Source organism: Lytechinus pictus, chromosome 19 (assembly GCF_037042905.1).
Source record: "Lytechinus pictus isolate F3 Inbred chromosome 19, Lp3.0, whole genome shotgun sequence".
In the NCBI taxonomy this organism is placed as follows: Eukaryota; Metazoa; Echinodermata; class Echinoidea; order Temnopleuroida; family Toxopneustidae; genus Lytechinus; species Lytechinus pictus.
In genome coordinates, this window is record NC_087263.1 from 3,420,412 (window position 1) to 3,492,500 (window position 72,089).

Sequence of the window (72,089 nt, forward strand, 5' to 3'; positions counted from 1 at the left end):
GATTTCAAGCGAATAACAAAAGATTATATAATATATCCAAAAACTTACAGATCTAAGTAGGCAGTGCACTCCCAATTAGTAAATGCTGAGTGCTGACTACTGAGTCTACCATGTATATAATTTCAAGAATATATTACCCAAAATAAACCATTAATTTTCTTTCATGCAGAATATGCAATTTAGTTATTGCACAACCAGTGTTCATACGCGGCGATACAGGGGCGTCATCCCCGTAAGATTTTTCAAGCCCTGAAACAAAGAGTAGAAAAGAACAAAAATGGGAGTACCCAGAAGAACGAAGTATGCCTATACAATGCAAGAGAGGTTTCTGTGTGAAGTAACTAGACATTAGTCATGTCTATAGTCACATTACCCATTCGGCAATGGGAGTCAATATTTTGGCACGATTATTACTTGACTTGAAATTAGGGCCCCCCTAAGAAATCCTGGATCCGTGCCTGGCTCCCTCTCACATAATTCTAGCAGGGCCTACTCTGATGAGAAGTTAAACGAGATTGAAAGCATCAAATGGTTAAAATAGAAATCGCTCGCGCTTCGCGATCGCATTGATTCTTTTTTGAATTGATATTACATTTATTCATGAACATTATAAAACCATTATTCAATTGCCCCTTCTTCATGTGCCTATGAAATAAGATAATTTAACATGCATTTAAGGCACTTATGATTGCCCGGGGGAGGGAGGGGCCGCCATTTTCCCGAAAAGTACACAGGGGCGCCAAAATCAGGTCGAATTTGGGCCCCCCTCTCTACGAAATCCTGGATCCGCGCCTGCCCATGCAATGAATTGTCAAAACGCCCACGCATGTACATACATTAAATAAGAAGTGCATGTCACGGTTAGGCATTTCATCATCATTATGTCTTCATCGGCCTAACAATGCTATTTACGAATTCTTTGTAGGTGTACCGTGAACGCTTTTTAAAAAGAAATCAAACGACAGATATTTTTTCATTCAATTTATCAGGAGCAAAATGAAACTGCACTACTCTCATTCATCATTTTATGAAATTCCTTTTTGTCTGGCTGGCTTTTTTTTATATATAACGTTTTGCCAAGTTTACCGATGCAAAAATGAGGAAGAGTAGACATAAGAGAGGTGGAGAGACAGAGAGGGTTAGGGGGCGGGGAAAAACATAGAGAACATAGCGGGGAAAGCTTAAACGTAGAAATTATCACGAATAATTGTGGTTAAATATTATGTCCTTATTTGTAATGTCGTCTGTACTATTCTTTTTAAATAATTGAATGACAATAAGCATGCGTTCACAGGCTTGGCACTGAATATGTAACTGATTATGAAAATCAATAATAATTTTGTTTTGACTGGTAAACCAATTTGGGGTCGATCGAGGAAGACCGTCTGGTTCAGGGCCCGTATTCCATAAACGAGATAAGCTTTTTGCTTAAGTCTTAGCAATTTGTCTTAGCATTTTGCTTGTCTAAGAAATCTTCCCTAACGATATTCTATAAACTTTAAGACATTTGTCTCAAGTCAGACGATATGGCTAAGCCAAAGTCTCAAAGTCAAATTCTATGACCTTCTAAACTGCTGCAGGGGTGACTGCAACAAAATAGCAAAAATGTCATTGAAGTTGTTTTTTCTTAACAAGTTTGATTTTATTGAAACTAATTACAACTATTGTAGTAAAAGAAGAGCATTCATCACCCATATATGGTAAGAATTCTTTATTCAGATTATTCTATATTTTGTTAATTACCAAAACATTTCAATCCCAAACCGAGTGACTTGCACAGTTTTTTATGTATCAGTCCCATTCATTACTTTTCATGTATTGTTTGTCAAAATCTAAATGGGATAGGGTAGATTCCTCTCGACATCTTTATTCTACTTCAGTTGAAGTAGACCTAGGGTCTAAGGGAAAACATTTGTAACTTTTGAGACTAGTCTTGGGTCTAACATTAGGCCTAGATCTAGCCTAGGCCCAAGATCTACAACTAATATCCGTCTGTTTGGAGGAGAATCGAACATTGTTTTTACTTTTTACTTTCCTGAAGGCTGAAGCAAAACGTAACTTTGTTAGTCTAGTGCCGTAGTGGAGCAACTGAGACTGAAGCTACATACTAGGCCTAGATCTAACGATAGACCTATATTAGTATTGGTCTAGGCCTAGAACATGCAGGACTTAGCCTGGCTTAGCCTTAAGACAGGGATAGATCTATCTAGATCTATATGTAGGTCTAGAATAGATCTGACTTAGACCAAAAGCTTCAGTCTCCGACTGTATTTTGGTTGTTCCGCTATTTTAGTATTACGAGTACGACACTAAACAGTCTAACGTTACGTTGGCCTAGTCTCACCAATGTGATATGACAGTAAATGTCAGAAACTTTTAAATAAATCCCCAAAAACGATGGTTATTCCTGTCAACAGTGCTAGATATATCGCTATGCATTGCTTGCCAACTATGCCTAAAGTAATTAGATCTAGTCCTAGTAGTAGTCTAGACATCTATCTAGATCTACTCCTGCTTTAGGTCCATCTGTTTGTTTGGAGTTTTTATTTTATACATTTTGAGGACTTGTTTAGATCTAGGTTTCCAGGACTAGAAAACAGGCCTAAACCTAGACCAACACTGGCAACAGCTCAGTCTAGACTAGGGCCTAGATTTATATAAGAATTTAGATCTAGGGCCTAGGCGGCCTAGCCTGTGCTTTCTTCTATTCATTCTAGATTTTATTTCTAGCCTATCCGGTAGCCCTAACGTTAGGACTGGCTGATCTAGTCTACTGTTTGATCTAGAAATCTCTAACCTAGGCCTAGATCTAGACTAAATGACTTACTCACTTAGACTAAAAGTTAGACCCTATCTAGATCTAGAACTATACCAATCTAGGTGTACATAGGGTCATAGTAATAGGTGTAGATCTAGAGACTTGTAGACTCTATCTCAATGTAGATTCTAGATCTAAAAATAGTAAATGTAGGCTAGATCTAGTCTAGTTCTACTCATCTAACGTTAGGCCTGAGAAAGGAAGTAGGCTAGGGATCTAGCATTGGGTTATTTCTAGGACTAAAGAATCTTGATCTAGGCTTAGATCTAAACTAGGGGCTGTAGTTCGAAATCTTGAGGTCTAGCCCCCCCCCAAAAAAAAAAAAAAAAAAAAAATAACTAGAAATAAGCCCTCAGCTACATGTAGTTCTCTATGTAGCCAAACAAAAGTTAGCATTGACCATTGTCTTAATCTTTTTTGGCGTATACATGTAGTTATCATACAAACACATATTTTGATGAATGAGAAAATGTGTCTTGCAGATTATTTTAGCTCAAAACCTACATTTCATGGACATATAGGCCAATGTCATAAAATGAAGAAGTAGTTCAATACACATCATGCTGTTTACACATTTATTGATCTGATATGCTGTTACCATGGCAACAAATTTTCAAATATATGTCTTGCAGATCTACACCTCAAAATCAATGTGTGAGCCAACTTTTATAAGAATTGGTAAAACTAATACAGGGATTCAAACCACAAGATTTTCACCTAATTTCTTTATATAATATGTTGTTACCATAGCAACACGAATTCTGATACAGGCAAAAGTATATCTTAGACATCTTCAACTCAAGACTATTGTGTGCGCCAACATTTTAGGAGAATTGACCAGTTGAAAACTGATAAAGTAATTCAAATTACAAGATTTTCATCTAGTTTTTGTTATTTTATTTGTTGCCATGGCAACGCAATTTTTTATAAAGGCATAAAATATACTTTGCACATCTTCACATCAAGACTAACGTTTGTGCCACATTTCATGAGAATTGATTAAAAACTGAAGAAGTCGTTGGAACTGCAAGATTTTTACATAATTTTTGCCCTAATATACCGTTACCATGGCAACACAATTTCCGACACATGCGAAAATGTGTCTTGCACATCTTTACCTCAAGACTTATGTCTGTGGCAAACATCATGAGAAGTGGTTGAAATATTGTAAACTTGTTAAAACCACAAATTTTTCACCTAATTTTCGTTATTTAATATGTTGTTACCATGGCAACGCAATTTTTGTATATAGGCATAAAATATGTTTTGCACATCTTCACATCAAGACTAATGTTTGTGCCACATTTGATGAGAATTGGTTAAAAACTGAGGAAGTAGTTGGAATATCAAGATTTATACATAATTTTTGCCATAATATACTGTTACCATGGCAACACAATTTCCGACACATGCAAAATTGTGTCTTGCACATCTTTTCCTCAAATCCAATGTGTGAGCCAACTTTCATTATAATTATTTTAAATTTTGGCCATAATATACTGTTACCATGGCAACACAATTTCTGAAAAAGCAAAAAAAAAATTCTTACACCTCCTTACCTTAAGACCAATGTGTGTTCCAAATTTCATGAAAATTGGTTAAAAACTGAGGAAGTAGCTCGAAATGCAATATAGGTATAAATTCTTAAAAAAAATTGGCCATGATTTGTTGGATTTAAACGTTGTCTTAAAGCAATTAAGACAACTCACAACTGTCTTAAGGTTAGGGCAAAATTCTTAGCCATGTAGAATTTATGAAATACAGACTCTGCATATTTAAGAAAAGTTACTTAGCTATTCATCCTAAATCTGTCTTAGTCGCGCAAAAATTCTTAGCCAAATTCTTAGACAAAATTCTTAGCCAATTCTTTATGGAATACGCGTTTTGGCTAAGAATTTTGTCTTAGACAGAAAACTAAGACAAAATGCTTATATTTTTGACTTAAGCATGCTTATCTCGTTTATGGAATACGGGCCCTGATTCTTTGCATAAAAGAAGACCCTGAAACTTTACCACTGCATCCAATATGATATAAATGCCTTGATGGTCATAACCCTTGGAAGCGGAAGTACTGTTGGGTATTTTGTACACCATAAGCAGCACCCTCTTGGTAATTAGCTTGGTATGCTAAAATGTAGAGATTTGATACAAATCTCTGTTATTTTTCAAACAGAAGAAAAAACATTGTTTATTATCAAATTGTTATTATTTTTGTTTTAATTCTTTTTCTGACCTAAAAGAACTTCATTTAGTTGAAATAATTTTTTGTGTCATTTTCCCCCTTAACCAAATCCCCTTTCATTTTGGAGTGAAAACTTTTTTTTCTCGGCTTTTTAACAAACCAGCACCACATTTTTCACTAACTTTTCAAAAGTAAGTGGTGCTCACTCAAGCGGAAATATTTTTCGACAGTTATATCGTCATTTGCTTAAATGGATCTGTACCAATGTTAAAATGTGGAAAAATCTTCAGGATTTTACATGCGGGGGCTTTTTGACATTTCATTGCATGGGGGTTTAAGACTGGTCATATTTTACCTAGAGATGTCATGTTTACCTCTCCCATTATAACCTCTGCCTATTTTACCTCTGCCATTTTTACCTCTGCCATTTTTACCTCTGCCATTTTTACCTCTGCCATTTTTACCTCTGCCATTTTTACCTCTGCCATATTTACTTCTGCCTTTTTTACCTCTGCCATTTTTACCTCTGCCATTTTTACCTCTGCCATTTTTACCTCTGCCATTATTACCTCTGCCAATGCGTTTTATGTGTTAAAGCAAAAATCGCATCATAACGAATATCAAGATGGAGGCTGAGAAAAAAAGGAAAGCCAATTTCACTGAAGGAGAGAAAATCACCTTGATAGCCGAAATAAGAGAGAGGGAAGAAATCTTGAGACCCAAGCTTAATTCAAGTATCACGTTTCAGGATAAAGAAAAGGCGTGGGCGGAAATTGCCTTGAAACTAAAACAATTAAGATAACTCACAACTGTCTTAAAGTTAGGGCAAAATTCTTAGCCATGTTGTATTTATGAGATACAGACTCTGCAGTTTTAAGAAAAGTTGCTTAGCCATTCATCCTATATCTGTCTTAGTTGCGCAAAAACTCTTAGCCAAATTCTAAGACAAAATTCTTAGCCAATTCTTGATGGAATACGCGTTTTGGCTAAGAATTTTGTCTTAGACAGAAAATAAGACAAAATGCTTAGATTTTTTACTTAAGCATGCTTATCTCGTTTATGGAATACGGACCCTGGTGATTAAGCGAAACGTGTATTGTATCAAAGCAATAGCTTTGATCCAGCTGAGGCATGGCGGCTTGTCATTGTTCAAAACCCACCTACACCCGACAAAGGAAATTATAATTGGTATAGTGTCGAAAATCTGTCTATCTGACGGTCAATCGGATCGGGGTCGCCCTAGCCACTAACCCGTCTATGTGGTCTAGTGGTTAAGGCACCGGCTTTCAAAGCTGGGGGCCCGTGTTCGATTCCCGGCAGAGACATTTTTTCGGCATTACCAATTTTTCCAAAGGGCAGATAGCTCTGGGGAACCTTGATTTAAGCTACGCCTATACCATTGTTCTCTTCATCCATTTCTTTCACAATATATTTATATATACTTTTTTACTAAAAGTTGGGCAAACTATTTGTATTTTGAGTTTACATATTTTACTCGACAAAGAGCCATTGCACTTGTGGCTCTCTACAGAAATAAACAAGGAAAAAGAAAACTATGTTTTCCAATCTTCCTCTCTCCTGGACGGAAGGGGAAGGGCCTCGTTCTATTTTCTTTCACTTATTTATTGTCTATTTTCAAATTGTCACAATTTTATGATGGGGAGCGGGCACCCGCCTCCCCCCCCCCCCCTTGTTCTACCACTATACCCCCTTCCTTCTTGCTCTTTCAACTGTTTCCTCTGATATGTCTGACCGGGAGATGGCGTAATTCTGTTTTGTTTCAAGTTTAGTTTATGGCCCCTTTGTAAATCAGTTTGCTAACTGAAAGGGCTAACCTGTTGAAATAAAACGTGAATAAATAAATGAATAAATAATGAATAAATTAATGAATAAATGAATGAATTGAAAAATAAATGAATAAATAAATGAATAAATAAATGAATTAATAAATAAATGAATAAATAAATAAGTAAATAAGCAAATAAATAAATTAAATAATAATAAAAAATAAGTAAATAAATGAAATAGTTTTGCGATTCAAGCACTATGTCCAAAAACAAAATTTAGGGTATAGCCTGCATGGTTACCTAGCTATCTGGAAATAATTATCTTCAATTTGGGTTGGGAATCGACCCCCTAAAATTGAACTAAGGAAGTAATCGATGTTATTCAAAATATTTGTTGAACCAAACTGGGGCAGGGAGGGGGTGGCCCGGGGGGGGGTGGCAAATATATGAATTGTGCACTCACTCCATCCCACATATCCGATGGTAAAAGTAGGATGATTTATATAAAAAATATAATATACGAAAACACTGGCGTTTTTTTTTTTTGGGGGGGGACAACAACGTGGGATTAAGAGTTTTGAAGACGATTGCGAAACTTTCTTCAGTTTTTTTTTAGAAATCGATAAACATACAGTACTCCTTTCCAGGAGCGTCTGCGGTAGAATTGGGGGCAAGGGCACGTATGCCCCCACCCCGGCCAAAATTCGCATTGAACGCCAAAGTTTTTTAGAAATGCAACACTTCTGATAACGGTGTGCCTTGGCTCACTGTTGCTGATGCTACGTTCCCTGTTTGGCGTTCAAAGGTCGATCTGGCGCTGCACGTGACATCGGCTGCCGGGCCGACGATCAATTGGGCAAAACAAATTTTCGAAGTATTTCATTTCTGATGTCTATTTCGATCAATAAAATTAATATTGAAGGATGGATGGATATCCCCTTTTCTTCCTTGGGGGGGGGGGGGGGGGTTGAGGAAAATGTCGAGACTTTTTCTAATCATTTATCTTTCTTGGAAGGTGTCAGGGGTCGATATCCAGGATTGGATAACTGGGTTGGGCAGTGGTATAGAAAAATAAAGAACATTGTGTAAGAAGCTGTAGGCTATGGTATAGTGAGTGATTGTATATTTGTATTACCGACCGGCCTTGTATTACCGAACACGCGCATCGTAGCGTCAGAAAATAATTTCATAAGCTCAAAACTTTGCAACATTCTTCCAAATGGAACTTGAATAGAAAGATGATGAAAAATGGTCAAAAACACATTTTCAAAGTATTAATATTCTAAAAATAATAAAATATGGTAAAAATAGCTCATCAGTAATTTTGTTGTTTTCTCAACTTTTCCCATGAAAACACACGTTCGGTAATACGATACCTTTTTCAAGTGACCAAAATATTTCACATGCGAAGAGGGGTCCGTAAAAAGGAAAAACGATTTCGGCAAAATTTTTACATATTTATATGTTGTAGGTAATTGTGTATTTATGGTGAAAGTTTGGTGAATTTTATGAGAATAATGTGTTTGATATGATTGAATTCATGAAAAGTGTTCGGTAATACGATCCTCCGTGACTATACGCCTATTTATTCATTTTTTCTAACATACTGAGCGCACCCATTATTCGATCTATTTCTGGAAATCGATTCTAATATTGCATGGTTCATCAACTAGTTGAATTTTATCTGAATCAATTCAGTAATTTTTTCTATATATCGAATTAGTGAATCAAATAGTTACGAATAGAGGGCCTAAAAGGGGGCCCAATCTTTCCTTTGAAAAATCTGACACGAAAAAAAAAGTCAAAGATAGAAAAAAACAAACACCAACATTTATTCCTTTATTATCATGATTATTTTGTATTGTTGAAAAGTTCCATCTCCCCTTGACGCCAGGAGGCCAGTTCGTTTTTTTTTCTCTCTCTCTCCCTCTTTTTAACTGTATCAGGACTGACCCCCCCCCCCCCATCTGTCCCCCGCCGCGCCACTTTCACCAAAAAACGAACAAACAAACAATAAAAAGGGCATATTTAGTGGGGACGCTGCGCGCGACCATTCCGTGACTGCGACTCAGACTGATGACAACGCGCATGCGCAGCATTAGCATCAAAGAGAGAGTCTGCCTTGTGCTTCTGTATGCCGAAATCAAATAATTAGGTAAAGTATCAAATATTCTGTTCCATTTCACAAATTTTTAATGACTTTGATGATTTCTGCAAGCTATATACTACGTTGAGTATAGTAACGATGTTTCGTCCACGTAAATCTCGTCTAAATTAGTATTTTTCATCAATTGCTTGTCATGTTCGGTCAGAATCTCACTTTCTCAGATCACCTCGCGCACCCGCACGATTGTCTTGAGTGTGTTGTTGTAAGGTACGACCCGAAACCTTTTATTTGGCTTAAGCTCCTGCGCAATTCGTATTGTTGTTTCACGAAATTGTGATATGTCCATATGAATTGTGTTCATGAAAATGGCATGCACCAATAATGTCAATGTCCTATGTGATGCACACAAATCAGTAGGGAATAACAGTTACTCTTTATTAATTTGACCAAAACTTTAAAAGCTTCGGTCTCTGCTAATGTTGGTTGTTCCGCTGAACTCCGTTTGCTGAGAAATAGAAAATAAAAAAATGTAAAAAAACTCATCGAAACAGACATTGCTGCATGCTGCCAGCTGTCTACTCTTAATCTGCTTTGGAGCTCTGCTGTCGATGATGTTAAACGTTCTCTGTTGGTGAACAACAACTAGACAGTCTGGTGATACACTTTATTCCAATCTCCTCCTGAGCCTTGCTCTTTTGTTTTTATACGTATTTATCAAACCACTTTTTCTGCGTATTCACTGGATCTCGCAGTTCTCCAGGACTGGAGGAAATCAACAGAAGAAGAAGAAGAAGAAGATGTCACGATATGTTACCATATGTTACCATTCTTTAACGATATCATCAGCCATCACAGGAGAGAATGGCAACAGCCAACACTCAAGTCAATGGTAGCTGTGATCAACCAATTATCAATAGAATGAAATTTACCAGGCATAGGCCTAGGCTAATCCACTCATCCTACGAACGAGGTTATAATATAATGGGCTAATCTAGACAGCTGGCAGCCGTTTGTTTCGAGGCACTCACACGTATTGCGAGGTTAGTATTAGTAATAGTATACTAACCTCGCACCACGAACCGCGTTTGCGCGTTTGGCAGTGGATTTCTAACTAGTGGGTCGCGCGTGCTGGGATCTCACTTCTTGGGTCCACAACACACGACTTCTATGGCTAGAATTTTCTGTGCGCGGCGGCATGTAATGAACCCTTGGGTGGTTTCGAGGAGTTTTTTTACATTTTTATTATTTTTTGTTTCTCCTCGTACACACAGACGGCTTGTGATCGTGTACCTCGAGCGATGTTCGTGCAGGCTCCACTTCACTACCGCAACACTACGTTCCACCTACCCAGGTGGAACGTAGTGTAGCGGTAGTGAAGTGGAGTGGAGCCTGCACGAACATAGCTCGAGGTAGTGATTGTGCAGCCGCCATTTGGGGGTTATCAATTTTTTTTTCTTTATTTCATAAAAATATATAAAAAGGACTGGACCAAAATAAAGATTATTATTCCGTTATGGCCTGTAATGCACTAAAACGGGGAAAAAATAAACATAAAAGAAAAAAAAAGTGACTTACTTTGGCTGTCGTGCAATTCCCACTTCCCTGGTTTATCCATTACATAAACATAGCCAGTTAGAACTTCGGTCTCTGTAATTGGTGAGTGGAGCCAACAGAGTTCAGCCGAATGACACACTTTGGTTCGATAATTGTTTTGATCAACAAGACCACTTTTTTCATTAAGTATAATTTTTGTTTCAAATGATACATTTTTTCATATTCTATGCATTTTATAACTATTAATAAGTCACTTAGTATTTTGCTCATTATGGAAAGGATTTTTCCTGCAGATTTCCTGTCTTTACTTTGTATCAACGATAGGTCTTAAAGGGGAATCCAACCCAAATAAAAACTTGTTTTTATAAGGCAAAGAAAAATCAGACAAGTTGATAGGTGAAAGTTTTAACAATATTGGACAAACAACAAGAAAGTTATGAATTTTTATAAGTTGTAAATATTGGTAATCACTATATCCATGGAGACTTCAAATTGGCCGCATATGGGATGTCATAGTGATGTAAGGCAAGGACTACTCTTCCATGTACTCCAATACATATTTATTATGGCTAAAATATCATTTTTCCTAAAAGTTTTATTTCAAATTATATTTTTTTTCATGAGGACATAAAACAATATACTACCTGGGTTATATTTAGATTACTGCCCCAGGGGAATGGGTACTTAGGAGAAAACCACAAATCCCTGATAATAAAGTACATGGCCTATGGGAAAGTTGTCCTTGCCCCTTGTCATAATTTACTTACCCAGTTGCCAATTTGAAGTCTACATAGTATTAGTGATCTCAATTTTAAAGCAGCTATAACTTTCTTATTGCTTGTCCAATTTCTTTCAAACTTTCACCATTCTGTGTAATTTATTTTTCTCCTTCCCAACACAACATTTTATGGCCAAGGCTGGATTCCCCTTTAACGATAAAAAATATGATATAAATATAGAAGAAGATTTAACACCACTATTTTCATTTGATCATACAATAATAATCTCACTGCAAATACATTTTCAGATTTCTGTACAGCCTACTGCTAGTTTTGTGTGCATGATTACAAAGCAGTAATGGACAAAATGAAAGGCGATTTCTTAGTTATAGAATGCACAGAATATTACAAAAAATATATCACTTGAAACAAGATTTAGTTTATACTCTACCTGATGGTAATTGCTGTATTAGAATGTTTGCACTATTCATTATAAAAAAATAATGGCTTCAGATATTTTGCAAATAATGATTAAAAAATATACAAGTAGTGTCCACTGTATTCAGTTTCATTTATTTTCATATTTTTATTGCAGAAAGATAATGTGAGAGTTTAACTCAACTTCATTTCTTTCTTACTACACTGTTACAGTACGACAATACGCCAGACGGTGGCCTATACTTATAGAGAAGAAGAAGAAGAAGAAGTTGGCTGTTGCAGATGCTAAACTAAGGAAAAAAACCTGTAAGACTAGAACTGCTTAAGAAGTTCCCTACAGTGTTAAAAAAAAATCAACAACAAACATGAGGTTCATGGCTGGTGCATTTTTGTCAAGTTTTCTCACCTCTTCTCTTCCAATGACAAGATAGCCAAAGAAGTTTGAGGCGATTCACACAAATTTAACTTCCTGTGCCGGTGATATTGGTTGACGATCATGGACACATTACAGGTAAATGACAGAATAGTTATTTAGAATTACTTGTAAAAAATCATATATTTCAATATATGAAGTATAAGTGTGATAATTTTGTGTTAATGATAAAAGAAAGAAGTTGCATTAAACACTGATTTCATGAGGAAGGATGTAAAACCAAGAGTGATTGCTATTACATCATTGGGGTTCTAGATCTGGTAGAATTTCATAAAATGCATTGTCGATCACTAACACACATAAGCACATGTGGGACAGAGTATTATCATTGCTTGGAAAAATACCCAACATTTTGGTCAAATACTATGCTCAATTTGCTATGCTAATTTCTCAGAAATTTGACAATTTCTTCCAGAATCCTTTGGCACACATTTAAAATGCAAACGGACACTTTGTTACTCTTTATTGGATTCTGTATAAATTCACTTTCAAATCAATACCATGACTGTTATCTTTCTTTAAAGTGGTTTCAGAATAACAATTTATCTAGGAATTGTTTTTGATTTAATGGTATGAATGATGAGTTGTAGTTTAAAGATAATAATCGAGGATCAAGCTGTTAAATTCTTAGATAAAGTAAGAGTTTAAGATTTATGAGATTTTAGGGGAGGATGATTCAGCTGCCAGAGAATGTGAATAAATCCTTCTCATTTGCTTATAATCATAGAGGCCTGCAGCATTTGCTTTCTTGTTGGTGACAAGAAACTCATTCTGGCATCTAGGCTATATTTACTGAAAATTATCAATAAGAGTCATAATAATAGAATATTATTTCTTGTTGCTTTGACAGGCGTACCTGCTGGGTGGCGAGGATGAGACACCTGATGCCGAGCCAGAGACGAGCAGTGATTCTACTGATGCCAAGACATCTTACTTTACTATGGTAAGACCGCAATGCATCCGTATACAAACAGCAAAGAGGCATGACTGCGATCGTACAAGATTTTGCATGAGGTGAAAGAGAGATGCTCTATTCAACAAGGTGTAGCCGAGTTGATTAGTGGCTCTCTTTCACCTCATGCAAAGTATTTGTACCATCACATGAATAAGAATATTTGCTATTTGTGTTGTAAAATGCCTTGGATATTAGCAAAAATGTAGACTTTTCCAAGGTTAAATTGTCAACTTGAGAAAATAATTATGAAAGCAATATCCCTGAGCAAAGGCATGTGCAGCAGTGATTCAAACATGCCTCATATCTGTAGCAGGGGCACACACTAGTTGACCCTTCGCGTATTGCATCTTGACTTATTTACCTAAGCCAATGATTGTGACCTCACCTACCAAGCTGTGTGCAAATGGTACATTTTGGACTGGAGAGTGCAACGGTACAAACGTTGAAGTTTCAGCATCCTATATACAGTAGTGTATCCAGAATTAACTAAGAGAAAGAAATGTATGAGCCCATGCATGTTCATAATAAGTAGAATGAGCGCTAGCATAGTAGAGTCACTATTGTCGCCAGACAATTGAGCCCATGGAATGCTTCGAAGGAGCTGATGCTGGATACGCGTCTTGTATAAATGTTTCAAGATCTTGAAAAGACAGCTATATATTTGCAAAATTTGCTAATCCTACAAAGCCAAAAAAAAAAAAAAAATTTAACTAAAAACCAAAATTTATAAATAATCAATGCTGAATTAGTGTTTCTTTGTTTGTCAAGTCTTTGATCTCTGTTCCTTTTATTGAAAACATCATGATTGCGTAATAAACATGTACAATTAGCACTTCAAAATAATACTTTTTAAATACAAACCTGATATTTTTGCAACCTGAAAGCATGTAAAAAACTTGCATATCTAGCTATAAGTAATGTATTCAAATGAAATTCCAAGTATTACTACATGTATATTAAAGGTATAAGATTGATAGAGAATTACCGGGCAATCAGATTCATGCATTAGACATAAAAAATAAAATTATAAATAAAACACAAATTAATATTGTTCTCATTACAATGGTGGACTTTCTATCAAAAGTCAAATATCCATCTAATTTGAAACAAATATCAAATTTATTTGCGAAACATCATATTATTTACCTTTTATCAGTGGAATATCTGCTGGACAGAATAAAAAAAAATTGTGATGCCATGAGTTTGAAAAGGTCAAACTCTGTATACCTGTTATTATTGGCCCTAATGTTAATGATTAACCATCAAGCCAATGAGGTGTGAACGGATTCAGCATTATTTTTGTAGATGATACATGTAGCTAAATGATTTTGATTAATACTAGTAAGCACCTTTCATTTTTCAGAAAATGCAAGGAGAAAAAAAAATCAAAATTCCAGTAAATTTTGCGTCGTGGTCTAGTGGTTAAGATTCTCGTCTTTCAATATGAGGGACGTGGGTTCGATTCCAAGCCATGGCGTGTTTTCCTTCAGCAAGAAATTTATCCATATTGTGCTGCACTCAACCTAGGTGAGGTAAATGGGTACTGGCAGGAAATAATTCCTCAAAATGCTGTGAGCACCGTAATCAGTAGACTAGCTTAGCCGGGATAATATAGGAGCGCCTTGAGCACCTAGCAAGATGGATACGTGCACTATACAAATCCTATATTATTATAAAGGGATATAAATAGTTTCATTTCCAAAGATGCAATATAAGCTACATGTATGTACCTTCACCTGGGCTGAAAATTTTTATTTTTTTGTTACACATGATAGCTTTTACTTTTCCAAGTTTGATTTTAATTACTGTAATTAGATTAATTATTCATTCATTTTTCTGGTTGTCTTTACAGAAAGATGGCAAGTTCTCCTGCACCAGGTGTGGTCACCTCTTCACTCAAAAGACCAATCTCCAACGGCATGTTCGGAAGATCCACAATGAGACAACCACCAGCAACGCCAGGACTTCGTGCATCCATCCCGGATGTAAGAAGGAGTTTTACCACAAGACCAAACTCATAGAGCACCTGGAGAAGGGTCACGGTATGTCGTTGCAGAAATCTGAGCTCTCCTTCGAGAATGTGGAAAAGTTCCTGGCATGGAAGGAAAGAGAAGAGAGTCAGAACTTTGCATATTTTTCAAAAGAAAGAGGTGCCATCCAGTCATCACTGTGTATTCATCAGACCTATGCATGCCAGAGGAATGGCAGTTCGCGCAGGCATAAAGCCAAAGGAAGTCCTGCAAGGACGACCTCCAGGAAGTTGTCTAAGGGCTGTGTCAAGACGGATATGATCTGCCCTGCAAGGATCATTACATCCAAATGCCTGAAGACAGGTAACCTCAAGGTTACATACTACAGCTCGCACTCTCACCCACTTGTGTCCAGTGACATCAAGTTCCATCCATTGCCGCAGAAACTGCGGGACGATTTGAAGCTGAAGATTGCCTTTGGGGTTACCATTGAGGATATCCAGAAGGACCTTTCCCGCCCTAACCATAAAAACATTGATAACTTGACTGTATTCAAGAAGCAGCTGAATATCTCCAGACACCACATGCAGCAGATGAGGCGGAATATCCTCAAGAGAGCAGAGAAGAATCCTGAAAGTATAGACAGCATCTCTAGCTTGGCCATTGTCCTTGAGAAACACAGGTCTGAAGGCCACAATCCTATCATGTTGTACAAACCTGAAGGAGGACAATACATCATTGGAAAGCTTGAAGGTGATCCTCTTGAAGTTGAAGACAGTGCAATGGTTGTTGGTGTGCAGACGAAGCAACAGCTTCATATGTTGCAACTATTAACGGTTAAATACCTCTGTGTGGACTCAATACAGTATCAGGATCACCAACTGGTCAATGTCAGCATACGAGATGATTATGGTAGAGGAAGTCCTGTGGCGCATCTGATTTGCAGTCCAAATGATCAAACAGCACTCTTTTACTTCTTCCAGGTCATTGCAGAAAGTTTCAACAAGTCCATGATGGTGGGGATCTTGACCGACGAATCTTCAAGCTGCATCAACATCCTCTTGGCTGTCTTTGGCGAGAGCCTTACACATGTCTTCTGCAGGCGTGTGGTTCACCTTGACTGGCTTAACCAGCTTCAAGTACTTGTCACAGACAAAGAACTCCGGAGAGAGATATACACATCCTTGGCCTTGCTTATGGAGGAAACCAACTTGAATCAGTTTACAAGTATGACTAGCACATTCTTGAACAGATACCAAAACAAGGTAAAATCCAAGAACTTTGTAGCTTATTTCAAAGATACTTACTTGGATCACTGTCCGCAGTGGGCTACCTGCTATGGCAACTTTGCCTCTAACTCTAACCAGGCTACGATGTATGATAAAGCCTTCCACAAACCCCTCAAAGATTACCTAGATGGTGAAGGTAAAGAAGGGGAGATATATGACCTTGTTGCTTTCTTGGTGAAGACTGCTGATGAACACAGTGATCAGCCTCTCTTACAGGGCTGTCTGCAACCGACCCAGTCATCGGGTAGAAGATCAACACATGAAGAAGCCCTCCAGATACCTGCTGAATGTGTGACAAGAGTATTGGCCAATCTGTATTCAGTGAAAACCGAAACAGGACTGCTGCATGTGAAGAGAGTGAAGAAGTCTTGTCAGGATACATCATGCAGCCCCTCGTGCCTTGAGGCCCCCTGCCTTGAGCTCTGTGCACATCTGTATACATGTATCTGTAGTGAGGAGTCGCAACTTTGCAACCACATTCACAGGGTCCACATGCAGATGCAAAACTCATTCGTAGTCAATATTAAAAAACAGCTGACAGATCCTACTCACAAAAGCAATGCCTCGTCCGCACCTCTACCCCCGCCGCAGCAGAAACTTAGGAGAAGTCCCAGACAAGCAAAGAGAGAGGCAGTAACTCAAGCACAAAAAGAGGCAGTCAACCAAGCCCAGGAATCTATTCCGAATTCAAATGAAATTGAAGGAACAAGAGGGAACAATATAGATGGTGTTGCTTCCAAAGGTGTCACAGCAGAGGATGGTGGAGATGATGATGATGATGACGATGATGATGATGATGATGATGGAGGTCTCTTTATGGCTGACACTCATGAATCTGATGATGATGACAATGATAAGCAGGATCCAGGTTTGATCTACAATGCTGAACCAGTTCCTATGGAAGATGGAGAGACATCTACCATAAACCTAAGAAAAATTCTAGATGTCAATGATGAACTTTTAGCTCTTCTGGAAAGTAAGCAAATACAAGCTTCCATGTTCCCATACATTCTTGATGAACTGAAATCCATTGTGGCAAAGTGCAAAGCCCAAGTGCCTGCCGAGTCTATAGATAGTCTGAGAAGGCGGGCGAAACGGAAAGCTGCCATCCCGCTTTCACTGTTACAGATTAAGATGAGAGGAACGGCTATCAAGAAAGCTGTAGAGTCTAAGATTAGTTCCCTTCAGGAGAGTAGTGTAGAGCAAGTGAGGTTATCAGATGATCAAGTAGAAGAAGCACCAGTTACATGTACCAAAGCAGAAGCCACATTGCCCCCAGCCCCATCCATTGCCACAAACTCCTCAAAGTCCTCCGCAGCACTCCAGGACTTGTTCTCCTTTGTCATAACCTCATCCGCCCAGACTCAGCCTGGTAATGCCGTTTACATGGTTCCAACGACGACAAATACAACATTGCCTTCTTTCTGTGATGGAATGATTCCTCCCACCCCACTGAATCCACCAAGAGAGAACTCACCGGTACAGATCATCATGAATGCTCCCGCAACGCCCCACATCCAAACGATCCATACAGCATCATCCACATTAGGGATGTCAGAATCTAGTCCTCTAGAGGCAGATGCCATGCAGCCTTCATTTCCACCACTCCATCAGCAACAAAGGCACCTCTTTCCTCCAGCCACGGTCCCACCTAGCATGACTGATTTCTCAGCGCTGTCCTCTCAGCTGGTATCTTCGCTGCCACCTGTTCTATCCTCAGCAACGCAGCATCACAGCTATCAGGAATCGGAATACATCCCTCGTCAGACGAGCCTCACACCTACAGGTAGCGTCATGTCCCAGACACTTGTTACGCAGATTGTCCCAAGAGCTGCACCATCTCCGTACCCATACAAGGAGCATTCGCAATTGCTTCCTCTGACCGGGACAAACCAACAAACAGGTGCAACTGCTTCGTACCTAGCCTCACAGCTTGGCCACCACATGATGCAGCCTCAGCCATTGCCGCAGCATCTGCCGTCGCCCTACACCCTTCCTGGACAACCCTTGAGCCATCAACCAACCCATCCTATACCACAACCCAGGCAGTACCTACCCACTCCCAATCAAACATCACAGCCTTCAGCCTGCCCCATTTATGTCAATCATCCAGCTCCTCCATCATTTGACCCCTGCCCCACCCACTTCTCAGGGTCAACCGTTGCTTCAGACGGATCCTAACTTCAAAGGAGCTGGTCAATCCATGTACCAAACAGAAAATAGCATCATTGAAAACGGACATACATGTACTGGAGCATTTCGACATGCCTTCATCGAAGTAAAATTGTGTGAATTAATATAATGCTAGAAAAAAAAAAATATGTAATGATACCAGCACAGAATGGGGTCAGTAAAATGAATTTATGTTGCCTCAAGCATGAGCATGACCCCTTTCTGTGCTGCCAGAAAGAGTTTGTAAGAACCCTTATGTTATTTTATTTGCTTTAATTAATTGCTGTTTACTAACCTAATTTGTTAACATTGACAGCCAATCACAGCTCGTCATTCAGCGTCCACAGTCTGTTTGGTTCTATTATATATTGTTTCATTCTAGCGTTCTGTTCATTCATGCGATTGTACTTCGATGAGTGCATGTCGAAATGCCTCAGTATGTGTCTTTTTCCCGGGGGACCACTTCCATTGACAAGTGAATACAATGCGTAACCACAAAAACATGTGAAAAGGATCTCTTTTTCAAGGTAGGGCACGTTACGTAATAATGGTGTCAAATACAAAAAATGAAAAAAGGTATGTATTTCACTAGGAAACCTTCATGTTTACGGTCAAATTTGCGAGGGTATAAAAAGACTAAAATATACTGTATAATTGATGGCCTTTTTGCTACAACACTATGGCCCGAATTCACAAAGGTGGAATAAAGTTGTACCGGGGTTAAATCTAGTCATGGGTTAACTAATACCCGGGTATAAAGTTAGTCCACCGCGCTATTCACAAACGGTGGACTAACTTAAGTGGGGGCGTCGTGGTCTGTGGGGGCGTCATGTCTAGTGGTTACGAATCTCCTCTTTCAATGAGAGGGGCGTGGGTTCGAATCTCGGCCACGGCGTGTTTTCCTTCAGCAAGAAATTTATCCACATTGTGCTGCACTCACTACCCAGGTGAGGTGAATGGGTACTGGTAGGATTAATTCCTTGAATGCACCAAGCGCCTTTAGCAGCTGGAGCTACAGCCAGGGTAATACCGGGTATATACATGTAGTGTGCCATTGAATAGGAAACTATATCGGCGCCTCATAAATGCTATATATTATAATATTAAGCACCTGGGGTTAAATTTAACCCATGGCTTTGTTATACCCCGGTGCTAACTTTAGTCCATGGATTAAATCATAAACTGAAGCTAGCATACTATTATAACACTGCACTGAGCATGCTCAGTAGTGAGATGATAGTCTGCTTGTACTGAGCATGCTCAGTAGTGATGTGATGTCTGATTGCAATGGAGTCTGCCAAAATCAGATCAGCCAACTGGCATCACAGCGAGCGCTCCTTTCTTTTGGAGCTTGTGCAGGACAGAGCTCACATATTTGCCAGCAGAGCAAATGATGCTCTCAATAATAGAAGGAATGTGGGATGAAGTATGCTCATCAATCATCGCCAAATTCGGAAATAAGTGGACCACGGCACAAATAAAAAATAAACAGAAGCAACTACTTAGCCAAGCGAAGAAAGAGTACGGCGATTGGAAGAGGCGGTCCCGTATGACGGGAGGAGGGCCACCTCCAGAGCCTCCTTCAACAGTAACTCTATTGATCAAGGAGATTCTCCCCAGTGATTTCATCCACTTATCTAACTCGCGACGATGACAATGATTCAGATACAATATCAAGTTTTGGGGTATACTTTTAGGAAAGTTTAAGCAATCATCAATAGATATAGATGAATCTGAAGATTGCTTAATAATTAAAGTTCAAATTAATTATGTAATTTACTTACAATCTTGGTCGCAGTCGTGAAATTCGAAGCGTTATAATACGGCAACAACAGACGTTGACTGCCGAAAAAGTTATTTTTCTGGCAGCAAACTGTCAGGCAACTTTTCCGCAATCAAAATACTGCTCTCTCATTGGTTAAAACCGAGGACTAACTTTAACCCACAGATTTAGTCCACCCCAAAGAGCTGACTAAATTGTGACGTCAAATGACGCGTTTTATACCCCGGTATAACTTTAGTCCACCTTTGTGAATCGCAAAAGTTAGCCCCTAGGTAGTAACTTAAGTCCATGGATTTAAATGACGTCAAATTATGCGTTTTATAACCCGGGTATAACTTTAGTCCACCTTTGTGAATTCGGGCCTTTGTGTTTAGGGTCTTTGAGCGAGGTGTGTGGGATGGTACTAAACCCAATGAAAGTAAAATTAAAGCTGGCCGACGTCTGGGACATAACAGTTAATATAAAGTTGTACTTGTTTAGGGGTTGAATTCAGGGAATACTTGTCAAGGGTTCCAGTTTGTTTTCAATACTTCTTAGGAGTAGGGTTAAGGGGTGTATTTTTGAAACCCCATGGTCATGCATGGTATCCACTCTTCAATGGAATTGCCCCCCCCCCCCTCGGGGTCTTAGCTATTTTCTGATTTTACAGTACCAAACACTTATTCATCCATGTACTAAACACATCAATGCATCTTATTTCACTGGTAGCAGATACAAATTTCAAGAGGTGTCGTCAATTCGTCACAGTTTTCAGTTATGTCCAAAGAGGCAAAAAATAAAAGAAATTCAAATATTGCCTTTTTTTTCAATATTCAAATTAGACAATCAAAAGTCTGAAATCTCACCAATTCTTTTAAGTGTCTCTTGTGATTCCTTAGATATTCTGCTACCATGGTATCAAAAATTTAATTGTATCACATAAAGTTTGAGTTTCAGCCTTCCAAAATAGCCTTCTAAAACTTCCCCTTTTTCTCATGATAAATTTCCCTGCATTGAATAAGATTCATTGTCCACTGTGGGACGCTTTATGCATATTTAAGAAAATTATGAATTAACTTTTCTCCATCTTGTGTGCAAACTGGCTGCTTCGTAAAAATGTGATGGATCAAATAGTTTGTGCACACTTCTCTATAATCATCTAAGTACACACAATTATTCAATCCAGATTGTACAATGCAAGTGTAATTTGTAAACCTCTTTTAAAGGGGAAGTTCACCCTGAAGAAAAGTTTGTTGTAAAAATAGCAATAGTAAAAAATATTGAAGGTTTGAGGAAAATCCGTTAAAGATTAAGAAAGTTATTATAATTTTAAGTTTTGGTTGTGTGATGTCATAAACGAGCAGCTGCCCCATATGTTATGTATGTAAAAAATATAAAATGCATAAATCTCAATTTTTCAATGGTTGGAGATGACTTACTTTCGTTTTCTTTTTAAGAACGGGTGTTAAAATGATTTGTCTAATGATATACTAAATGTGCAGTAAAAACCACTTTCAATTTTCTGAGAATATGACATTTCATTGATTTTTTACCATACGTTATGTACATGTAGGAATGCTGCTCGCATATGATGTCAAAAATAAAGTGATTAAAATCCTAATAACTTTTTTATTCTTTGATGGGTATTTCTCAAACCTTTGGCAAATTTTTTTTATTTTTCTGCTATTTTTAACAATAAGCTTTTTGTCAGGGTCAACTTCCCCTTTGAGAAAATTTTGCCAGTTGTTGGGTGTAGCCCAGTGAATTACATGTAGTCTCTGGACTTTGAAACCGAAGGTCTTAGGTTCAAATCCCAGCCACGGCGTAATTTCCTTCAGCAAGAAATTAATCCACATTGTGCTGCTCTAGATAGGGTAAATGGGTACCCTGCATGATTAATGATATACCAATTTAGTGTGCTATTAGCATTCTTTGTGGGACACTGTGTAAGTGGTCCTAATGGGTTTGACTTGGGCAACTCACCTGTAGTTCTGTTCCGTAAGCGGCAAAACTTTAAAATGAAGAGAAAATTCATATCTTGTGTTTCATTTGTTTTAGTAATCATTTTGGAAGGTACAATCAAATTTTACTACATAGATTTTATGAAATTATGCATTTATGTGTCAAATTTTGGGTATTTATTTAGGTATTTAACACAATGTCCACTCTATAAGCTTGAAATCTAAAACCATCAACATGAAGAGCTACATTGATACATACTAACTCACTTTGCAAGGGATGTACCCACTTCTATTTGATGCTGTATCTATGTTATTTACTATATTCTAAATAGAATGTACATTTTTCTTAAATTAAATGACTTGTGTGTCCAATTGTTGTGTAGAATTCAATTCCAAAGCTAAGGGGGGGGGGATGTTGAGTGGAGAGCAGCTAGAGGGTACAATGGAGGGAGGGGTGGGATTCTTACTCCTGTTGACGGTGGGGGGGGGGCAAGGATGGAGAAAGACATAGACAAGGGTGAATGAATGTCAGATTGCATTGCAGCTGGAAAGTAGGGAGGGGGGGGCAAGGATGAATGTCAGATTGGGGAAATACTGGAGGATAGGAAGGGGTGGGGAGGGGGGCAAGTTCGGAGAAAGACAAGGAGAAAGAGGTCAAGAGTCAGGTAGAAGTCAGTGGATCAGAAAGAAAGAGAGGGGAGAGAGACAGCTATATTTGATCACAGGTGAAGTAGAAAAGTCAAGTTGGGGGTTGAGAAAGAGTGAAGAGCAATAGATGGAGGAGATGGGCACCTACCAAAAAATATTTCAAATTTTTTTTAAACTAGATTTTATATCATTTCTTTCTACTCTATTCTATTTCATTCATTTTTTTTTCATACTATTTCATTTTATTCTATTTTAACCATTTTCATATTTTATTATTTATTTACAATAATTGTTTTTTATCTTATTTTTTTTTTTTTTTTTTTTTGGGGGGGGGGCTTAGTCCATTTTTTGTGGGGGATACAAGTACATCTGTTTTAATGTGAAATTTTAATTACGGTACATTTTTCATGTTTTGCTTCTAACAAGACTGAATGTCTACCAAAGGTGATACGAAAACAGAAAATGGAGAAAGCAAATAAGAACACTGACAAGAACAAAACTGCATTCCATATTTTATTGGAAATTATTAGTCTCGGATGAAGAATTTTATACAGTCAGAAAGGACATGGAACTACTCCTTGGAAAACACATTCCTCATTGAGACCCATTCACACCTGATCGGACATCGCGCAGCAAAACCAACATAATTTTCTAATGACGTGCGCATTTTATATTGATCAATATGCCCACTGAATATATGAAGGCAGATGTTTCGAAGTTTGCCGTTAGGTTTCCATGGAATATAACAAAGTATAGCTCTCATGTAGTGGTTTACTGCTCCTTATCCAAACAATCCCACAATAATGATGAGGTATGCTAACGTGACCATCTGCCGTGCATGTATTGAATGTGATAACCAAACATGATTAAATTGAGAATACACATTGAATTATTTTCTCAAAGAGATTGAGTTTATGGAACGAAGGGGGTTGTATTACAAAAGTTTTTTAGGATCATTTGCAAGATTGATTAAAAAAAACTCACCCACAAGAGATAATAAACCATCTTTATTTCTTTATGCTAATACATTTTTATATATTTTAGAATATATATCTTCTTCAGGAGGGTATTTTCAGCTATGAAGTGATTATTTTGTTCTTGACAATCAAAATTTGGGTTGATACATCTATTCACAAACGCTTTACATGAAATTTCATGTACCATTTTCCTGTAAATGGTGTCTCCATACCAAAAAGTGTACCATGTTCAGACATACAATGTCATTACAATTTATATGTACCATACAAGAATAACATGAATCATATACAGTAATATCAAATTTCTACACAAGTGATCTTTTATAAAGACTGATGATATGATCATTCAATAACAGAACATGAAGGTATTTGAAAGTGAAAAAATGCATTTGGAATACACCAGCAGTAAAAGAAACAGACAACATTCCATTTGAGTTGAGGAACCAACTTCTAATTTAAAATCACTGAGCCATGTTATTTCATTATCTGAATTGCAAACACTTGATCTTGAAATTGGTGAGGCATGAAAATAAATCATTATGTGTCTTCATGTTATTTAAAAAACAACATAAAATGTATTTTGAATTTTTAGCACAATGAGCAATGAAAACTGATAAAAAATTTCACCAGGCAAACAATAAGGAATAATAACCACTTCCACATACTACATGTACTGTATATGGCCAAAAATATAATTATGGAATATTTGACTATAAGTATGATGGTTATGGAAGATCAGTGCATTTTTTTTTTACATAAACATGTATCAAATCATATTTGATTGCATATATACAAAAGGACACATGATTTTGAAAACCATCAATATTTGTGATTTTAGAAAATACAACTGATATCAAACACACATGATAACATTGTCAAAACATCAAAATCAGTCATGTGTAACAACAAATTGAATGTCAAGGAATTCTGTGGTATAATGTATACAGGCAGTCCACTTAAAAAAAAGGACTCGCAAAACTTGGGGGCTTGAAAATGAATGAGTATATTGCGATTATATGAATCTTTGAATGATACTTTTGTTGCTCTCTCGACAAATGGGACACATGTTCAAATTCTTCCCTCATACATGCAATCAAGGGAATGATGTTTCCTTCTTTTACATGAAAGTACTTTTAATATTTTAGTGTTTGAGGTAAATTACAAAATTTGCCTGAAATAGAATATCGAATTGCTACATTCCATAAAAAACAAAGTTACATTTCTTTTATTAAAAGATATCACAGAATATCTACTCAAATGTGTTTCTACTCTTAAAGAATACTGCTACATTAGAAATAAAATAATCTTTAGTCCCAATTTAACCTCAAATTACGTTTGAGAACAATTCCGTAGCTTTTAAATAGGCTTGTGTCATTTGACTTTTTAAAAATTGAAATATTACAGACTACACTCGCCCTTAACATAACTATCTTAATAAGAACATAGATTTCAGTGAACAAATATCAATATACAAATTAAGCTTTAACTGACAAAATACACCTATCTGTGTCATAGTCATAGCCACCATCACCTATCATCAAGTATTTGTAATGAATATTGCTATACATCCTCCCAAAAATTTCCTGATAAAATTCATAGTTTTAGACTTTATATACAATATATTTCTTTCCGTCACCAAATCAACAATAACAAATTCTAATTTTTGTAGATGATTTGATTACCGTAAATACATAGTGATACACGGATGGCAACATGTATTAGATGCACTAAATGCACTGAATATGCTATTTACGAAGGCCACATCGGTTAGAAGATGCAATGATATTCTTTTTCATCTTTCGCTGTTAGAATCGTCCGGGACGTCTCGGCCTTAGAGGTTAGCTTGGGCGGTGGCCTGGGTCTGAAGAAGCACATACAAAAATGAGATAAATTAATGTCAAAGTAAACAGACATATTCCTTAAGATAAGGTATACTCCTACCCAATAACAATACTAATCACATCTACAATATATCAGTTAACTTATTTTGCACATGTGGATCTCCAACACAAAATGCATGCTAAATCTCAGTAGTATTGCTAAAAAAATTCCACAAAATAATCAGTCCATCTTTCTCCATTTTCATTTGAATTCATGAACAACCCAAGCTATGATAATTTGAGGGCATATCAAGTTTTCATATGAACTAGAAAACTGAGAAAAAGCATTTCAGGAAATTCTAACGTACATGTATAAGAGGGGAGAATTACACACTTTACAGTTTACACTTTACACAGTTTCACAGAATGCTTCCATCGCTGGTACTACATGTAAATAGGATTGACTCCCTGCGTTGGCACAATCAAGACATTTTGTTTTGTAACCGTTAACATTGATTATAACATTTTGTAACAAGAAACACTAGGGTCCGAATTCACAAAGGTGGTCTTTAAAACCATCAGTTGAACCCATGGTTTATGCAGATTTTCTGTATAAATTAGGCTTACTTACCGGGCTTATTAAAAAATGTCCAATGCTGATGCGCGCTTTTGTCACAGTGCGCCATGGTTGCCCTGGTTATCTTCGCTATTTTATTCATGAGTCCACTGTTTAGAATTAATGAGTCCACTCTTCAAACAGTGGACTCATTAATAAAATAGCGTGCGTAACGATGAAAACAGGCGTCAATTTGGTGCACTGTGACAAACGCGCGCATCAGCATTGTACATTTTGTTAAATATACATGGCAAGTAAGCCTAATTTATACAGGAAATCTGCATAAACCAATGGCTCGCCGTTTAGCATCCATTGTCTATATCGGTTCTATTAGATATTGTGTTGCTGTAGCGTTTTAGTCATTCATGCAATGTTACTCCGATGAAAGCATGTCGATAAGCTTCAGTACGTCCGTTTTTAAGGCTATTTTACGATTTTGCGGTACCAAACACTTATTTATTTAAAACAACCTTTCTGAATTTGGGGCCTAGAGGATAACATACCTTGTATTCTATACTACACTGTACTACACATTACTACATGTGGATGGAATTGACTTCCAAGGTAGGCACAATCAAAATTGATATACTAGTAAAACATTTTATCAAAAAAGTGTTATTTTTCTTCAATCACAACCCTGCATACATACCTTGTATTCTGCAATCTTGGCATCCAGACGCCTGCCCCACTCCGGGTCACACTTGCCCCATTGTTCAACCTGTCAATCAAAAACACAAGAAACATTTACTAAGTTCTTTGTCTAAAGTACAATAGCATTGATGTATGTCATGGGTATGTAACTGGGATTTGATAATAATAATAACATTTGTAGGGCGCTTTATACTGGTGTTTCAAAGCGCACAGGTTGGCAGATTATAATAATATAGAGTCAATCCATTAAAAAAGAAAAAAGAAAAAGGAAAACAAGTTAAAGAAATCAAGAAAAAAGAAAACATAGATATGAACCAATAAGATATACAGGTATATCAGTAAGTGTACAATCTCTTATGGACCACAAACATAGAGGAGAAATTTGGTTTTGAATATGTGGCACATCTTGCATATTCTAAGTCTAAAAAGCTCTTCAACTCGGACCATGTACTGTATTAATCTTATTCATGTCACAAAAATTTGCGCCCTCTATTACATGAAATCGAGGATCAGCCCCCGCATGAGTGTAGGAAAATAACTCAAGGGGGCAGCATTTTTAGGAATCCTATTGTTATACAAATACAAGTAGAGCAAAGAAAAGCTGGAAGATCTGATTTGAACATGATTCATTTGACTGAAATATGGCCGCTTTCAGAAGATCAAGTGCGGCTACTTACGGCTCTCTTCTGCAGGTATTCGGCAGCGTCTTTGATGTGTGAAGCCATGTTGTCTACGGTAGCCTCGCGGTCTGCTTCCGTCAGGACGTCGCGCCAGAAGTTACCGGGCTGGGAGTAGTTGTCGTCATCCCCTGTCTCGTAGCGTTGGGCTACCCCGCTGACTTCAAAGGGACATTGTTGGTAATCTTTGCTGTCGACGGGTCCAGAGAAGCTGTTGGGGAAGTAGTTTGGTGCTCCTCCTGGAAAGTAACGGTACAAATGTTAGGTAAGTCAGATTGCTTGAAGGGTGGACCTCAAAACCTTGAGAGAGATGAGGCATTTCACTGATTGGGCTGCTACTACTGCCATTAAAAAAGACATCTTTATCATATTCATGATATATGATCATCATTACCATCATAATCAACATCATCATCATCATGATCACCCTCAAATACCCTTATGATCATCGTCGTCATCATGATCGTCACCACCATCATCATTCCTTTGATCATTAACATCATCATCATCTTTTTCATCATTATCCTCATCTTCATCATTACAATAATCAACATCTCCATCCCTCTTATAATCATCCTCCACCTCCTCCTCATCAAACAGACTTTGTTGGAAGTCTTTGCTGTCGACTGGTCCAGAGAAGCTTTTTGCGAAGTAGTCTGTATATCCTTTCAATACACCAACTGATAGCATCATTATCATCATCATCATCTTCGTCATCATCATAATCATCGTCATCACCATCATCATCGTCACCATCACCATCATCATCTTCATCATCATCATCACCATCATCATGATCATCACCATCATCATCACCATCATCATCATCTTCATCATCATCATCAACATCACCATCATCATCACCACCACCACCATCATCATCCAAATCATCATCTTTATCCTCACCATACCTCACATGATCTTCCACAGTGTGAACTCACCCTGATTATCTGTGACACACTGTGGCCCATCCCTCTGGTAGCTACGGGTCCTGGCAGCGAAGGGGCAGTTGACTGGGATCTGAAGATAGTTGGTGCCCAGACGATGACGATGTGTGTCTGAATAGGAGAACAGACGTCCCTATAGAAAGAAGAATGGAGGAAGAGATCATTAAATCTTGATGAAAATACTAACTACACCATCAACAACAGATACTTATATAGCAGCATCTAGAAATATTAAATTCCAGGGTGAAACAGTCATTAATATATCCTACATAATAAAATCCTGTATGATGTTTGAAGGAGAGCGAAGTTGGCTCAGTCAGTAAAGCATCTGCCTGTCGAACCAAAGATCGTGGATTCGACTCCACCCCGGGCAGATGGCTTAAGCCTACGTTGTGTGTAAACATCTCTCCCCTGCTCCATAAATGCAGGCTATCCCCCGGATAGGAAGTTAAATGGAGGCCCTGTGTAGAGGAGAGCCACCACCTTTGCACGTTAAGAACCCACTGCACTATTCATATAAGAGAAGGGGGAGACTCCGGTGTAGTGGTCCATACCTGCACTCCCCAAGTGATTCAGTTCGCTTTTCGCCTCCGATAGGCGCAGCTAGGTGACGCCAAACAAATAATGATGAAAAATAATAAAGGTTTGCATGGTGGTGGTTTACGGTACACCATGATCAATTTTGAGACATTATGTATCATTGTAAAGCTTAGGATGTGCTTATTCAAACTCAATAAAAATCTAAAAATATATTTTGGGCAATTATTGTTCGTATTGGGTGGCTGGTCACATACTATATGTCGGTGGGTCTTTTTCATTAACAGTGGCTAGTTCAAGATTTGGAGGGGGAGGGGGCTAATAGCCCTTTCACTGACCTGAAGCATCTTATCTGGGGAGGGTTCGACTCCAGGGATCATGTGGGCTGGTGAGAACGCAATCTGCTCCACCTCGGCAAAGTAGTTCTTGGGGTTGAGGTTGAGCACCATCTTACCGACAGGGAGCAGTGGGTACTCCTTCTGGGACCATACCTATTCATAACAAAAGCAATATCAGTAATGAAAATCTCGCCAATGGCGTTCAAATCTCGCCAATGGCGTTCAGCAAGGACTCCTTCTGGTACCATACCTATTCATTAAAAGAATTCTAAATGTAGTAATAACAGCATTGATGGGGTCTGAAAGGGATTACTTCTGGGGCCATACCTATTCATAACAAAAGCAAATAAAAGTGATATTATCTGAACACGGTGTTTAGGTCATCTCACAGATGGCGTTTAGCAAGGACTCCTTCTAGTACCATAACTATTCACAACAACAAAGGTAATAATTGTAATAACAGCATTTATTGGTGGCCAGAATGGATTCCTTCTGGGACCATACTTATTCACAATAAATGTAAATGTTGCACATGTAATAATAGCAATAAATATGTCTGACCCTCATGTTAAAGGAGAATGAAACTCTTGGAGCAAGTTAGCTTTTGTGAAAGCAGAAAAATCAAAGAATAAGATCAACAAAAGTTTGAGTAAAATAGGACTATCAATAGAAGAGTTATGAGCATTTGAATGTCGAGATCACTAATGCTATGGAGATCCTCCCATTGGCAATGCGACCAAGATCTATGATGTCACAGATGAACAACTCTCCCCTTTTGGACACTGAAAATATACCCCAAAACATCTCTTTTTGCTCATTCTAATCATATGACAAACGATTCATCAATGATATAATGTTGTGAAACCTCTATACTTGTCCTCTCATAAAGAGAACACCTCACCTTGTGATAGACTCTATAAAAGTGAGAATATAAGTGAAATAAGTACTTAAGTAATGAGGGAGTTGTACGTGTGTGACATCACAGATCTTGGTCGCATTGCCAATGGGAGGATCTACATGGCATTAGTGATCTCAATATTCAAATGCTCATAACTTTCTTATTATTCATTCAATCTTCCTCAAACTTTCAACAATATGTTTCTTTGATTTTTCTCTTTGATATGGATTCAGCTGGTTTCAAGGGTTTCATTCTCCTTTAAGGTCATCTTGTCGATGTGAGTCAGAAAGATTTTGTTCAAGGACCATACCTTTTCATAACAAAAGTAAATATTGTAACAACAATGATGAAAATACATTGTATCTGACCTTCATGAAGGTCCAGGTCATTTCCTAAAGTTAGACCAATGTCACAATAAGACCAAGTACCTGTTACATAAAATGAATCATGGATCAAAAGGGTTTAACTCAATTCTGTCAGGTTATAATTGGTTCAAATGATAAATCCTCTGGACAATTACACTAAGAGCCAGTAACATGAAATGAAACATGGACCAAAATAGGCCATCTGGGGTCCATTTCAAAATAAAGACAATAATAGTAACTAGGGTAGTATGACAACTACCATGGACACTTTGACCATGATTGGCTACTGAGCCCTCTTACCATAGTAGTTGCCACAATGGTAAAGTTACAACCACAGTTGTAAGTGCTACTATGAAACTGGCCCCTGGTAGTTAATGTAGATCAAGTACCTCCAGACTAAATATATGCATTTTAATAATAAGATGATTACCTTTGTAAGGTCGAATGGATTATCTCGGTGCTTGTCTGCTTGTTCTTGGGTCATGACTTGGATGTGAAGGGACCAGGATGGCTGGAAGGGAAAATGGATCAGAGAGAACAGCGATAAATACTAAACTTATACAAAATGACATAATTCGAAATTTGCCTTGTCTCTCAAAACACTAAATAGGATGTCTACTGTATAAAGTCAAAGTTTAGCAAAGAGATATTTTAATATTTACTACTAGTAATAACATAATAGTGGCAGATCCAGGGGGGGGGGGGGGCACGAGCTGGCTCATGCCCCCCCCCCCCCCCCTCTTGTGAAGCAAAATTGTAATTTGTAATGTAAAAGTGGCATTATAATTTTTTTCGGGGACGAAATATCATTACTTTTTGGTTTAAAACTTTTCTTTTTTTGGGCTTGTCAAACTTTTCCTCAGAAAAATTTGCCCCCCCCCCCCTTTTGGAAAATCCTGGATCCGCCCCTGCAATAAAAATAATACTTATTACTTATAATATGGTGCTTTTCCCAATATTTAAAAACAAAAAATTTGGATAAGCTCATGCTTAGTTGAACTACACACAGAAACAAGTACATGGGACCAAAATAAATCTTGGCTTGATAACATGACAGTGGAAGTACAATGGTAACTGAGCTTATCTCTGCATTGAACATTTTGCTACTTTATTATTTCTAAATGATCATAAGAAGAATATTGAAATTTAAATTTACTTTTAAGATATTCAAATAATTACTTAAAATTCACCTCTTTACATTATTAGTATCTTTTTTGTTAATCAATTCATTATCTGCAATAGTTAGTCAGCCCACACTTTTGACCATTAGTATAAAAAATTGTGGGTGTGTCTTGGTCTAGTGGTTCTAACTCTTGTCTTTCAAACAGAGGGTCGTGGGTTCGAACCCCAGCCATGGCATGTTTTCCTTCAAGAAATTTATCCACACTGTGTGAGGGAATGGGTACACAGCAGGATTAATTCCTTGCATGCAATGAGCGCTGGTGATGGTAGCTTGAGCTAAAGCCGGGGTAATTATAGCAAGCATTTTGTATCCTCCGGCAAAAAAGCGCTACATGAATCCAGCAATCATTATTATTATTAAAATGGCCCACAAATGTTATTATCATTGTAGTTTTTCTAAATTCCAAACCAAAGTAGAAACTTACAAAGTTGTTGGTGGCAATGGCATTGTACAAATCACGGATGGCGTAGTCGGGGTCGCCTGCCGAGAGCTCTCCAGCACGATGGCGGTTCAGATTCTTGATACCTTGATCGCACTTGAAGTGGAACTTGCAGAAGACGTGCTCGCCTTGTTTGTTGCGGAGTTTGAAGGTGTGGCTTCCGTAGCCGTTCATGTGACGGTATCCGTCCGGCGTGCCACGGTCAGAGAAGAGGAAGGAGACTTGGTGAGTGGATTCCGGTCGAAGGGTGATGAAGTCCCAGAACATATCGGGATCCTGAAAGATATCAATTTGAAAGGATTTTATTTTGTCATCTTTTAAAAATAATTTAATAATTTTTAAAAAATTGCTCATTCATAAAATATAAAAAGGTTCTTTTTTTTTCATTTGTTCTTCTTTACATTCATTCATTTGCCCAATCATTATTCCATCTGTTCACTTAGCATTAAGGCCATTATTTCATCTATCATAATATCCAGCCATCCATTCCTTCCTTTCTTCATTCATCCATCAATACATCCATCTGTTCACATCCATCTGTTCATTCACTCAATGCTTTCATTTCATTATCCATTTATCCATCATTCCATTTAAATATAGATCTGTTAAGTAACTTCATTCAAGCGATTGTGAATAAAAGTAAAGTACATGTACATGTACATCATTGTATATGAAATAAAGAAATTACATTGACCCCCCCTCCTGCCATTTACATGTATGGTAGGGGGTCCTAAAGCTACGCACCACTCATCACGCATACAGTTTTTATGGCAAATGCGCACTCTGTGTGTGGAACTGTGACTGCAGTGACGAACGATTCCTATTCAATTTTTTCTACAGAGGCTGCAGTAAATCTCTAAATGCAGAGAAAACCAACAACTGTTTGGAATTTTGGAGTTATATTCGCTTTAATTTCATTTTATCCTATAATAATTTTAATATATTTTAGAAATTGAGGCACAGGAAATACTATTTTTTTGCATGATAAATCGAGTGCGTAGCTTTAGAACCCCTTCTACATTGGGCGGCGAAATCAAGAGGTGTTTGGAAAACACGGCGGTATTTTTGCATTAGTGAGTTTTGCGATATTTTCTTCTTTGTTAACGATCTTTAGAATGTTTGCCACAAATTAGTGAAAGATAATTTGTTGAAATATTAAAATTGGGATAGTGTTTGAAAACAAAGTGCGTAGCTTTAGGGCCCCCCATCATACATAACGAAAAGCAAATAAAATGTATGTTGCAAAATCATTGTTATGTATTCAAAATGGCAATACAAGTGGGGGATGAGAACACGTAAGTGTATTACACAAGCTGCACTTTACACATGTATATCACATGAGTCAATATTTGAGTTGAAAGAGAAAAGATGACAATGCTACCACAATCACATGATGTAATGTATCATGTAAACATTCAGTCTTTGCCTGGGATTTAAAGGTACATTACATACACAGCTTGAATAGAACAAACACATCCCAAGATATCATTTCACATTGCTTTAATGTGTATAATATTTCACAGAAACAAGTGAAAAGGGCTTCTGAAATGTAAAATGAAATACATATAGGAAAAATTATTTCAAAACATGAATTTTGCAGAAACAGTAGAGAAACAGATATCAGAAAAAAAAGAATTCAAAATGAAAATTGAAAAAAAAATCCAGCGAGCAGATCAGAACATGAAATGACCCTAATACAAACACAACCATATACATGTACATGTAGGCCTGGAGATTGTTGTAGTCTTACATGGATTCGTGTAAATGTAAAATGTAAAACCTACATGTAATTCATATCTAAAAAAAAAAAAACTTGAAATTTAGTATATCAACTGTCCTACCATTCCCTTTTTAATTCTCATTACAAAACTTCCTAAAGGAAATATTTACACAAAGTCACGGTTGGACTTTGCTCTGTTACAAAATAAACCTTGGGCCTTTTCACACGTGAATCTTGAATCATCATTGTAATGATGATTGCAATTTGTCTTTAGAATCATCGGACCTTTCGAACGCTCACTCGAAAACTGTGATTCGAGTAAAACTTAACTGGAATTCACCTCCGGAGTAGAATTTGAATTCGTGATTATGATTGGCGTGATTCTAATCATGTTCTGGTTTGGTTTCACACATGCTAAAATTTGTCATTAGCCTTATTTTTCACTGGAATCATCATTCAAATTACAAAAAAAAATTACTGTGTGAAAGGGTGGCTTGACTCTTTGGCACTGGGACTGGATTGAAATATCTCCCTATAGTATTATACCTCGTCCTTTGTTATATTTCAGACTACTTTTTTTTCAGGCTGTTTTCATAATATTGGGTTCAAAGAAAGATGGCAACTTGGAATTTGTCTATTGTTCCAGGCCTTGTTGCATAAGAATTCCTATTATCACAATAAAGCCATGCAATGGTGCATGTTATTACCTATATATGTAACAATTCAAAACACTTGATCAAAACAAGGAGATATGATATCTCCTTGATCAAAATCAAGAATTTTGGTTAGCATGTACTAGACTTCATGCATTGACTTCATCAAAACCACTTTATTAAAGGATAAAGCAATTTATTACCTTGCGTGTGTTGGTGATTGTTAGCTGGCGCATTTCTAACAACTCTGTTTGTGTGTTATCCTATATCCTCTTGAGGGAGGGCGCTATGAGATTATGACATCACATGTATATACATGTAAGTCTAAACTCTGATGTAACGTGGCCCAGGTTTTTATTTAGGATGACATGATGTACACTTTTTTTAAAGTAGCAATCCTAGCCATCTTGCATAAATGAGTTCAGTAAAAGTTGTAAAGATTGCATGACTTAAGTTTGATTTTATTTTTACCATATATTAACCCAGATCATTCAATTTTATTTCAAACCTGTGCAATATCAATCTACAAACATCCAATTTCAAAATACAAGCATTCTTGTATAATAATATTCAATTTTAATAACTTTCTAGTAATATCATACTTCCTAGATTGCATTGTTATTCCCAGTGAATACACTTTTATTTCTCATTAATAATTGTTCCAAAAAGTACTACTTTCAATTGTGCATGCATGTAACTATTTCATTTACTATTTATTTCTCGAATCAAATGTTTAATTGTAATCAAATGTTTAATTGTATTATTTATTTTATCTTGTACATACATTGTAACCATTGCAATTCAGTCTTTGGACTGCGAGAATGGATATTTTCAATCAAGTTGTCTTGCAGTATTGATCTGGGAATTTTGCAATTTAAAAAAAATAATTTAATACCTGAATTTTTTTTGCTCATTCATAAAATATAAAAAGGTTCATATTTTATTCAATTGTTGGACGACATGATGTACACATATTTTTTTAAATAGCCATCCTAGCCATCTTGCATAAATGAGTTCAATAAAAGTCGTCTCGCAGTATTGAACTGGGAATAATAAGAATCGGAAATAATCAATTTTGTCTTGCATTTCAATTCTTAATCTTCATTTAAGTTTATACTTCATATTATTAAAGTCTATACATGTACTTTATCCCATCAAATTGATTCTTATCTATTGACAGGTTTTCAAATCAATTTATAGTAATAACATGGGCTTTGCTTGAATTCTTTCTCCGCTCTGTGCAAAATGAAACTTTTATTTAGAACTGTTACGTGAGATACAGGAAAGGAAACTACAAGCTGTAGATAATGAATATAATTTTTACAAGTCATTTCCCTTATTAAAAGTGATCTAAACATCAATCATGTTTCATTACTTTAGTACTTGTTATCAATACAATATAATAATAACCTAGTCTTATATAGCGCTTTTCATGAAATCCATATCAAAGTGCAAATAGTTGATTGGTTCAGAAATGCAGTATATTGGTTCAGAATATGCAGTAGATTGGTTCAGAAATTGAATTTTTCATTCTTTCCATCATAACAAAACAAAGATACTGTAGCACATGTCAATATAAATAATTCAAGAGTATATATGCTGAGAGGGTAGCAGAAAAATATAATATTAACTTTATTGACGACTGATCCAAATTTGTTTTGAAGCCAGTTTACCAACTCTGCATCAAACATAGTGCTGTAAAATTGGTAACAAAGTGATCGAGGAGGTATATTTTCCTAGCATTGCCTTGCAATTTGCTCCTGATTTTTAATACTGAGCTACACAAAAAAAAGCAGTTTCTTATATAGAACTGTACATACAGATCTTAATTGGGAGAGCTTTTCTCTTATTACCAAAACACTAATAAAAATTCTGGTAGGCAAAATTATTCCCTACAATCAGCTAAAAAAAAATCCAAAAGAAAATGGACAGAGGCCTTGAAAAATAAAAACAAAACAGCTCACATGACTTTGTCAATGTAAAAACAACCTATTGATCATGAGAATAATCTTTAACTTGACCTACAATGAATCAATCTTTTAATAGCTACCTGAACCTGTAAAGTGACCTGAATTACTTCTTTTGAACTTGACAATTGATAAGCCTATCTGTGAAGGCTGCAATCATAAAAAAGGAGGATAGAGGAACAATAAATTTACGCTAGATCTGGATTTTGTACAAAATTGTTTATATCGCTGTCAAACCCACACAAGAGTAGGTTAGGTCAAATTATTGTTTTTTTACTCTTAACTTGTGTTGTAGAAAAGGTGAAAAAGTATTATCAGTGGATTGTGAAATTCTTTATTACTTGCTGCAAAACAATCTCAATCATTTCAATAAAGCCAGGGTTACAACAAAACCAAATTCTCTCGAATAAATTCATCGAATAAATTCAGACCGCTTCTAGCCGAATTCTGATCATGGTTTCGAAATAATATTCCTGAATTTTCTCGCATTCTTGGAGGGTGAACAGAATACTCCCAAAACCACCCGAATACATGTATTTGAATGGATTCGCAGCTGATTCGGTTCCGGTGTAACCATAGCTTTAGCTGGACAATTCCTAAAAAATAAATCTCCACAAGTTATCTAAATCCCTCTCTAAGCACCTTCAAAATCTCATTTAAAATCTGTCTTTACAGACATGCTTTTTAGTAAATATAATTTTCACCCCTTCGCATGTTTCTTTTTCCTTTCTTTCCTGCCCAATACCAATACACTCAAGATGGATAATGGCACATTACAAATGTTCATATCATCACCATTATTATTCTTATTGGGGAATAAGAATATTATTCTACACGGTATAAATTGCAAATAATTCCTGACATAATGTGTACGTCACAGCATAAAACTTAAAATGAATGACAGGCATTTTTGTGAATCTGTGCATGAATTGAACAAACATTTCGTCTATTGTGGCACCGTGCTATTCATCACGGACCTTCAGGTCAAAGTTTTATCAAAATCAAATAGACCTATATCATTGCCCCTAGACAATCGATATGGAACAAGGTCACTTCAGCCTATGTACAAATTGAATGTCACGTACATGATGTGCAAATTGTACAGTGTACACGATCTTCATTCATAAAAATAAATGCAAGTTCAAGGTTTAATAGTCATTTTGAATCATTAAGTACCAGGCAGTCTAATCTCTCCAATTGTCTAATACCATAATTCATGTAATATCACTGCTTGGCTTAACACCATTCTGCCGAATTTCAAGATTCTGGGTATCCGCACTACACTACAACTACAAGGACGTTGCGGAGTTTGAGCTGAAGAACTCAAACTCTGCAACATCCTCTAAGGGCAACCTAAAATTGCATTTGTTCACCAGCAGGTACTAGGTTTGAAGACAGACATTTTTCCTCATTTGTAATTTACCCTTTCTTTTACTTCTCTTAGTTCTCTTTACTTTTATGTTTTGCTCTCTTTTAAGAGCCTTGAGCATTTTATCAAAATGTAAGACGCTATATAAATCATATGTATTATTATCATTATCATTTGATCCCACTCGGTCTACCATGAATTTAATCTAATTCTTCGCTGCTCCGAGCACACATGTAACTTGTACAATACAGCTAAGGGGAATAGTCATTTCTTCTCTTATTCTGGTCTAATTTCTACTTTGTCAAAACAAGTAGCTCGACCCAAACTTGTCTGACAGCCACATCTTTCAGGGGCCGCGGAACGGTTTTCAAAGTGGGGGGGCTGAGCCAAAAGTGGGGGGGGCTGACCATGCATAAAATCACAATCATATGGTCATTTTTACGTTTTTGTACACGGTTTTGGAAAAAAGTGGGGGGCTGAAGCCCCCCTCGCCCCCCCCCCCCCCGCTTCCGCGGCCCCTGTCTTTTAAATACAGTGGTGCTGGAAAGTTAGTGAATCCCATCAGAAAATGCAATTCTTCATGCCGAGTGTTGAACGTAGACAACATTGAGGTCAATCAGGTGAGCCCAGAGAAATAAACTATATTGAACGTAATATTTTATCACCTGACTTCACAATTAAATAACTAAAAGATGGCAGAATTTGGATACTTTTAAATATGTTCTTTTTCTGGCAGGGTTAACTAACTTTTTAGTACCACTGTATCGTGCCAAAGTTGGTTTATTTCTAGTGTTTCTTCTGTATGTAATAAAGCCCACCCCCCCCCCCGAGATCAGACCCAAAATACCCTTACAAAACACTCATGACTGGATGTGACACTAAAAATAATGACCTTTGCCAATGTTTAACTAAATTATCAGATTAAATACAATCACAAGACGTTCACGGTTCTGCTCTAGCACATCACATAAGATTTGATCTTCGTTCTGTACTGTAGCAAGACGCAGAATTACAAAATGGACTCATTTAAGAAAATACAATAAAGATATTAAATGCAATATCTTAAAGGCGAAGTTCACCCAACCAAGAAGTTGACTGAATAAATAGAAAAAAATCCTCAAAGATGCAGATCTCTGAAAATTTAAAATGGGGTGTTGAAATAAAGAGTCTATGGCCTTCTAAAATTTTGCCAAGTCATTTGTATACACAACATACAGAGAGTATGCAAATGAGAAAGAAATAATTCAACTTACTAATAAAATTTAGGCCTATATAAAAATATATCTATATTTTCCTCCAACTAACATGTTTGGCTGCTCGCATGCAAAATAACTGATCTTGGATCAACTAAATTCTGCAGCATACCAGTATGCGGCAAGTATGCAGCAAATATTATTTCTGCCGCGTTAGTCTGTGGCAGGTTCACAAGTGTGCAGCAGACCTGCTGCACACTTTTCATTTTCCTAAGGGTCAATCAAGAGTTTTTTTTTCACTATAATAGCTATGAAAATTCATGTATCAAAATAATGAGTGTGCTCCTTTATTTGCATGAAATCTGTGTTCCACAACTGTAAAAATTTCATAGCTATCTTTAACATTTGAATTCCCATTTTGCTGAAAACTACCAGTCCAACATGTTTACTCATTTGCGTTTTCTCTATTCATTTATATCAATTTTCAATATTTTTGCATTTCCTCTATTAATTCATACTAACTTATTATTGGACTTTTGTTGGAGCAAACTTGGAATTTTAAGCTTTACCTTAACCATAATACCCTGTATGTCAATGCTCCTTCTTCCTTCAAAAAATATTCCTATATTCAGTGGTCATTACCCTATAATGTATTTGCTTTATCTCGAATCTATGGTAATTACATATGTACAAGTGTGACTTGGCATTTTCTAATCACCATTCCTTAAATAGGCATGATTGTACAAGTTTGAACGAGTTAAAGAAGAAGTCGTAAGTCTTGAATTTACATTTAGATGATCAAAAGTTGTTGGCTCAATAAATGGCAATAACCTCGAGTTCAAATTTACAGGTAGCTTTTAGAGCTCTGTCTGATCACTGTCAGGGTTATTTTTCATCATCCCATACGGTATTGTTTGTTTGGGAGAGGGCAAACTCCAGAATATCAGAGCTGGAGTGTTTCACACCACCCCGATTGAGAAAACAACAGGTTTCTGAATTTCTTGTGAAAGTATCTCTGAAAGAAAATTCCCTAAAATCAAATAAGTATTTTTCAAAATTATGACAATGTTCGTGGTGATTTCTCTTTTTAATAAGGCCTGGTAATTTTTGCAGTGTGATAGCAAATTACAAGAACTGTTGACGTGAGTCATTAATAAGCCAGTTCGTAGTTCCATTCTGCGCATGATCAGAGAAAGGTCATTTGTACTAAAGTGGCATGGTGGTTTAAAATTTAATGAGATAAGCACCAACTTTGGTGTCTTGATTATTCATATATTCTTTTCAATTGTGTTTTTCATTTGCATCTACAAAGAACAAAAATGCGTCCACGACTGGTATTTCACTGCAGTTTGCCAAGTACATTGTACAACATGCTATAATATGCATTCAAAGTAGAAATGCAACAAATACCTTCATGGAGTCTTAATGGTGTGCTATTCTAGTCACCTGGTATAATTTAATTTCTTCATCCTGCTATGTAAGGCATGCATATGTTATATCCTGCTTTGAAATCTGCCTATCATAATGAAATAAATGAAAGGTCATTTGACCAAAATTGTCCCTGATGTAACTACGAACTGGTCTATTGATAGGTGAGAATAGGGGAGGGGAAATGGGAGTGGCAGTGCCGACCAAGGAGAGACAAAAACATTTTTTATGGATAAAAGAGAAGGGAAAGAAGAGAACGACGAAGAGAGTGATTAAAGGTAAATTCCAGTTGTGGTAACGATCTCAAAATGACTTTTTACAGAATCTAATATAATGACCACCCAAGTGTCTGTTTGTATGAATAAAAAATATGTGCCAAAGGATTCTGGAAGAAATTGTGTAATTGCCGAGAAATAAGCAAAATAAGCGCGGATTCGGTCACTTCCTTCGGGTCTTTATCCCAGCAATAATAATACACTGTCCCACGTGTGCCTATCTGTGTTGGCGATCTTCAGTGTGATCGTATTTCAGCTTAGATTTTATGATTTCACAAAGTTCAATTTATGTAACTGTACTAGATCTAGATCCACGATGATATAATCATACTTAACCTTGGTTTTACAGACTTTCTCACGAAATTAGTGTTTTACTGCAACTACTTTCATTTAGCTTAAAGGAGCGGTATGGAGAGAGATAGAAGTGACAGAGCAGAGCGAGTGAGCGCGATGGAGAAAGACATGAAACGGGGAGGGGCACAAAGCAGATTGTGGCCAAGGGGGGGGGGGGTAAAGTACAAAAGTGAAGAAAGAATTTGGCAAGCAGGGTGTACAAAATGGGACTGAGAAACATTGGGAGAGATATAAGAAAAGGAGATGTCTGATACCCCTTTCATAAACCCATCCTCCAATTAGCCGCCTAAGAGTAATGCGGATAATTCAATAAAAATTGTGTTCACAAACTCCGAAAATAATCTGCACTATTTTTATGAGTGCCCGTCCTGAAAAAGGCGGATAATCGTCATGACAACTGCACACGCCCCCTCCAATGCGGTTGTGTCAGTGTGTTGGAAAAGGGTGACCTTGTGACCGCACCATGGCAATTATCCACATTATTTGAAAATGCGTTCATAAAGTCAAAATCTGGTCCCGATGCCGCTATTATGCGGATTATTGCAGCATCAAAATAATGCGGATAACTCTGGTCCTCCTCCGATTTTACGACCAAATTATGCTGCTATTAGCCGCATAATTGGGTTTATGAAAGGGGTATGAGAGAGAGAGAGAGAGAGAGAAAGATAGAGCCAGACAGGTTGAGGGTGGGGTGGGGGCGGACAAGAAAAATTTGGCCATTGATGATAGGTTGGGGGTGGGGGCAAATGTAAAATGGAAGAAAGAATTTTCAAAAGAGGGCATAGTAGGTATCAGTTTACAAACAAAAATGGTACCCCTCGTTTTATGTAAAATATATAAAGGACGACTATACATAAAGATTCACTAAATAAAAAATATTTAGGGGTAAAAAAAAAACTTGGCTTCAAGTCAACAGTTGTGAACTTTGATCATCAAATACTGGTACAATATATTTCAAAACCTCTGAGGAAGTCTTTTATAGGCTTATCTTGCACGTAGGCCTGTTCGAAGGTACAGGCATGCAGACAGGTACCAGACGCTGTCCTTGTAAATCATTTTAAGAGGGATTCTGTAAAAATTGTTTTATGAACATAACTCAGCAAATTATCACGACACACGAGGGAAGGTAGTTTGGGATTGTATGATGTTTCAAGTCACACGTGAACCTGAACTAGATTAGATTGTACATGTCAGCCTAAGCCTTATTTATTTCATTATACAGATCGGAACCATTTCTTCTCCAGTATTAAGTTCTGACATAAAAGTTTACAAATAGTGTGAAAAAAAGATAAAATCTGGGCTGAACACAGAGTCCTGGCACTACCACCTAAATTGTCATGCATCTGAAATTTTTACCAGAATATTTACCTAATAAAAGCACTTGGGTGCTCATTTTGTTGGATGCTATTTGAATTAAACTTAAAGAGAAATTCCAGTAGTTGCAGTAAACACTGATTTCATGAGAAAGTCTGTAAAACAAGGCTTAATTGTCAGTATATCATCGAGGATCTAGATCTGGTACAGTTACATAAACTGAACTTCGTGAAATCTTGAAATCTACGCCGAAAAATGTTCAGACTGAAGATCCCCAACACAGATAAGCGCACGTGGGACAGTGTATACTTATTGCTTTGAATGTCATTCCCGACGCTCTACCCGAATCCTGTGCTTATTTGCTGATTTCTCAGCAATTACACAATTTCTTCCAGAATCCTTTGGCACATACGTTTTATTTATACAAACAGACACTTTGGTGGTCATTTCATTGGATTCTGTACGAACTCATTTTGATATCGTTACCAAAACTAGCATTTACCTTTAATGAACGTTTCCACAACTGGAATTTGTGTACATAAAGCCCGGCTCACACACTGTGCGATTTGTTACGATCCAAATTTAAAAGAAATTGTGATAACATTTTGATATGGACATTCCAACAAATGAAATCTTACGGATCAGAGTTCAGAATAGTGGTAGGACTACTGAAATTGAAATTCAGTCCAGTTAGAGCCTCCCTGAATGAAAAAAACAAATTCAGTTCCAAATCGCAATGACGTCATCATCGGCTGCGACTTGAAGCCGATTTGGACTTTACTCCAACCACAGGGCTTGCCGCAAAGTAAAAGTATGATTTCAGTATTCATAACATCATGCCAAACTCTATATAAAATAATTTTACTTCTTGGAAGTTGGAACTTTATATTTAATGCAAAATGCGATTTCTTGAAAAATCGCGTCGCATCGGATCGCTTAGTGTGAGCCGGGCTTGAGTTCGGCCAAAAGTACAAGATGGAGTGAAAAAAAAAAGAAAAACTCGACATGAACAAAACAGGCACATTAACTACCAACATTGTTCAATACCCTTGAATATTTTTTTTTTTTTTAATTGGGGGGGGGAGTAAGAAAACAAAATAAAAAATTATACTTTTTATGAAATCTTCTAAAATAGTGTGTTACACTGTATTTCCAAATCCTCTAAGAATGTCATCACTTTTACATGCCCCTATGGTAGGGACTTAAAGCTTGTAAATAGATTAATTCCAGTCAAATAAGAGTGAAAGAGAGTGGAAGAGAAAGAAAGAGCGGAAGAAATACAGAGAGATGACAGATTAAGTGAGTACTACTTCCATGAATTTGACAGGAGTTAATCTGTTTCCATGGATACAAGTCAAGATTGCTTGTAAAAATCCAATGACACACATTTCAAACCCTATGCAGAGGCCCGGATTGTATTATTGTTTATGTATCATCGAGACAGTCTTTTTCTTCAAAAAAATTTGTGAAAAATTCATCTTACAAGCTTTAAGTCACATGTTCTCTAGGGTGAATGGCCTCAAAAAGTTTAATTGGCAGCATTATCATATTGTATTCATTTTTATTCATTTTTATTTCCAGAAATGAAGTCAAGAAATTCTCAATGGATATTGGAATTAAGCAATCTTTCAGCCCAACTTCATCATTGAAGTTAGAGATGAAGTTATAGATGATGATGATGGTGGTGGTGGTGGTGGTGGTGGTGGTGATGATGATGATGATGATGATGATGATGATGATGATGATGACAATGATGACGACAATGATGATGACGATGATGATGAAGATGGTGATGACAATTATGACAATGATGATGATGGTGAAGATGATGAAGATGATGATGAAGATGATGATGACAATGATGATGACGGTGAAGATGATGGTGATGATGGTGATGAGGACGACGATGACGATGATGACAATGATGGTGATGATGATGCTATCAGTTGGTGTATTGAAAGGAAATACATATATTTTGGTTTCAATAAGTAATGAAGATACTCTAATCTTGAGTTTGCAAACAGCCCCAAAAGAAAATTCTTCCGTCAATATTTGAATCTCTAAAGTTTTACCTTCATGATTATATATGCTTTCCTAGCAACAATTCTTTAATACATACAAGAATGGGACGTTACTGGCACAAGATTGCATAATCTTTCTGGGTGCAAACAGAAATCATATTTACATTTACAAACACAATTAAACATTTCATTTTTGTCCATAAAATAACAAACAGTAATAAATGAATTGAATTACAATGTTCACAATTGGTTACCCAATAATTTGTGAAATTTAGTAGTCTACCATTTACAACTAATCTACCACAGTAGTACAGTAATAAATCTCTACAATATGTACAGGTAAATACAAAAATGATTTGTATTAGAAGTGTTTTGTAATACTTGTTTCAACAAGGTTTCGAGCATTGTACAGCGACCAAAGGTTAGTGGGCGTATTTCTGTGTGCCCACTGGTCTGAAAATATGCTAGTCTGGCAGTTAGGACACATCAATAAATATTGATTTGTTTTCTCCTGAAGTATGATTCATAAACTTACCACAGTTCATGTTCAATAATACAATAAAAATATGTGTGATTGTTGGGGGATGCTATAGACAGTTTGCATGGTATGCAATAGCATATTGGCAGATAAGAACTTTTACATGTATGTTTAAGCCCTTACGCTGGAATGAAGATATTCTAAAAAGACTGGATTGAGGCTACAGGGTCAACCTGATTATCTTGACCCGCAAATAAAACACATATCAAATAGAAGCTCAAGAGGCGATATTGAAAATGCTGACAAGAAAGTAATTATTTGAAGAGTTTCAATATTGCAGTTGTTTTAACTGCCGATTCGGCCCTTGAAACTGGTACTCATACAGTTTCTTTTAATGAAAATAAAAGTACATGGAATTTTTGTTTCTTGTTTGATATTTCATTTTCCTAATCCTAACCAATGCAAATTATTACATTTTTTATTTAGGGACACCTGCCCCTTCTATATATTTTAAGAATTCCCCATAAAACAAACACAAAAAATACAAAATTTGGAAGCTGAAAAGCAGAACTAGATGAAACATGGTTGAATGTCAAATGGACAATTGATTATTTTTTAAAAGTACATGTTTAAAGGGGAATCCAGCTTTGGCCATAAAATGTTGTGTTGGGAAGGAGAAAAATAAACCAAACAGAATAGTGAAAGTTTGAAAGAAATCGGACAAGCAATAAGAAAGTTATAGCTGCTTTAAAATTGAGATCCCTAGTAGTATGTAGATTTCAAATTGGCAACTGGGTATTAAAGTAAATTATGACAAGGGGCAAGGACAACTTTTCCATAGGCCATGTACTTTATTATCAGAGATTTGTGGTTTTCTCCTAAGTACCCATTCCCTGGGGCAGTAATCTAAATATAACCCAGGTAGTATATTGTTTTATGTCCTCATGAAAGAAAAATATAATTTTAAATAAAACTTTTGGGAAAAATTACATTTTAGCCATAATATGTATTGGAGCACATGGAAGAGTAGTCCCAGGGACTCGATTTTAAGGCGCGCGAGAGCGATCGCGCGCTACATGCACGCCTTAATCCATTTTAGGTAGCGCGATTAATAGCGCGCCTCGCGATCGCTGAGCTGCGCAGAAATGCCTAAAGTCCCCCTCGAAATCACCCAAAATCATTGCCGAGTGATAACAACTCAACGGCCATGTTCGAGCTCCGCTTACCATTTAAAAATCATCCAATATCCACACTCAAATTTCATGAATAAGCCTTGAAAATAGCGAGGAGCGCAGTTTCAAATTCCGAAGTTGCATCTTTTTTTCTGTACCACGTATTTCCATACACATGGTACCAGGTATGGAAAAAAAAATCAACGCAACGGTCGGGAAACAGTTGCATGTATAGGGTCCATTATGACTACCACACACCAAGTGCAATTTCTAATGCACATGTTTTCCCCTACAGATATCACAATTCAGAGTCTAGTAACCTAGCATTGGTGAGTTGTCATTCGACTTTGCTTTTCAAAACGGCCTATTAACATCCAAAATAAGTTACCTTATTTATTAATTATAACTAAAAAATCATTTATTTTCTTTTTCTAGGGGATGAGGTAAATATCAGAAAATAAATCATCAAACAAAGCTCCATTTATTTTACAAGGCCGGCGGCAGGCTCACGCACGAACGCATTGGCGCATGTAGCCAGTCGGAGCTCTGTCTCTCTGCCAGAGCTCTGGGGGACAATTCGCTCAGTAAAGGCCTCAATGATGGTGATTTTCTGTTTCAGACAGAGTTTACATTTCAGGTATATTATTCAAAACTGCCAATAAAGTTTGATGATTTCTTCATTGTCATGTATATTTAAGTTCTTAATGAATACATTCTCACCAAATTTAGACTCCCCCATAGAGAAATGCAATTTTCGTGGAGATCTGCGTTTTCAAAGAACTTCAGGAAAAGTTAGGGTATGTGGGCCTTTATTACATGTACATGGCCGAGTACAGGGTATTGTGCTGGAATAGACGGAGTAGAAATTAGATATTGAATTCATTTATATCCAAGTCACAGTCACACACACACGCACAGTGCCACACACCCACACACACCCACATCCAAGATTCTAAGCATGAAAAAATAACTTTAAAAATCATACAATATTTAACAAAAAGTAATAATTCATTAATAAGTGAACAGGTATTCCTGAAAATACAAAAAAGTAGCATTTAAAAAGAGCCCCCGAAATGCAAAATTAGCCCAAAAATTTGACCAAAAAATAAAAAAATGGAGCCCCCGAAAAAAAAAAAATTGTCAGTGACTTAACTTTAAGCCAAAGTCAAAACCTCACTCAAACAGGTTTTACAATCTAATTACAATACATTGTAAAACAATTATAAATATTGCATATTCGATTGTTTCCTTCCTTTGGTTGTTGATTGTAACTTAGAACATATATTTCCTCCATCTGTTTTGTTAATTGGACAAAAAGCTCCCCTTGTATGTTGAAGAAGAGCTTTTTGCAGTGCTCCTCTACCGCTCTCCTTAAAAGTTCTAGGAGAGCTTTTTATTGCTCCCCTCACAATTATAAAACTGAGTCCCTGTAGTCCTTGCCTTACATCACTATGACATCCCATATGCGGCCAATTTGAAGTCTCCATGAGTATTGTGATTACCAATATTTACAACTTTAAAAAAATCATAACTTTCTTGTTGTTTGTCCAATATTGTTCAAACTTTCACCTATCAACTTGTCTGATTTTTCTTTTTCTTATAAAACAAGTTTTATTTGGGTTGGATTCCCCTTTAATAGAAAGCAATGCAAGCTTCATAATGGGGATGAAAGAAAAAAAAATAATAATAAATGAAACACTGATGCACAAGTTGAAATGGATATTAATGGAATAACAAACCGCTTCTAATCATTATGCATGGTATTTACTTGAATGAACATTTAACACCTTTAAATACTGGAAATTAACACCAAACACTGATAAACAAGATGAGATGGGATACTTGTAAGAATCATGAGGTAAATCATCACCAAAAAACTTTAAACACCAAAACACTGATATTATGGAGTTAGAGGATGAATCAAGGAATTACACTAGTGTGTTGCACAAACACTTTATCACATATAAACGCTATACAGTAGCTGAAGACACTAGACATTAACACCAAACATTGATGGGCAAGACTTAGTAGGCAAAGAAAGATGAATCAAGGATACAGATCAAAGATTTCTAAACAAATTTTGCACAACTTTTAACTCTGAAATAACACTGAACATCCTAAATGTGATCACCAAATATTTACAAGGTTGAGTTTAGGAAGAAAGACTTATTAATACCTTGGTCACATTTGTTCTACGGCGGCCGTACGGCGAGTCGAAAACAGTCGTTTTATTCATTTTTATTCAAACCACCTATATGTAGCTGGTACAAAAAATGTAAAAACTGCTGTTTTTGACTCGCCGTACGGCCGCCGTAGAACAAATGTGACCAAGGTATTAGTGTATTATCACGGATCATAACAACCTTCACAGAGATACATTTACAAACAATACATTGAACACCCTGGGGAACACTGAACAGTGACACCAGCATCGAGCACCAAACACTAACACCTGATTTAAAATTAAAATCTATAAGATGGCTGACAGAGTAACACTGAACTTCAGTACAGAACACCAACGTCAACCACCAAACACTGAATTTTACAAACCTTGAGATGAGTGACAGGGTTTCTCTTCTGTGTATGGATGATGTAACACATTTAACACTGAACACCAACATCAAACACCAAACATTAACACCCAACACTGAATTTTACAAACCTTGAGATGGGTGACAGGGTTTTTTTCTGTGTGTGGATGATGTAACACATTTAACACTGGACTTCAACACTGAACACCAACATCAAGCACCAAACAATAACACCAAACACTGATTTTTCTATTCTGTGTATGGACCAAACTTAGGAAGCAGACGGAATCACTTAACACATTTAACACTGAACACTAACATCAAACACCAAACACTGAATTTTACAAACCTTGAGATGAGTGACAGGGTTCCTCTTCTGTGTATGGATGAAACTTAGGAAGGAAATGGGGTTAACTTCACACAATTTACACTGAACTTCATCACTATACACCAAACACTAACACCAAACACTGAATTTTACAAACCTTGAGATGAGTGACAGGGTTCCTCTTCTGTGTGTGGATGAAACTTGGGAAGAACATGGGATCACGGATGAAGAAAATTGGGGTGTTGTTCCCGACGAGATCCCAATTGCCGTCCTCCGAGTAGAATTTAACAGCAAAGCCACGAGGATCACGAGCAGTATCAGCTGATCCGGACTCACCACCTGGGATCAACCCAAACAAAGGCATGCTGCTGATTAAAAAAAGCTTGCACAAGACCAGTTTAATTTTAACAATATAATTTAGTATTTAAATGCAACTTATATGTTTACAACATGTTTGCTCTCATTGACTGGTTACACTTTCAATATTTAAGCGCTGACATTTTATTCTAAAAACTTTTGGCAAAAGAGGCAGTTTTGATTCCCTAAAAGCTTGAGGACTGTTTCAGAGCGCTTTTATTATTAAAAGCAATGTATAATTTTCACACATACATGTAAGTGGTAAACATTCATTTTCTAAATGATACATCCCAAATATTCCCTGATGTTTTTACGAAATGAACAATTTCATACAACTTCATACAACTTTCATACAACGAAATAAAATGAAACGATTTCATACAACCCTCATCAAATTTGGTAAGTAAAGATCTACACTTTACAATGAATGTTTACCGGTACATCAAGAATGTTCATACATGTAGATCTTTATACAAAGCTCTGAGCAAATTTTAATGATGTCCCAATAGGTCTCAACATATTAATTCTGCTTTGTTTTTCTATAATCAGTCTTGGTCCTGATATTAGATATCCGTAACCAGTATACATATGAGGTTAAAAGTGTTAAAAACAATAGCTATAAACCTTTATGCTGCCCATGGTGAAGCAGACCTAGGTCATGTGACAACAATTTTTTTTATCTTTCAATATTGATTGAATCTTTGCTGGTATATCACATGGTCTTTACATGCAGATAATAGTATCACTTTGTTTAATGTTTACATTCTGTAATGTAGTTGATGTTCAGCAACATAAGATGTTCTGAAACATTCTTGTTTTTAGTCTTTGTTCTGCCATTTTTCATTACTTTTGTTTTTATTCTTTATTTCTTTGGTTTTTTTTAGATTTTGTACTCTAATTGTGCAATATTTGCTTGTAAATATTGTGATTTTTCTTGATTGTTTTTACAACAAAAATACAATCATATAAGTATCTTCACCTAGCAGAAAAAAATACTGTAGATTTCAACATTAGATTCAGTGTGACTGATACAAGGCTAACTTGTTTGAATACAAAAAATCTGAAACAAAAAATGTTTGATCAAGATTAAGATGCCAGAATGATAGCTACATGTAATATGCCTACAATGTAAAAGCCCTTTAAATACTTTTGTTTCTTTTTTGACCAACAGTGGAGAATTGGAGTGCAATAGGATGTTCATAAAGACTCTAGACCAAATTCTACAACTCGATTGGAAGACAAAACTGGAGGAACTGACTACTTTACATTTACCTTAGATTTCTGCATGAAGACAAAACTAGCTTATAACTGTATAATATAATCATAACCAGGGGCAGATCCAGGATTTCCCAAAGGGGGGGGGGGGCAAATATTTCGGAGGAAAATTTTGACAAGCCCCCCCCCCCAAAAAAAAAAGGTTTTCAACATCAAATAAAGGATATTTCATACCCGAAAAAATTTGACAAGCCAAAAAAAAAAAAAGTCTTCAATTTCAAAAGGGGGGGGGGGGGGCACATCTCGGTTTCAATGTCATTTTTACATTACAAATTTTAATTTTTCTTCCCAAAAGGGAGGGGCACGTGCCCCCTGTGCCCCCCACCCCCCTGGATCCGCGCCTGATCATAACCCAGAACCAAACTGTACACATATGTACAACTAGGCGAGGATATTGGCTAATATTCATTTCTTTTGTTTTACTGACCGACGGTGGAGAATCGTACGGCGACAGGTGTCTTCTTTCCGATAGATTCAAACGGAGCAGCTTTGCAGTACTTAGAGATGTCATGTGTTGTCTCAAAGTAACCAAAAGCACCTGCAGAAGAACATAAAGAGGGGAAATTAATTTTTTTTAAAGGAAACTAATTAATTATAATAATAAACTACTTTTATCAGTGCACTGTAACATGAAAATTGGAGAAGACTCAAGGAAATAATAAGGAATAATACTGCACATACTTCCCCACTTCCATACCCCTCTCCCTCCCTCCCAAAGTTACCCATTCTCCCTCCTTGTATTTCCATTCTTCCTCCTCTCCATCCTTTTACTCCCATTACCCACATTCCCCCCCCCCCCTTTTTCTCTACAACTCCTTCACTATATTCTCTAGTCTGCAGGCAAAGACCCTGATTGAAATTTTATCAACAAGTGTGTCTCCACGAAAGGACTAGCACAGTATACAAAACTTGCTGTTTCAATTCCAGGGCCTTCAGTACACAAGGCATGAGTAGGCTGCACATTCAGACCCTTAACTCGAGTAAAGGATTTGCACAGCAGACTAGCCTGCCTTCTCCTCTTCTTTTCAATCCTTGACTTGCTGTTCCAATTCACTTGAGCAAGAGGGACTTCAGTAATAATAATAATATAGGATTTGTATAGCGCACGTATCCACCTTGCTCGGTGCTCAAGGCGCTCCTATATTATCCCGGCTAAGCTAGTCTACCGATTCTGGTGCGCACAGCTTCTTGAGCAATTACTTCCTGCCGGTACCCATTTACCTCACCTGGGTTGAGTGCAGCACAGTGTGGATAAATTTCTTGCTGAAGGAAAACACACCATGGCTAGGATTCGAACCTACATGTACGACCCTCTGTTTGAAAGGCGAGAGTCAGAACCACTAGACCACGATGCGCCCAGTAAACAAGTCACTAATATGCTGCACATTCAGACCCTTAACTCGAGTGACGGATGATTTGCACAGCATACTAGCAGTAAACAGTCATGTTCATATCTGTGACAATAACACTTGTTTAAATGATACCGATGTATAAGAAAAATATCACTCACCTGCTCCTTTGGCGTGGACGACCCTTTCTGGGATACGCTCACGACCGAAGTGGGCCATCTCGTCGGTGAAGACAAAATCTTGGAGGAGCACCGGCCCGCGTGCTCCGGCCGTCATGGTGGCCAACTTGTTGTCGATTGGACATCCTGTCGATGTGGTCAGTCTGTTCTTTTCTTTAACCTATGTATAAAGAGGGAGATCAAAACACAGAGAGGACAGATCTATATCAGGTCAATTCATCAAGAATGTTCCTTGTCTCTTTGCACATGTCAAAATTTTAGAATTAACTTATTCTGCAGAAAATTAAATCGATTTGATCAATGTACATGTACAGTATTAAATAATCATAATAATGATGTCTTATTGAGCGCACACACTGTTAAGAGACGCTCATGGCACTAGCACAGCAACAGTTCCTTTGGATATATAAGTACATGTACATATAAACAACTACAAATTTAAATGAAGTGAACAAAGAGATTGTAAGTTACTACAGTTTTGCATCACCCATTGAATTCCTAGCTACATCCTGGTGGGGGCTGGTGCCCTCCTGCTTGCTGCTTCGTTAACTGACAATTTAAGGGGAAATCCCAGTCAGCTCAGTTCTCACAGGACCTCTAGCAAATAAGGGCACCAGCCCCCGTAGAAAGCTAGTCAGACCTGGGCCCCGTCTTACAAAGAGTTACGATTGATCGGATCAATTGTACATTGTAACTCTTTGTAAGAGAGGGCCTAGGGCTCCGTAACACGAAGGTTTGCAATCAATTGCTAAATACCAATGACCAATCAAGATCATCGTTGCATGCGCGATCTGTTGAAAATTCTGACCGGGAACTAATCAGTGCGGTTCTTTCATAATTTGCAATTCATCGAAAACCTTTGAGTTACGGAGCCCAGAACAGTACAAATACGAAAGGAAAAAAGGTTTGTGAAACTACACTTAATTCGACACTGCCATATTCACTATTTTAAGGAAAATAGAGTAATTTCAAATTCATTCACATACATTTTTCATTTGAATTACATGATTTTTATCGTTTTCTTGTTTAAACAAAAATGCCAAGTTTGGTATCAAAATAAGATCAAACAGAATCCAATGAGATGATTGACCATAAATTTAAATGAGTGGATATGACTCACCAGCGGCAGGGAGGATTACCCCTTTACTCTCCCCCCACCTGCCCCGCCCCAAAAAGTTGTTTTTATTTTAACATCTTTACATCCATTGAAAACCTCAATCTAATGTCTTATATTTCCCTTATAAATTATTTGATTTTAATAGTTGCAAACTACCATGAAAGCGAAGAATATTCCCTTCTTTCGTATCTTTAAAAGATTTCTGGAAATCTCATTTAATTTTTGTAGTCTAGTTTCTGAAATGTCCAGGATGAAGTTAACAAGCAAAGGGTTAAAGATCATATCCAGTGAGTCCCCCAAGGGGGGCGTGATAGGGGTAGCATAACCAGTTTCTGAGGGTAGAAGGGGGACCGCACTGGTAGTGCTGCAGTGGCAATAGGCAATAACTGGAGACAGTTGATGGAAGTTTCCTGCGGATATTTTCTGATGAATCATGGTGAATCTGGAGTGTATCTCGGTATGGTGACGAGTGTCAACAAACTGAAATGTACACACATGCGGTGCCTTCCAACATTAGAAATGTGGAAAGAACAGGCATGTTTCCAAAAAATGCAGTGAGAAATGCGGAGAGAAGTTTTAAACTAAGGCATGGGTCGTGCATGGGCACACTACAGGTTTACATGTCTACAGGTTTCCAATTCGTCTAATGCCGACTCTTCTAATCTTTTGTCTACTTTCAGTTCGTCCACTATCCACATTTGCCAATTTGTCCACTCACCATTTTGTCTAATAACCAGTTGGTCCAATGGCCATTTAATCTATATACCATATGGTCTCATTGGACTAAGTGTTAATTATGCAAAATGAATGAAATGAATATTAGACCAACTGGGTGTGAGACGAAATGGTGATTAGACGAATTGATGATTGGACAGAATGGTTATTGGACCAAATGGTTGTTTGACAAAATGTTGATGGATGGAATGGCATTAGACTGTATGACAGTAGACCATGCGGTGAGTGGACGAGTTGGCAGTAGACGAATTGGCAATTTACCATCTACAGTACATGCTTGCATTGATTTTAAGAGTCTTTTAAACTTTTCAAACCAAGATGGTCCACAGATTACACACATATAGAGTAAAATATTCTTTTTTTTATAGTTTTATTGGACAGCACCAAAGTACATGCCAAAGACGCCAAAAGGGCACTGTACACATTCATTGATTCCACTTCATATCAAGGAGCTTCCAACACATGTGTTAGAGCTCCTTGTTTATATACATAATCAAAGCAATTATGCAGCAACAATAAAGACCAATCTTACGATCAATTTAAGTCTTTTTTTTTTCTTTTGCAGTGACCCAATTCCATTCAATTTTTTTTCGCTGTTTGTGAAATCAATGCCATTTTTTATGTAAATAGAGTAGTATGTAAATGTAAATCTTAAAAAATTGCATGTAATTGTAAATTTGTGTCTTTTTCTCAAATGGAATAATTTCTTGAATCTTGAATCTAAGATTGCAAGATCAAAATGCCCAAGATGGCACTGTAAACACAGGATGTAACTCTCCTGACAGGCTGGATTCCGTTACAAGGTGAATCACCCATCAATTCACTCACTGGCAAAGGGTGCCGTCACACACCGATATTGACCTTGTAATTCCGCTATTAAGAAGCCACCGAGCCAAGCAGTGTCGCATCCAATATCCACCCGCTCCAAATCCGCTGGGAGGAAATTGGTTAAACTCACTGCAAGGTGTTGTACATGTATAGAAACTTGTCAACTTTTAGAGGTTTTTAAAAATTTAATTCTAAGTGAAGTGTAAAGGATTCTCTCGAGTCTGAAGAATATTTTTTTTCATAAGAAGCAGAGGTAGGGTCTGACATGTAGGTCTACTTATCAGGCGGGTGTTTCATAAAGCTGTACTTAGTTAAGAGTGACTTTAAGAACGACTGGTGAAACTTTCTAACGTGTTAAATAAATCACCAATGAACATTTAATGGCGAGTATCATTTACCACAAGAAAGGATTAGCAGTCATTCTTAAAGTCGCTCAAGTTTAAGTTACAAACGGCTTTATGAAACACCCACCAGGGGGCCCTTTCATAAAGCTGTTTGTAAGTTAAGAGTGACTTTAAGAACGACTAGCGAACCCTTCTAAAGCGTTAAATAAATCACCAATGAACATTTAATGGTGAATATCATTTACCACAAGAAAGGATTACCAGTCATTCTAAAAGGAGAATGAAACCTTTGGAACAAGATAGCTTGTGTGAAAACAGAAAAATCAAAGAAACAGATCAACAAAAGTTTGAGAAAAAATGGACAAATAATGAGAAAGTTTTGAGCATTTGCATATTGCGATCACTAATGCTATGGAGATCCTCACTTTGGCAATGCGACAAAGATGTGTGATGTCACTTGGGAATGTTAACAACTCCTCCCATTACTTCAGAATATATTTCACTTTAAATTGCCTCTTTTATCACATCTATCAGTAGATCATGTGTTCTTTCTATATACGAGGGCATGTAATACATATTTTTAAAGAATACATCATGGAATGACATGGATAAAGAATTTGTATTACCATAAGAAAAAGCAAAAAGAGACATTTTTGGGGAATTTTATAGTCCATCAAAGGGAAAGTTGTTAATATGTGACATCACACATCCTTGTCGCATTGCCAATGGGAGGATCTCCATGGCATTAGTGATTGCAATATTAAAATGCTTATAACTTTTTCATTATTTGTCCAATTTTTCTCAAACTTTCTTTGTCCTTATTCTTTGATTTTTCTGTTTTGACACAAGCCTTCTTGTTCCAAAGGTTTCATTCCCCTTTAAAGTCGCTCAAGTTTAAGTTACAAACAGCTTTATGAAACACCCGCTAGGTTTTAAAGTAGATATGAACCAGCCTTAATAGCACCACTTCTACATGTAGTCCTCAACTACTCATATCTGACCTGGGCCCCGTCTTACAAAGAGTTACAATTGATCCAATCAATCGTATTCGTAACTCTATGGAAATCCATCAGTGTCATCATTTTTTTCTACAGGAAATTCGCAAAATGTCCTTTGTAAACAAAGGAGAACACACAAAATTTTCAAGAAATCAATGAATTTATGGATATAAACATTCATCTAAAAAAAAATTTGAACAAAACATGCATTTTATTTGTTGACCTTGCTGGCTTTTCATACATGTAGTTGTGATTGATCGGATCAATCGCAACTCTTTGTCAGGCGGGCCCCAGGTTTCTTACCCATAATGCAACATTCTGACCTTTTTTTTCTGAGGAAAGTATGTAATCCATATATGGACATATACACGTACACCCACTTGAACGATAACATGCTAATTTACTCTTCGGACACATTCATACCACAGTGATAATGTTTATCCAAGTCACAAAACAAGTATTTTCCTCTCAAAAACATTTTAGTTTCTTTATAAGAAAGAAATTACAAGACTTGACTATCCCAATAATTATTTGAACCTATAACACACAGTAAATCAGAGAACATATCTGCAATGTTGGTCAGTTCAGTCCTACTCCTACCAGTACTGTTGAAACAGCAAGATTTCATGAAGGTCCCACATATAGGGGGTCGGATATGTACATATTTTACAGGATTGCCCAGAAATGACATGAAATAAAAAAACAAGAAAATCAAAAATATCAATATTCTGGCATATACATACCTACATGTTTGTAGTTTGATAAAATAATATTTGGGATTTCAGTTGCTGTATCAAGGGTATTTTCAGGAATTCATTTAAATACACATAGTAACCCGAATCGTTACACATTCTAAGAATTTGTTTTTAAAGATTTATCAGAGCTAAACCCAAATTCACCAAGACGGTTGAAAGAAAACCATGGTTCATCAAAACAAATAATAACTTGGAAAATATGCACAAGGGCAGATTGATAAAGGTGTAATAAAAAAACTTGACACGACAATAAGATCACACGATCAAATGTATTGCTCCAAGAGTTTCATTCTCCTTTAAAGTTCCTAATCTTGGGGTGAATTTGCCCCAAGCCCCATTTCTTCCCCCTCCCCCCCCCCCTTTAAGTTATGGGTTTGTAAACCAAGCCGGTTCTCTCATTGAGGGTGGAGGGGGGGTGGTCTTTTACATGAAATTTGGTAACCAGTCAATTTTACTATTTTTGTCATAATATTCTTCAACTTTGTTTTCTTTAAAGGAGAATGAAACTCTTGGAGCAAGTTAGCTTTTGTGAAAGCAGAAAAATCAAAGAATAAGATCAACAAAAGTTTGAGTAAATTAGGACTAGCAATAGAAGAGTAATGAGCATTTGAATGTCTAGATCACTAATGCTATGGAGATCCTCCCATTGGCAATGCGACCAAGATCTTTGATGTCACAGATGAACAACTCTCCCCTTTTGGACACTGAAAATATACCCCAAAACATCTCTTTTTGCTCATTCTAATCATATGACAAACGATTCATCAATGATATAATGTTGTGAAACCTCTGTACTTGTCCTCTCATAAAGAGAACACCTCACCTTGTGATAGACTCTATAAAAGTGAGAATATAAGTGAAATAAGTACTAAAGTAATGAGGGAGTTGTACGTGTGTGACATCACAGATCTTGGTCGCATTGCCAACGGGAGGATCTACATGGCATTAGTGATCTCAACATTCAAATGCTCAGAACTTTCTTATTATTCATTCAATCTTCCTCTAACTTTCAACAATATGTTTCTTTGATTTTTCTCTTTGATATGGATTCAGCTGGTTTCAAGGGTTTCATTCTCCTTTAATCAAAGGTCAAGTCCACCCCCGAAAAAAAGTTGATTTAAATAAATAGAGAAAAATCAAACAAAAATAACGCTGAAAACTTCATCAAAATCAGATGTAAAAAAAACTTATGACATTTTAAAGTTTAGCTTATTTTTCAAAAAACAGTTCTATGCTCAACTCGGTGATATGCAAATGAGAGACGGTGATGTCACTCACTCACTATTCTTGTTTGAATTATACAATATTTCAATTTTATTGAATTTGACAATTAGGAACCCCTTGCTGGAACCACAAAATGTTAAAATAATGGAATTCCATGTGTTCACTGAGGAATAAAACTTTGTTTCACATGGCAATGACGAGAAAATAAAAATATTTGATATAATAAAATACAAAATAAATAGTGAGTGGGTGATGTCATCGGTCCCCTCATTTGCATACCGACCAGGATGTGCATAAAACTGTTTTGTGAAATGAAGCAAAACTTTAAAATGTCATAACTTTCTTATTTTACATCCGATTTTGATGAAATTTTCATTGTTTTGCTTGTTACATTTTTCTCTTTTTATTAAAATCAACTTTTTGTTTGGGTAGACTTGTCCTTCAAATTTAAAAATTGTCTTTTTTCTGCTTCCCATGCGTAACGGCACTCTTTTCTCTCTAAAAGGTCAAGGTCATATGTCCCCATGTTTTACATGATTATTCTTCTCCTAGATGTCTACCATTATGAGGGTATTCAATCTAATCAAAGTCATTTAACGCTATTTTTCAGGTCATTAAAGTCTCTGAAATGTCCCATACATAACATGCGCCAATTCTTGGACTTGCCCGACATTTTGTCTTTGCTTTGTTCAATTGTCTACATGTAGCAATTGGATGAGATAAATTGGTACTTGATAACTTACACTCACTGTACCCTAGATCTTTTAAAAATATATTTTGAAATGCATTTTGGGTAATAAATCCATTATTGTTCAACGGCCATAGGTGACTGCACTTTTTACATACATGTAAAAGTATACCTGGGCCCCATCTTGCAAATCCAATCTCCGGTGTATGGAAATCCATCCATACCATAATTTTTCCTACAGGAAATTTTCTAAATCTTCTTTTAGTAAACAAAGAGAATCACGCTGAATCTTCAGGAAAACGATGAATGTATAATCTAGAAAATATTTTGAACAAATTTGAATTTTAGATGTTGACGTTGCTGGCCGTCCATAGTTGTGGTTGATCGGATCAATCACAATACGTTGTATGATAGGGCCTTGGAGCAGTCTAAAAGAAAGTTTTAGGAAATAAACAACAAAGACCAATGCAATTTGTACAAAAAAATTAGCTTGCAAGCACAGACTCAAATTTGACACTTTATTCTTTAACAAAAAGAAAAAATACAATTTTTTAAAATTCAAAATGAAATGGCCGATCGAGACCGAGGCTAGGGCATAGACTTGGCCAAATTCGCGCATGCGCCTTACCAGCCTCGGTAACAGTCTCGATCGGCCATTTTGTTTTGAATTTTGAAAAAAGGAAAGGTATCGCGACAGAACTTTTCCGTTTTTTGAGGTTCCAGTCTGCGACTGTCACTGTGCCTCGATGTCAGGATATTTGTGTCACGATACTAGTCGATAGACCTTCATCCATATAATCGTGGTAAGTGCATAATTTCTGTTTCCACATTTTATTCGGAGTGTTATTGCGACCCCAATCTACCCCAGTCCCATGTCTGCCTAGTTATGCACAGACAAGTCCCGACTCCTGGGCTCTTGCCCGCTTCGCAGGCCGGAGCTCCCTGGGTTATGTCTTATTTAGTCTAGGAAAAAACAACAAGGAAACATTTGGTACTCTTGTCATAAATTTGTAACCATGCACTAAACAGTAATATAAAATGTGTCCATGTCCATGCCATGGTTTCTCCACAATCCACTGCCCAAATTATTATTAGTTCCACAATAAAAATAATCTTGGCATTGCCACTGCCTGGCACTGCGACAGTTCCTGGCGCGTTGCCCACATCGCTACACATATTCATTCGAAACAAAGTCTGCAACTTGCGAGTCAGCTAAAAAAAATTGCAAATGTAGACATTTAAACACATAATGAGTAAAATAAATGCATACCTGAGCCTTAAAATCCTCCAGCTGATTCGTGGCCTTGTCTCTGCTTGCCATATTTTCAATTTTATATTCTTGTGTACTGCTGCGGAATTAAGAGAGAACAGAGAATCCACGTCTTGATCAGGAGCAGGAATAAAAACAAGTGCACCCCAGAGCCACCCGCGCGCTATCGCTAGCTAGCGATTGACGCTCCGCAGATAGACTGCCTGTAGCTGTATACATGAACTGAATTTACGCTTTGACCTTATTCACAAACCCTTGATGGAGGTCACTGGTAGTGGTTATATCACACTGTTCACATCGCTGATTGGCTGGAAAAGTGAAGGCTCGCCCCAACGTCACAATACACAAATTTGCATACGTAATTGATTGCTCGAATTAGAAAAAAAAAGAAATTTGGTTGATTTGATAAAAACAGGTCTTCTTTTACACTGATCTTAAATTTTAAATCTTGAAGACCACATCGAGGAAAAGAAAAGGAAAGAAATTAGGAGAAAAAAATGAAACGAAAAGAAAGAAGGGGGGGGGGGGGGTAGTAATTAAAGATTTGGCGGTATAGACCCGGGCATATAGATATTACTTAATTAGAGTCAAGCATGACTGGTCGCCATTAATACCAAACAACCAACAGACATTACACTAGAATTTGACAGAAAACATTAAAAAGCTTGTTGCAAGACCAGCAATGACCCGTAGCAATTGTTGAGACCTAATTAATAATATCAAACCTGCGAATTTCTACCATCTTTGTTGTTGGTTTATTTGATTTTCAACGTCTGCTTTGTTGGTGAAATATAGATTTTCTTTTCAGCAACTCAAAGTCTACCCCCACATCAAGTTGACCTTAATATGAATAGGCAACATTCTCAAAACATAACGCAATAGAATTCTTTCAAAAAAATGAATAGAATGAAATGAAGTATTTTTAGACACTAAAAAATTCAATGGCAAAAAGAAGCTGCTGAAAACTCAACTAAAAAATTCATTCACACCAAAAGAAGTATGCATCACTATGACCGAGGACTTACGATGGCTTCTCTCAGTCTGATTTAATATTACAAATAGGACCTGGGCAGGATGGTTGTTGGAAATAAAGGGAATAGGAGATAGGGAGATCGAGAGAGAGAGAGGGAGAGAATTGAATAAATTGTAGAAAGGGGGTGGGAATGAGGAAGAGTGTAACATGTCGTCAGATATTATGATAGTTTTGTGTGACCCCCCCCCCTCCCCCCTCACCAAAAGAAAATTAAATTCAAGGTATATCATTATACCTCTCGAATCTCGATCACCAAATATCAAGTTTTATTTATAGATAGCCTTAGTAATGAAAAAAAAGGAAATTAAAATTTAGTAATAATGCATAATCTGTTTTGTTTTGTTTTTTCGTTTTCTAGGGGTGATGTCAAAGACCATCACCAAAATTTTCATTGAAAAACATGTCCAATGGGCTCTTGATTAATAAGTTCCTGGATCATTGAAAGAATGGCATAGGCATGTTCGTTTTTATTTTCTAGCAAGTTTAACCACTGATAAATACAATTCTTATTTATATTCTTCCGTTGGATTGAGCGCTGAATTTATGGACCTTGTTTTTTATGTCTAGAGTGCGCCACCTATTGCTTGCAACATTATAGTTAAATGGACTGCCACATGATACCTCACAGGTAGTGGTATAATTAATGGCTAATTCCATAAAATAATGATATCATATATTTTTTAATGTGTGACCCATTTTTTGTACATTCATACTTCACTCCTAATCATGAAATGAATGATAGAATGAGAACATTAAAATCTTTAATATGAGCTAAAAAAAACACACAAAAACAAAACAGCTAGGCACTCCTGCCTGCTTTTATGGTCTTTCTGTCTCCCCCTTCCTTCTCATTTATTTCATTCTTCCCCTTTCTTCTCCTTCCTTTTTCATTCTCTTTTTCATTTCCTCTTCTTTTCGTCCTCCATTTTCCTCCCTCCCATCTATTCAACTCATTTTGTTCCCTCTCTCTTTCCTATCCATTCTTTTGCTTCCTTCCTTTCTTTTTTCTTTCGTTCTCTTTCTTTCTTCCATCTTCCCCCTTTGTTTTTTTTTCTCCCTCCACCCCATCTCCTCTCTATTCAACCCATTTTGTTCGCTCTTTTCCCCCTCTCTTTCCAATTGCATTCTTCCTTCCATCTCCCCTCTTTCTGTTATTTTTTTCTCCCTCCCTCCCATCTATTCAATTCATTTTGTTCTTTCTCTTTCCTCTCCATTCTTTTGCCTTCTCCTTCCACCCATCTCCCTTCTTTCTCTTTTCTTCATCCCTCCCTCCCTTCCTTCCATCCTACCCCTCTCTATCCCACTTATAATAGCATTAGCCCTTTTTGTTATGGGGCCTCTTTCACAAAGACTTAATGTGTGCACTGACAAGTTGTTTATCTTCCATCTCCCCTCTTTCTCTTTTTTCCTCTCCACCACATCTCCCATCTATTCAATTAATTTTGTTCGCTCTTTCTTTCCTCTCCATTCTTCTTCCCCCCACCTCCTCTCTTTCTGTTCTTTCTCCCTCCCTCCTATCTCCCCTCTGTTCAACTCATTTTGTTCCCTTTCTCTTTCCTCTCTTTTCATTTGCATTCTTCCTTCCATCTCCCCTCTTTCTGTTCTTTCTCCCCCTCCCATCTATTCAACTCTTTTTGTTCCCTCTCTTTTCATTTGTATTCTTCCTTCCATCATTCTCCCCTCTTTCTGTTTTTTCTCCCTTCCTCCCATCTCCCATCTATTCTACTCATTTTGTTCACTCTTTCTTCCTCTCCATTTTTTGCTTTCTTCTTTTCTTCATATCTTCCTTTTCTTTTCTTCTTCCCTTCCTCCCTTCCATCCTATCCCACTTATAATAGCATTAGCCCTTTCTGTATCCTCTTTCACAAAGACTTAACATTATGGTATCTTAGCCATTATGGGAGCTCCCATGAAAAACTGAACTTTGATTGGCTGCTTATTCCCGTTACCATGGTAGCAACCAATACGGCAAAGTAACCATAATCATATTTTCTTTATTAAATAGGCCCCTCATCTCCTTTCTCCTATATTTAATGTGAAATAAGCAACATCAAGAAGAAAACACAGGACCACTTTTGTTTTCACTGTGACATTTACATGGACAATTGCACACATTTATTCTTTCAACCTATGGGGGAGACTATTTACACAGTTTGTAATGTACAACTATGCATACAATAACCAAAGGGGATACAATGAATAAGGAATCTGTTTATACAAATGTACCAACCTATCTTCTGATAAAATTTGGTTCATTTCTTTTCATAAATACACAATAAACTTCAAGAACACATCCAGAATTATATAATATATAGAAGTAGTACTATAGGTACAAGTTTTCACAAAGCCACAGATAGATTCCGAAAAATAAGGAATGTTCGCTATCTTCTTTCTCTATTTTATTCATTTATACAACTATTATGGATGGAAAGAGAATCTGATACAATATTACAGTATAAGCTTTTTAAAGATAAATCAATGACCTATTCACTTTGGTTTAACTCGATGCAAACACATCTACAGTATTTCAAATAAACATATATATATTCAAATTGATGAAAATAACAGAATGTGCGAGATTTCTCCAAAATATAAAATTTTAGTAGATGTAGCTGTAAATGTTCGCAAATTTGCATCTGCTTCAAAGCTGCAGCAATTAAGGATTTCATCACTTATAAACAATTTTAATATAAGTAGCTTTAGGAAATGTTATAATCTGAGAGAAAATCATCTATATGCATACCTATACCTGTATATAGCAAATACAAGATCTGATCATTTTTTCCATAGTTTTGTTAGACAAAGAAATTTAATAATAAAAGACTGAGTAGTAGTTAACATCTTCTTAATTAACAAACTGATAGAAGTATATACAAGAACTGTGCACAGACTTGTAAATTAATAGATAATCCCTGCAAACGAAACCAAAATTTTAAGACTTTAATAATCATGATCCAAGTCTGTTCCCGTTCTGGAACAAAAATCGGCACCCATTCATATTTCAGACCAAGTATCTTTATTTTGTTGCCTCTGTACTCTAAATAAATATACATTAAAAATGTATTTTGGAGTCCCTTCTAAAAACACAACATCAATGCCTACACATGGGACCAATATCGATTGCTAAGGGATTTCATATGTAATTTTCTGAGAACTACTACCATCATAAATGCTCTGGTTTTCACTTCACTTTCCAAATACATACCAATATCAAACATCTTAATAACAAATAGCAGGTAGCACGGTGCAAAAACATGAAATAATTCTATATTTTCAACCATTTTTCTCTCCCCAAGCCAGATACATGTATTAGCACACAACACAGATCCATACAAAATGGAAAATGAAATATTGAAATTTGTGATGCAAGTCTTGTGTTTCACTTCTGATTAAGCATCTCCTCGTTGAATACATAATTCAAACTATTGCATTTGTGTGTGCATGGGTGTAGGTGTATAATTGGGCAAGGGTAGGGGTATATCACTTAATATCTACTCTTCCCCTATATTAACTACTAGTTTTAACATCAAAATATTGATGAAATGTTGACTAAAATGACTTGACAGTTACTTAATGTAGATAATATGTTTGCCTTTGCAATACCACTTGCAGATCTTACAAAAAATCCTAACCTACTATGATGAACATCAAAGCACTGATGATATTAACACTGAATTGGATGTGAAACTAACAAAGGGACTTCTGTCAAATTATATACCAAGCATGCATGTATAAAGAACCAAAATGACGAAATATTTACTTATAATGGTTTTTTTTACTCGTTGGAAACTTCTAGCATGCAAGCCTTTCATTAGGACAAGAATATTGAGAATAATTTTCTTGGAATATTGTACTAAACATTAAAATCACTTTTTGAGCATGAAGAATTGCGTGTAGTCCCACATACCAATTTTCAGGTATATTTTTCCCAAGTGTTAAACAATACTCCAAGGAAATAAATGGTGCACAAATTTGCTTGCAGGCTGTAGGACCAGTCCTGGTGTCCCTACGATGTTAATCCAATATTCTTGTCCATATTTAAGAAACTATAAAGACTATACATGTAACAGGTGATTCTAACCACCCAGCCCCCCCCCCCCGACAACTACCATTTACTATGGTTGAGGACTGTTTACATTTCCACTTATGGTGCACAATTAATTTCTACCATTTGGGTGCATACTGCATTTCAACAGTTTGGGTGCATACAGTATTTCTACAGTTTTGGTGCATACTGCATATCCACAGTTTGGGTGCATACAGCATTTCTACAGTTTTGGTGCATACTGCATTTCTATCAATAATCCATCAAGAGATGAAGCAATCTTAGAAAGAATTTGGACCAGAAGTTTGAAGACATTTTATCTATTGAAGCATTACATCATTTTCTTGTAAGGATACAAGTTCGTTTCTTCAAGTGCAAAGTGAGATGGGTAAAAAAAATAATAACAAAATCTTGGAGGATATTTCTCCAACCTTTACAAATCTTGAATGAGCCAAGCAAGCTATAGGAAGGCAAGTGTTTTCTTTTAAAGTTCACCAGCACATTCTTCCTACACTTTTGAGGATTTTATAAAATACCATAGGACAATGAAAAAGAATCCAGAATTTGGATAAAAACAATTAACTGCAATGTTTTAAAGATCAAGATTAAAATTATGGTAAGGAATGAGAGACATATTGCATGGAATGAATAAATGTTACAAAAGGAATATTAAGTACTGAATAAACATGAAGTACATGAACGGAAATTTTTCTTTGGTAACCCAGGTTTGACTTCTTTTTGCTTTTTTCTTCCAAGAATTCATTAAAAAGACCATTCCAACTACATGTATACATAGGGGCTATGTAAATTCAAACAGCCTTTCTTTTTATGTCGATACAAATGAGGAATACATCAGCATTAAAATAAGGGATAACTCAGCCGCAAATTACATTAAGTGAGGAATACAGTTACATACAGCGATATATTAAGGAATCAGTTTAGAAATACTAAATAAACTACTGGTGCAATTGTATGACTCCAAATTAAAATGTAAAAGTAGAATTAGGAATGCATAGGCAATCATTAACTAAAATAATAGGAAATATGTATTATTAAAGTTAAGATATGGAATGTCTTGATTACCTGTATACAAACCCCAACCTTATGCTACATAGATACAGTGCAGACTTATTTTGGTTTCATGTGTTGGTTTTCCAACAACAACAAAATAAAAAATCACTCCTACTGTACTTAAAACTAGCACAGGGTAACCACAGGGTACAGACACAAAACTAATATTTCTTCCAAATCCAATAGAGATTTTCTTCACAGGCTTGGATCCTATCTTACGAACAAGCAGGTTATCAAGCAGAAATACTTTCAGCTCGTCCAAAAGTTTAATGGCTAACAGTGCCGATAATTAAAGATTGTTTTTATTATTTCTTTTTACATTTAAGAAATTACTACAATTTTTTAAAGGTAAACAGGTCTTGGTCAATATGCATACCGTTGCATGATCTAAAATGTGTTACATATTTATCAGCATTGGATATTTTTTTCAGTTAACCATTTGATGGCTGAATTCTGTAATTCCCAACAGCTTTGCACTTTGACCACCTGTTCAAAGACTGTCACCAGATACAGGAACAAACTGATACAGATGGGTCTCAAATGTTTTGGGTTTTTTTAAGATCATATTAAGAATGTATTCTGGGTGATTGACCATGTGCCTAGAACTGGATAGAAACTCATCAAATTTGAAAAAAAGTAACATCCCACGATTCATAATGGATGTTATTTTCTTGGACCAACTCAATAGGGACCAGGCCCTGATTTTAGACCAAGTCTAAATGATGTACGATGATTTAGTTTTACCTAGTTCAATCTTATTTACCACATGACCATCGCTCAGGTTGTTTAGATTATGAACCACAAACTTAAGAAAAGGTTACACTGGTCATTTGCTCTATAAATGATTGAGGAGACTGACTAATTGGATTGCAAGCCTGTGAAGAAAGGTCTATCTGATCTGAAGACTCTCTTTACTCCTATCCATGGGATGCAAGAGATGTGAGCATCCGAGTACAGACCAAGCACCTGTTATCGCAAGAACACCAGGACTGGATTTACAAGCCTGCACTCAAACATCATGTGCACCATCTCTATTGGCTGTGCTTGGACCGTCCAATGCTCACATCCCGATCCCGCCATCATGCAAGCAACGCGAGGGAGTTTAACATCGAACTCATAGAATGTATAAACTTTTCTTAAAATACAAACAGTAGTGAGAACTTTCTTTTTTTACGTCATTTTTGGAAGTGAATTATTCAAACTTCTCTGATAACATATTCAGCAGTGCGATATATCCTCATAGTCGACGATAATTCTGGATTGATAGCGTGTTTGAACTTTTTCTAAAGTAGCACAGTGCCTGGAGTTATATAACAGTATCTAGGCACAATGTGAGCTTTTTTTACAATTTCTTTTCTTGGGATGAACTAAAGTGTTTAATAAAGTGCAATTTATCTTTCTTGAGGATGAATATAATGTACACTGCCATTAGCATAGGATCTATGATCTGCTTGAAATATGAGTGCCTGAAAAAATATGAAAGACCTGTTAAAGCTTGTCTTTAAAACAAGCTTCTAACACTGCACTTCAACAATTTGAAAAATACTGCAAACTGAATGACACTTCATGAAACTGCACACCAGGTTCCAGTATCACAATGCTTAGAAATTGATTACACAACCGATGTTAAAATTGATTGTACATTGCAGTCAATGCAATTGATCATGAAAAAGGTGTTCTATGATCAATGCTAAGCTTTGTGTTACCGACCCCCAGATGCAATATTAAAAGGAAAGCCTTGTCAAATTACTGACTCCCTTGGTGCAATATGAATATTCATGACCACCTCCCAGTGTGGGCGTGTCTCCAAGACTACAGCTAAGAATATTCATCTCTATTCTCTCATACTGTTGTTCAGATGAAATTGCACATGGATAAAGCTTTGCTGAAAAATAATACTACAGAAGTAATTCTCTCTAAACCCAAGATAGGGAACCAGAGTTTGTTTATACAGCTGGGAAAAATTGTAAATATTGTAAGCGTTGTGTCTAGACTCGGGAATATCTGTCTAGCCACTTTATGTTGGTAAATACATACCTAAAATGTTGTCAGAAATGACAACTGTACACATCTTATTTTATATCTCATGAATATGTTACCCCTGAATACATTCAATAAATGTTCCATCCTGAATAATTCACTTTCCTATAGAATACAACCTTGAAAAGATAAACTGAATACCATATTTTAATTAGTAAATAAATAGAAAGTTTACCGCTACCCTGAAAACCTTGAAATAGACGATTAGGATGTCAACATAGTAAGTACATTGTTGAGTTTTTAAATAAGAGAAAAATTGATACTTTCATAACAAATGGCTGATGGAGTATTCCAGTATTAAAGGGGAATCCAGCCTTGGCCATAAAATGTTGTGTTGGGAAGGAGAAAAATAAATTAAACAGAATGGTGAAAATTTGAAAGAAATCGGACAAGCTATAAGAAAGTTATAGCTGCTTTAAAATTGGGATCACTAATAGTATGTAGATTTCAAATTGGCAACTGGGTGAGTAAATTATGACAAGGGGCAAGGACAACTTTTCCATAGGCCATGTACTTTATTATCAGGGTTTTGTGGTTTTCTCCTAAGTACCCATTCCCCTGGGGCAGTAATCTAAATATAACCCAGGTAGTATATTGTTTAATGTCCTCATGAAAGAAAAATGTAATTTGAAATAAAACTTTTCGGAAAAATGAAATTTTAGCCATAATATGTAGTGGAGTACACGGAAGAGTAGTCCTTGCCTTACATCACTATGACATCCCATATGCGGCCAATTTGAAGTCTCCATGAGTATAGTGATTACCAATATTTACAACTTTTAAAAATGTATAACTTTCTTGCTGTTTGTCCAATATTGTTCAAACTTTCACATATCAACTTGTCTGATTTATCTTTTTCTTATAAAAACAAGTTTTTATTTGGATTGGATTCCCCTTTAAGTACTAAACTGAACACGTTTTAATAATGCACAAGTATTCAATGAAAGAGAATGGTAACTTGGAGGAAATGTTAATATAAATACCAAGATGAAGAGAAATGTATAATTTGAAAAAAAAGTCATTGAAGATAATACAAATATCAGGAAGGTGTTCAACAAAGATTTAAGTATGACTAAGAGTCGCACTTAAATGCCGAAGGGTACATGATACGTAACGCGCAATCTTATTGATCAATACGCAGTAGTGTGCGTCCTCTTAGCATGATCTGACCAATGCGGTCATGTCTTTTATAATGCACCCAACTAGGCATTTAAGTGTGACTCTGAGTCATGCTTAAATCTTTGTGAAACACCCCCCAGATCTATCAAATACTTGAATTTAATATCATATGCTTATCTCAATCCATGCCTTTACACGAAGTACAATTTTCTTCTTTTTTTTTCTTTTGGCCAGAGAGGTTGCTTCAAAACGGCACATATCCTTTGAGATTGACACATTTACACAACTCCTCATTTATTGCAGTCTAAATCTTCCCCTCTAAGCATTTAAGAAATGTGAAATGCAAAATAGGGCTATTAAAGTAGCATGGCCACTGGAATTGTACACACATTGTATATATAACTAGTTTTCATATGAAATCTAGAATCACCAAATTGCATTGCTAAATGCTAATGAATGAAATAGACATAAACAAATAAAACTGGATCGTAAGTACCCATAAAGTGGATAAAGTAATATGTCCGTAGGTTACAAGATTACATTTATTTACTCATTAAAAATAGATAATAAATATCGATGAGAGATTTCATGGCGAAGATATATTTACAACAGATACAGAAGTGGTAAATTACATGTTTTTACCGTTTCCCTAACAATAAATATAGTTTGGCAGGGCAAAATATGCACATTTCTCTCTTTTTGACAATACCATATCATATGAATTTCATTCATAAACTTTAATCATAATAGAAAGTAAAATATTACTTAATTCTAGCGAATAGATATAAGATTATTAATGCCAGCTTTTTAGAAAATAGGACTGGGGCAAAACCAATGAATCAATGATATTATGTTGAAGAGGAATATCCAATTCGAAAATTAGCACATTCGAGATCTATGATATATATAAATATATGGCAAGCTTAAAAGGTGAAGCCTCTTAAAAATCAATCTCTTTTTGTATGAAGGGGTTGGGCTATCTTTTAAACTGCTTTCAACCATTTTAGATCCAATATTTGAAAAGTTTATTCATTTTATGAATTACTTTAAAAGTGTATACAGCATAAGCCAAAGACAAATATCTCAAGAGCCTCTTTGATTTTTCCCTTGACCTAAGCTAAACTTTGTTAAAGCAACCCCACCCTCAACTCTCACTCCAGGGGTAGGGGACGGGAGGGGGGTACTGGAGATGAGTTGAGAGCTTGCAGAACTTAGATGTCAATCATTCAATTTGCAAATGATACAAAAGTCAATGTTGTAAGAACAACGCCAAAATAATCATTCGTACCTCGTTGAATAATCAATCGCAAATCAGGGTCCTACTACAACAATGATCTCAACGCTTACAGATAAAATTGATTCAATCCCAATTTCAATCATGTGACTTAAACTATGATATTTCACCAACTGTACAGCCATGGATTATTTTCGATGACAACAAAAAGCTTTGCATTTTTCAACACTGTTTTGTCTATGTTTATTACATTTTCTTGCAATACTTTAACCAAAATACTGATCCACTGCCAATTCATCACCAATAATTCACCATATATTATGGAGCATAGAAGCAAAACAAAATTTTTCACAAATAGTTGAAATGATCACAACAGGAATTGAGTAACTATTACAGATGATAGATAGATTGAAATTGGAGATCGCATTAGTTTTTCTCTGTAAACATTATCACCACGCCATCAACGCCTGCTTGTTGTAGCAGAAGCCCTTTTGAAAATATTTTAGCAAGAAAATGAAGGAAGGGTGGGGGAGGAAGATAGGACGACTCGAACGTTTACAAACAACCTGATCTCGTTGAAATAAAATTCCCACATAGCCATCGACATCATTCGTTAACTGGCACCAGTTTTTCTTTCCTTTTCTAAATCCTGATGCCCGAAACACGGATCAACAGGTTTTTGCGATGGTTTTAAGAGACGCTTCCCTCCGAGACCCGGTTGCTTTCTTGTCCCGTTCCTACTCGACAGACGACTAAATCACGTTCACAGGTATCCACGGTTCAGCAGACACACTGAAAAGTTTATCCGTTCCCCACTGAACTTAAAAACGAGCCAACAAAACATAAGGATCGGGGTGCTATAGCGGGCAAGGTGCTGGATGGGAGAGGGCGCTAGTCGCCTTTAACAATTAAAGGAGGGGGAGAAGGGTGGGGTAGGGAGGGGGTCATCGGTATGAAAGAGATCGCAGGATCTGGCTGGACTCAGATTCTGCGATCATCGATTTTCACACCATTTCAGTAATGAATACTGACCATACCAAAGCAGCGAGCATTCTCGCGAGCAACACTGCGCTTCAGCATGATGAATATAAATATATATATCAAGCGAAAATAAATACATAAAAACATAAAACTGAAACTGAGGTACGGGTAAAAAGGAACTAAATCTTTAGGCTGGTTTTGCTTTTAAGAAATTATGGCGGTGGTATCGCGACATTCCTCTTTTCACAAACTTCCATTCTTGCACTTCTACGATACATGTATAGGTGGCTTCGGTTTCAAAGAGCTGACATCAACAGAGGTGGAGTACAGCAAGACCAGAGTGTCAACAGAAAGAAATCTAGTTTGCCATATGTGAACGGCACTGACTGAATACAAAGCTA

At 36.6% G+C, this 72,089-nt stretch overlaps 4 protein-coding genes across 4 annotated transcripts in view; 1 reads left to right on the plus strand and 3 right to left on the minus strand.

Moving 5' to 3' along the window:
- Window positions 1-8,864: 8,864 nt before the first annotated feature.
- On the plus strand, window positions 8,865-22,503 carry LOC129283118 (uncharacterized). The gene is made up of 4 exons (XM_054918957.2): window positions 8,865-8,942; window positions 11,819-12,116; window positions 12,889-12,981; window positions 14,846-22,503. Exons 2-4 carry the CDS (start codon window positions 12,102-12,104, stop codon window positions 18,431-18,433), a joined length of 3,696 nt encoding a protein of 1,231 aa, XP_054774932.2. The 5' UTR covers window positions 8,865-8,942; window positions 11,819-12,101; the 3' UTR covers window positions 18,434-22,503.
- A 792-nt stretch (window positions 22,504-23,295) lies between these two features.
- On the minus strand, window positions 23,296-33,009 carry LOC129283193 (catalase-like). The gene is made up of 7 exons (XM_054919029.2): window positions 32,229-33,009; window positions 31,052-31,132; window positions 29,359-29,511; window positions 28,478-28,616; window positions 27,537-27,775; window positions 26,858-26,926; window positions 23,296-25,633 (listed from the first exon to the last, which is right to left on the minus strand). Exons 1-7 carry the CDS (start codon window positions 32,595-32,597, stop codon window positions 25,604-25,606), a joined length of 1,080 nt encoding a protein of 359 aa, XP_054775004.2. The 5' UTR covers window positions 32,598-33,009; the 3' UTR covers window positions 23,296-25,603.
- A 16,152-nt stretch (window positions 33,010-49,161) lies between these two features.
- LOC129283349 (catalase-like) lies at window positions 49,162-60,372 on the minus strand. The gene is made up of 4 exons (XM_054919187.2): window positions 60,166-60,372; window positions 52,189-52,366; window positions 51,106-51,216; window positions 49,162-49,385 (listed from the first exon to the last, which is right to left on the minus strand). Exons 1-4 carry the CDS (start codon window positions 60,214-60,216, stop codon window positions 49,162-49,164), a joined length of 564 nt encoding a protein of 187 aa, XP_054775162.2. The 5' UTR covers window positions 60,217-60,372.
- Window positions 60,373-68,202: 7,830 nt separating this feature from the next.
- The window catches only part of LOC129283012 (synaptotagmin-1-like), a 16,239-nt gene continuing 12,352 nt past the window's right edge, over window positions 68,203-72,089 (minus strand). The window contains exon 6 of the mRNA XM_054918853.2: window positions 68,203-72,089. This exon is cut by the window's right edge and continues 841 nt beyond it. The gene's annotated coding sequence lies outside the window, so the exon portion shown is untranslated.

Excerpts from the sequence above, each read along its gene's own strand:
- LOC129283118 (XM_054918957.2), top strand. Across the intron at positions 12,982-14,845 it reads AGACATCTTACTTTACTATG|AAAGATGGCAAGTTCTCCTG; the intron begins GTAAGACCGCAA and ends TTGTCTTTACAG.
- LOC129283193 (XM_054919029.2), bottom strand. The coding sequence starts at position 32,597 with ATGAGCAATTTTTTAAAAATTATTAAATTATTTTTAAAAGATGACAAA. Across the intron at positions 29,512-31,051 it reads ATCCATTCGACCTTACAAAG|GTATGGTCCCAGAAGGAGTA; the intron begins GTAATCATCTTA and ends TGTTATGAATAG. Across the intron at positions 27,776-28,477 it reads GTGTGTCACAGATAATCAGG|GAGGAGCACCAAACTACTTC; the intron begins GTGAGTTCACAC and ends GTTACTTTCCAG.
- LOC129283349 (XM_054919187.2), bottom strand. The coding sequence starts at position 60,216 with ATGGCAAGCAGAGACAAGGCCACGAATCAGCTGGAGGATTTTAAGGCT. Across the intron at positions 52,367-60,165 it reads TGGAGGATTTTAAGGCTCAG|GTTAAAGAAAAGAACAGACT; the intron begins GTATGCATTTAT and ends CTTTATACATAG. Across the intron at positions 49,386-51,105 it reads CGTACGATTCTCCACCGTCG|GTGGTGAGTCCGGATCAGCT; the intron begins GTCAGTAAAACA and ends GGTTGATCCCAG.